Here is a 72,089-nt window from a genome sequence, read left to right on the forward strand (position 1 = left end):
TACAAAACAAGGAATTGAAGAAAGGATTAAGAAATATCTCATTGAAGTGCTTCCAATCTTCTCCTCCAATATTGTAGAAAAACCCTAGCCTCCAAAACTTGCAAAATGACCAAAGATGGAAAATGTTTTGCCCTAGCCTCTCTTTTGTAGCTCCCCCCAATTTTTCCAAGTCCAAAAAATGTCAAAATCTGCCCCCATATTTCTGTTTTTGCAATTCTGCCCGTTTTTGCAAAACTGTCCACTTTTGACAGTTTTGCAAAACTGTCCAGTTTTGACAATTTTGCAAAAATGTCCAGTTTGACCTCTTTTTGACTTTCTTTTCACTTGGTATCTTCCGATCACTCATTTCAGCTACTTGGCTTGTTTTGCTCTATTTTGTTCCATTTTAGTCCATTTTGATCCATTTTGCTCTTTTATGCTCTCCGGGCATCTTTTCCTACAAAACAACATAAAAACACAAAAAGTAACAACAAAAGTGCTTAAGGAGTCACAAAAGCTTAAGGAATTAGCGTCGAATATCGCGTAATTTCACGACTCATCAACACCCCCAACTTAAAGTCTTTGCTTGTCCTCAAGCAAACTAAAACAAAAATCTCAATGAGGATCCATTTTAAGCACAAAAACATGACTTTGGTTGGTACCAACAATTAGGCTACAAGCATGTGAAGCTTCAACCAAATAACTCCCTCATTCAAAATACAATTTCAAGAATGCAATAAAGATATAAAACTATCAAGCAACAACACTCAAGTCTCAATAAGTGACTCAAAACTACTAGCTTACTAGATATGCTCAGTTGACTCAACTTTGGATTTTTCAACATCACCAATCTATCGTAATCCATATGCCCTCACAAGAAAGAAAGTCCCAAAATCACTGTATTCACAACAACAACACAAGGGACAATTACACAAAGTCACTCACACTCAACAAAAAAAATTCTAGTGCTAACAAATATCACACCATAAGCTTGCCCTTATTTTCAATCATCACTAACTCAAGAACATTTAGTTGGAGATCACATAGGGACTTTTTAAGCTTGTAATGTAGGCTTAGGGAAGGGTAGGATAAGTATTTGGGATACAAGTGACTACGCCCTCCTTGAACACTACACAAAACCTTTCGTCCACTTTCCTCTTCATTTCAAAACAACACTCCTTCCTTTGCATACTAGTTTCCCCAATTATTCCAACTTCCTTTATAAAGTTTTAAAATATAATGTGCTAGCACATGTCACCCCCAACTATAAATGTTGCAGTGTCCTCGCTGCACATAATCAAAACAAAACATAAAAATAGAAAAGGAAAAAAAAATTTTTTTTTTTTTTTTTTTTTGGCTGGCACCACCTGCGACCACACATGCGAATCGCAGGTCTGACCTGCGAGTCGCAGGTGATGTCACCTGCATTTTTTTTATTTTTATTTTTTACAAAGATACATTTTTTTTTTTTGCATAAAAAGTTTGCAACCTTTTTGTATTTTTAAAATTTTTCTTCATTTCTTTTGACTTTTTCACAATACCAACCTTCACCACTCTCAAGCAACACTAACACCCCCAACTTAGGCTTTTGGCCTCAAATTCACAATTTCAAGTTCAAGGAGGGAAACGTTCAAAAGAGAGACTTTTCATCAAACATGGTAAAGACTTGTAATGTGGCAATCAAAGAAAAGGTCATAAGCTCAAATGGGGTTACTAGTGATATTATTTATGCAATGGTAGGCTAGAAAGGCTAAAGAGGCTTTTTCAAACATCACAAAGATAGCCCAAGGTCATCTCTCCAACCAATATGATCAAAATTAATATTGAAAGACTAACCGGGCAAGTTCTAGATGATAAAAGTAAACACAAGATTTATTCAACAAACACTCACACACATGGCATATGAACTAGTCAAGATGGATCAATTTCACTTCCCAAGCAAGAACAACTAGTGCAATATCTCATAATCCAAAGTAAACACAACCAGCAGGTAAAGAGTCACAAAATGAGCCAAAAAGTTGTCACAAAGATCATTCTTTCCTATGCACCTTACTTTTTAACTTTCACAACAATTTGGAGAGGTATTCATATTTCAATTTCACATGCAAGAGACTAACTCTATTAGTACCAAACAAGCCAAGAGTTTTCACATTTTTCCTCAAAGGAGAACCTACACCTAAACTTACAAGACTAATGAAAGAATCTAAGAAAGAAAATAAAATAATAAGAGTGACTAATCCACAACATGTCAAAAGAACAAAATTTTTAAAAAATTTTGAGCAAGTTTCAAAATATAATGCGCTACTACGTGCCACCCCCAACTATAAACATTGTAGTGTCCTCGCTGCACATAATCAAAACAAAACAGAGAGATTTTTTTTTTTTTTTTACACTCACTGTCATGACCTGCGACCCCACCTGCGAGTCGCAGGTGATGTCACCGAATATTTTTTTTTTTTTTTAAAATTTTTTTTGGGTCTGTCACCATGTGCGATTAGACCTGCGACTCGCAGGTTAGACCTGCGATTCGCAGGTTGTGACAGCTGAAAAAAAAAATTTAGCAGCTTTTACTAGTTTGGAGGCTGTCCGGAAATTCGATATGCTCAAAACAACTCTAAAAATTCTGAAACTTTGCGGATTAGTCAAAAACCATAAACTAAAACTATTCAAAAAAATAAAATTTCCAAAACGATTAAAAACTTTTAAAACGATGGGTTACCTCCCACCAAGCGCTTGATTTAACGTCGCGGCACGACGGTTACCTTTACCACTTTTCCTTGCATTTGGAAGATATGAATTTGCGCCCCAACTTTGAATCAAGGTCATGATGACGCTCATGGGGCGGTGGTAGAAAAACAAGGAGGCCAACTCTCGGGTGTCGCATTTTGCACTTCTTGGCCCTTAAGTGAGGCATGCCATTTTGTCTTCTTGGCATAGCAAACTTCAAAATGAAAACGCTTTCTTCTTCATTTCCACAATTCTCCATAGGCTCGGTTAGTTCAACTTCCATATCATCAACCAAGCACAATGTTGAAAAATGGTTGGAATGTGGTCTAAGGCGCTCCATTTTCAAATTCACTTCATTTTTGACATCCTCACCCAAAAATGAACTAGAGTCTTCAAAAACCATTGCATGAACTTTTTTATGCAACTCTAGTATCATTTCTTCAATCTCGGCATCTTGCATTACATTTGGATTGGTCGGCTGGCAATTCATCATTAGCTCTTGAAAATCAATGTTGACCACTTTTTCATTGGAAACTAACTTAAAACTACTATCCATGACTATTTGATGTTGAGTATTGCATACCTCAACTTTTGCATTCAATTCGTCTTTCAAGTCACGGATAGCAATTTCAAGTTCCTTCAACTCTTGCCTTTGCTCAACATGGATTTTTACAAATTCTTCCACCATCCTCGAAATGTCTTCTCGATGATCCCCATAGGCTCTAAGTTGTTGAGCTTGAGACATAAGCCAATCTTGGCTCACTATTTCCACTTTGTCAAGGTTTTCTTCAAGTTGAGAGTCATTCAAAGCTTGTAGAAATTCACTCTTGGAGACATTCATGTTTTGGTCACTTTCTTGCCTACTTTCAACACCCTCAAGTTGTTGAGAATTATAAGTATGAACCAATGATTTCATTTGATCCTCCAAGATGTGAATAGCTTTGTCATTGCAATTAATTGCTTGCCTCAAGTCATCAAGTGGTTGCCTCAAGTCTTTAACCGCTAAGTCCTGTTTTTCAACTTTTTCAAGAATGGTCTCTAACATGAGCATTATCCTCTCATTTTGAGCATTTGAGGCTTCTTCCATTTCCATATCCCTAGTATCATCAAAATCAAAACTAGAATAGTCATAGTGGGGGTTCGGGGAAGGGAAGGACAAATAATCACAATGACCATTTTGACCACCACATCTATCACATATACTCCACTCATAGGTTTGGGATTGTGCGCACAACCCGCCCCCGGAAGAATTCAAACAATTTTTCCATGAGTGTGGTCCTCCGCAATAAAGACAAGGGTCATCAAAGTATGCATAACTACCATCCGACCAATTATCATTATATGATGCCATTTTTTTAAAAAAAAAACTGAACAGTTTTGCAAAAGCAATAACTGGACAGTTTTTTTTTTTTTTTTTTTTTTTTTTTTTTTTTTAGAACTGGACAGTTTCTGCAAAAATAAAAAACTGGACAGTTTTTCAGAACTGGACAGTTTTGCAATTCTGCAAAACTGGTCAGTTTTTTTTTTTTTTTAGATAAAATAAAGCAATGAAAGTTTGAACCAAAGCAAGTTAGCTTAAATCCCAAACTAACTCAAATACGCCAAATTGTTCCCCGGCAACGGCGCCATTTTTGATAACGTCCAAATACACTCGTCAAAGAGAAAGTGTACATGGTCGTATGCAATATATTTACCCAACTATGAGTCGGGGTCGATCCCCCAGGGAACAATGTGCTAGGCGATTAAGAAAGTAAGGAACTTTCACCAACTACGCTAAAGCCAAACGATAGGTAATATTTTGGTTTTTGAGAAAATTATGACTAATGCGGAAATGTAAACTAACCTAGAAAGCAAGTAAAATGATCAATGGCCACAAGTTTGGATAATAGGAAATTACACTCAAGTAACGATCCAACGTATTTTATGATTTTACAACTAAGAGCGGATTTGTGTTGATAGATAATGATATCTAAAATCTCATTGAAAGTCTTCCAACCAAATCAATGAATTTCACTCTAAGCTTTTCCAAGCCTTAGAGTGTGATATTAGGTACAATCAATTTAACCTCAAGTAACTATCCTCTTCCGAGCTCAAGTTATTAGATGAGTTTAATGACCCAAATTCTTGTTAATTAATCTTTCCCAACCTAGATTTCCTCTTCCAAGCTCAATCTAAGTAAATGGGTGAGTCCTAGGGTTAGCTACTCCCTTTGGAAACAGTCAAGAATGAGATTAATTAAATCAACAAAGACCCACTTCAATAGCAATAAAAATCATTCAATACATAAGCAAAACAAGAGTTTCAATCCAAACTTTAAGCAAGAATAGTTTCACAATCAAGATTCAAGTAATGGAATAAATACTACACACTTAGATATGCAATACAAAACAAGGAATTGAAGAAAGGATTAAGAAATATCTCATTGAAGTGCTTCCAATCTTCTCCTCCAATATTGTAGAAAAACCCTAGCCTCCAAAACTTGCAAAATGACCAAAGATGGAAAATGTTTTGCCCTAGCCTCTCTTTTGTAGCTCCCCCCAATTTTTCCAAGTCCAAAAAATGTCAAAATCTGCCCCCATATTTCTGTTTTTGCAATTCTGCCCGTTTTTGCAAAACTGTCCACTTTTGACAGTTTTGCAAAACTGTCCAGTTTTGACAGTTTTGCAAAAATGTCCAGTTTGACCTCTTTTTGACTTTCTTTTCACTTGGTATCTTCCGATCACTCATTTCAGCTACTTGGCTTGTTTTGCTCTATTTTGTTCCATTTTGGTCCATTTTGATCCATTTTGCTCTTTTATGCTCTCCGGGCATCTTTTCCTACAAAACAACATAAAAACACAAAAAGTAACAACAAAAGTGCTTAAGGAGTCACAAAAGCTTAAGGAATTAGCGTCGAATATCGCGTAATTTCACGACTCATCAGTATCCGGTTCTTTCCGGACTTGTGTCCCGGACAAAGTAATTGAATTGTTAGTATTTAAAGGGTCAGTGGGGTTTGGTGATCCTCGTGGCCCGCTGCCTTCATTTTCGGCCACGATCTCGTTGTTGTTGACGTGACCAGATTGCACACTGTTAGCCATTTGGTCCGTTTTTTCAGAGACGGACAGTAGATGTTTCTGATTTTGATGGGTAAGATAGAGATCAAGATCAAAGACCACTATTATCCTAGCCCCACGGTGGGCACCAAACTGTTTACCCCGAAATTGGGAAACCAATTGAATTTGTACGCGGGTATAGGATATGTGCTTGGATCTTGATATATATATTGATAGCGGAAAATAAACGTGTGAGTATTTGGTAATAAAACGGCTAGTAACGGTGATTTGCTTAATTTGCTACGGACATGAACGTTTAGAAGCCATGTTGAATACTTAATGGAAGAAACACAACGTAAATGGAAACAAACGGCCTTGGCCGGATTAGATATTGAGAGAGAGATTGCATATATATTTTTCTATTACAAGTGTTCTTGGAAAATGAAGAAGCCAACCTCCTTAAAGGAAGGGGACATGCCCTATTTATAGTGGCACTCCCATGGTTCTCATACAATATGAGTTAATATAATAGTAATAAAAAGGACTGCTCTGCACGGATTTGGTGGGATTAGACTGACGGCGCCGTCTGACACACGCATGGTAGGTAGTTGACCATGACTGGACGTTACTGGCGCGTGACCCGTCTGCATCGGCCACACGGACAAACGGTCACTCGGGCTAGCGGTCATGCGGACCAACGGCCATGAAAGCTCGAGTCCTCGGGCTTGGTCGTTTCAACGATGCAGAGGGCAGATCAGTCGGTGCCCTCGCTCAGCTTCGGCCCAGACACTGTTTCGGTCATGGGCGAGTAGCCTCGGGCGCATCATTGTTCCTTCCTCCGGTTCCCATTCCACCGGTTTGGCTCACATCCGGTTTTTACCGTATACAAATGTCACCTTAGAAATTCAAGACAAAAATTGGCACATGTTTCCAACTATGCCCTTGATATTAAAAAAATAGTCCTCCTTAATATTGCTCAATTCTTAAAACAAAATTTACTAAATAGGGGTAGTTTACTAAACTTCACATTATACTTATTGGTTTTTTGAATGCAACGAGTACGGGTAGGCTTTTATGACCCCATTCGACCATAGATTTTGATTTCAAAATTTGAAATACTGTTTGAAGAATATTTTAAATAATTATTTGTTTATCCTATTGGCCTAGCATTTCAACTATAAATCTTGTTTGAAGTTTGAAAAATAATTTTTAGGAGTTTTTCAAATTTTCGCTCATAAAATTTTAACTTTGTGTTCATTTCAAATACACATTTTAACTTCCATTTTTTCAACTTTACCTTCAACTCTCAACCATACCATATCCGCTTGCTACATGAAAACTATGCCAAAATGGGTCCTACTATACGAGGGATCTAGGGGTCACCATATTTAAGAAGTGCTAATTTAGCTTGGCAAAAATACAGTATACTTACTAGAAATGGACAAATTAAGTAGGCATTTCGACATGCGATTTCATGTTATCGTTTCATGTCATGAGATGAAATCTCAAATTATCTAAAAAGGCATGACTTGGGGATTTCAAATCATGATTTCAAAATTTTTAAATGTAATACTTGACCCATTAGTTTATATTTTGAAAAAAAAAAAAACATAAGTTGGTTAGATATTTTTAACAATTACTCCCACGAACCATTTATCAACCTCATTAACTTCAACCAACCTTTATTTATGTTCAAACTTCTACCAAGTCATAGTTACATTATTATTCATGTTAAATTTTCTTTTTTATTGAACTAAATTTTGATCAATTGATGTTGTATTTTTTAGAAAGGTCTTCTAGTAGCGTATTAATTTTGTTATGAACTATCACTTGCTCATTTGATTAGATTGTATAAAAATTGAGAAAGTTTTGATAGTTTTCAAAACTTGGGAGATTTTTATGTTTATAAGAAAAAATGCAACTTAAAAAGTTTAAATTACATGTTTACATATTATGATTTTATCTCATAATTTCTAATTATGTCCAAACTGCTCCTAAGATCACGGAGAGAATATTGCTTTGCACGAAGAAAAGCGAATATCATTGTTGGGGGGCCACAAAGGGTGCCTTTGAAAATACGTAGGGCATCGAAGTAGGAGACGAAAATTGCAAGGTATATTTGAGCTAAAGACAAAAGACGAGAAAAACCAATTATAAAAACCATGTCACCATACGACAATGATCCGTTTGTTAGAAAAATAACTATAATGTTCACGATAATTAATTAAAATAAAATCGGACAAAAGATAAACAATCGAGGAGAATAAAAAGAGAAATAAATACGCAGAAAAAATTAACATGAAAAACCCTTCTTAAAAAGAACGACAAGATAGAAGCAAAATATACACGATCAATACACACTTATTAAAAGAAAAGAAATATCCTATTCTAATCTGCCAACTGATTGTAATATTATTTGCATTCCCTATTTCACATATTGTATCATTTGTCAGTGATTTGTTTCTTTTGCGGATATGAGCATGCTTATAAATAGGGAGAACTGAACTTGAGCTTCAAGTTTTAAAAATAAAACTTGAGCTTCAAATTAAAAAAAAAAAAAAAAATTTCCCCTTCACATACCTTTTGCCCAAAGATCCTTTTGCTGCCAAAGATTTTTCTCTCTTCATAGGCTTAGTCCTATTTACTCCTACTCTTCTAAAATGGGGATGGAGCCCTGCCCACCCCATTGTCATCTATGAGCCCGTTTGGATTGGCTTATAAGTTGCTTATAAGCTATTTTCAGTTTTTTTGAGTGTTTGGCTGACCAGCTTAAAGCCATTTTGTGCTTAAAATAAGCTTAAAAAAATAATCGGACCCATTTGACTTAGCTTATCTAAAGCAACTTATAAGTTGGTTGCAGCTTATAAGCTGCTTAAAATAAGCCCATCCAAACAGGCTCTATGTCACAAAAAACTCAAGTCACAATTACAGACCGTAATGTATCAACAAGCTAAGTTTATGCTGGTTTTAACTTCAAATTTAAAATCAAAATGTTTGAAAATAGGTTTAGAAGTTTCTCAAATTTCCTTAAAATGGGGAAAATAACCTGCACAGTGAAAGTCGACAAAACAGTTCCACAAGCATTTCACATTGATTGTATCATACCAACCTTTGGCATTCAACGCACCTCATCTTCACCACCGCATTCGTAGCCTCCAGCCCCACCACTCTACCCCTACCTCAAACTCCAATAGTATTTGTATAGAATATGCAGTCAGGCTTCTCTATAATGACATCCGCATACAATAGTACCTCTCTATAGCAGCCAAGTTTTTTCAGAACCGATCTATTATATTATATTTTACTTCTCTATAACGGCATTTTACCTATAACAGCAAGAACCAACTTTATAATAGTACGCTCTTTGTAAAATTACCCCTCATATAACAGCTTTTTGGTAATAAAATAATTAACCATCTTTATAAAAATAGAATATCGATGATTACCAATAATAAGTATAGAGATATTGACTAAATATTTGATCATTTAATACACTATTTATGACAAAAATATCATATGAGTGTGTGTGTGTATTAAAAGATTTTTCTTCATTATACAGAGTGTGATTAAGCTTAGAATTTGACAATTAAAAATAAAAAATCGATTTTTTTGCATCTTTTTTGCCTATAACAACGAACACGCCTTATATGGTGTAACTTTTTTTTTTTTTTTTTCATTTTGATTTTTGTGCTTCTCTCTCTCAAATTGAATGTTATTTAGTCATTCCATTCTTTTTTACTTCATCCTTGTTGACTCGACACTCTTCGTAAGATATTATTTATTAGGAATTTATTTTCTATTTATCTTTATTAATTATGCTTTCAAAATCTAAATTTGACAACTATTGCATATCTAGCTAGCTACTTAATGATACAATAATCTTATAAGAAAATAATAAATCCCTCTCGATTTGAAAGAAAATATTTATTGGACGTTTGTTGTACTATTTATCCTTATTGATTGTGCTTTGAAAATCTAAATTAACCATTAGCATATTATTTAGTTACTTAATAATAAAATAATATTGAAAGAAAATGACAATTTCTTCTGATTTGTTAAAATACACAAATGAAAAGTTTTTTTTTTTTTTTTTAATATAAAAGATAAGCACGGAAAAAGGAACGGAGGAGTAAACATTTTGTTTTACAATTTTATGTTGTCAGGAATGGTTAGTACATTCTCCCAAAACATCCTATCCACTACTACCATTTCTTTTAACGGAAAAGGGTCAAATATACCCCTGTACTATTGGAAAAGAGTCAAATATACCCTTCGTTATACTTTAAGTCCAATTATACCCTTGCCGTTATACTATTGACTCAAATATACCCTTCATCCATTAAAGTTGTCCACCTTGGACATCCTATCCTACGTAGCAGTGACATTAGATGAGGTGGATACCACGTGGCATTGCCACCTCATCACCTCCTAACCCATTTTACTCCTCTCTCTTCCACCACTAAAATTTCCATCCCCTCCACCATATAGTTACAGCTCTAGAAAACAAAGGACTTACTATTGAAATTAAGAAAAACGAAAGAGCTTCTTCAAGATTCAGAGCAGTTCGCACACTCACATATTTAATTCAGACCCGGAATTGCACTACTGTACCTCTGTTCAAAATTTTGCTTTTGAAATCAATTTATTTAAAGTATATACTTCCACTATAATTCTTGTTAGTCAATACCTCAATCCGAGCATTTACCAATTGACATGTCACGCCCCGAACCATGGCCTGGGCGTAACACGGCACTCGGGCCTTGCTTGCATGTGTCCGAGCGAACCTCATGGCTTTCTTGTCAACATGGGCATTAAAACAATATAATCTATATGATGCAGTTTAAATGAATCATGAAAATGTAATTTGCGGAATAAAGTCTTGAAATTATCTCGTAGCATGAAATATCATGAAAACATAACAATCTGCAAACATGAAAGCATAACTGACTCTGTGGACTAACATCTGTTTATGAAACCTCTAAAACATGCCTAAATACTAACTACCAGGACATGGCCCTGGACTACCATAAACTGAATACTAATGCAGACTCCATGTTGAACCCCGAGAGGAGTGGGGCTCACCAATAGGCTGATAACTGAAGTGATCCTACTGCGCAGGTGTATGCTCCTGAAAATCAGTATCTGCACCGTGAAGTGCAAGCCCCGGGCAAAAGGGACGTTAGTACATGGTGAATAGTACTAGTATGTAAAACCTGCTGAAATGAAGAACATGGCACAACATAGGTATAGGACATGAAATAAACTGAATGTAACTTGAACATGAGTATGAAACGTGAGTAAAGTCTGAAAACAGTAAATCAATGGAAATACATGTATGTAAAACTGCTTGTAACGTGGGGAACGCTATAGTATAACCGACAACATGATCTGGTACTTGCGTCCTACCAGGAGAACACTCACACTTTGCCAGGGATATGAGATTTAAGTAATAATAAGCATGTAAGGATCCAAACTGCATAATGAAGGTGTTGCCTCCTTGCTGACAACCCTTATCCTATGGTGGCAACGTAGTTTCAGGCTATCTGAGCCTTCTCGGTTAACTAAGCAATTCCCAAAAACATGAACATGATATAGTTGGCTAAGAAGCCCATGATTTTCGTGAAATAATCTTGTAAATAACTTGTAATCATGATTTCACGAAATAACTTGTAACATGGTTTCATGAAATATCTTTTAATATGGTTTCATGAGATAACTTGTCATAGTCTTGCAAACATGTTTTTGATTCATGAGTAATAACAATAGTTCATAATCATATATATATATATATATATATATATATATATATATATATATATATATATAATTGACTTGAAAACATGCTTGTAACTTGCTACATAAAATCATAAAGTTTCATATAAACATAATGAGAACACATGAGGAAGAATTCATGATTCATGGATTAAGCTAGGGTTCCCACAATATCAGCAAAATTAATGACATAAATCAAGTATGGATGCATAGCATGAAAATTACATGGAAAATTGATCTCAGTCATGCCTATTTCCAACTGGTCCTACTTTATGACTTTAAATAGTCCAAAATGACTTTCTTACACTTTATGGAAAACCGCAGTAGAAAGTCAATAACTTTATTTTCAGAGTTTACAATAAACACAAAAAATTCATGAATTCATAAAACTTTAATTTGTACATATAATATCCCTAAACATGTCAAAAGCATAGATAAACACAACAAACTCCCACTGAAGTAGCTCATTATAGAGTCCAGCGACATCCATATAAGCTACAGGCTCATAAAAAAACTGTAGGTTGCAACCTTTCATGAGCGGATCTGCAATAATGGAGTTTATACTAATATGCTCTATTGACACAAGAAGACTCCCCGAACTCTTTCCTTTACACAATTAGATAATTTAATGTGTATTTGCTTTAGTTTCGACGAACTTCGGATATACATATTCCAAACACATATATACCCAAAAATGGCTCGTCTCAAGATACCTAACACAACATTATTATTTAGTCTTGGACATAAATGTTAATTTGTAAGTGGTACTCTTATACATAGTTCATGAACATTGATCACTAAAACGGCCTAGCAATATGCCTTTCTTTGGACTGACAAATCACTAGCATGCATTACAAAATGTATCATATATTCATGACTATCCATAATCTGGCCAAAATAATTCTCCTTTGGGATAATTATTTCGCATAGACAAAACATGCTTAATGTTCAAAATAAATAAATTTTATCTAATAGAGGTTACTTTGGCAACATATTAGACTAATCTATTCCATTTGAAACAAGAAGCACACATGGTATAATTTCATTCCAGTACAAATAACTATTTCTTTTACGCACACCAGAAAAATAGCAAAAAAGACATCTCCAAAGGCAACAGGGAAAATGCAGATCGATATTCACTTTAGAAAATTCGAAAAGCACAACAAAAATCTACATAAAGTTCTGCAGAATAATGCTGCCAAATAATTCGAAAAAAAAAAAAATTGTGCTAAAGACAAAAAAACGTGACACTAGTAAATTCCAACGTAACCTTTGGGCAGAAGTTTGCAAGGTGCACGGAATTTACTAACTACAGAACTGAAACAATCTAAATACAAGAATCCTTCGAACATTGGCGTACCTTTGGGCGACTGGAAAATTTCGTTCTTAATATTTAAATGTTTCATTCTACCCCAATCAATTCCCTCATTTTAACCGTACCTTTGGGCGACCGACTAATTTTCTAATGAATTGATTGCAATATTAATACCATACCTTTATAAGGTTGACACATATTGACTATCAAATTTAAGATGCTTTGGCTACTCTCAAATTTGTAGATATGTAACCTTTGTTATTAATGATATTGTTTAATGTCATACTCCATATGAAATTTTTAAAATCTAATACCTTATAATTTTAGGGTGCGTTAGCAATCCTAAAATCTTAGATTTAAGAAAATTCCATGACATTAGTCCTTTAATTTAATGGCATTCCAAATGAAATTCATCACAACCTAATACCTTATGGTTTTGAAATCCGTTGGGAAATACCTAAACCTTAGATTTAATGAAAAATTCCTTGACATTTACACATCAAATTTTAATGTCATATTCCATATGAAATTCTCTAAATACCTCATGATTTTAGGATGTTTTGGCTACACCTAAAATCTTAAGAAATTTAGAAATTTTTCATGACATTTGTCCTCCAATCTATCTTTGTTAAGTCCGAAGAAATTAATCCCGAAAAAAACTATAAATAGAGATTAATAATTAACCAAAATAATACTTAAGGAAACTGCATAAAAATCTGCAAAAAATTGCAGAAAATATCGTCTTTTTTAAATTGTTTAAAAAACTGAAAGAAAATGGCAAAATATTGCCTCAGGAAACTTGATGAAAACATGACAAAAGTTTGTCAAAGATCCAAAACAGCAGGTTTTCTTTTCCTTTTTTCTTTTAGATATGAATTTGACCCCACAATATTGATTCCCACGTCCACGTTTCCATACACTTCAGTACTCTCTTCTTTGTAATTCTTTCACAAATAATGAGAAAACAAGAAAAATAAGACGAAAACATGATATATATCTAAAATCATCCAAGTTTCCATAATACAGATTCCATGAGACGAAATAAATTGAAAAGTTTTCATGAATCTTGGATACCATGAACAGTAGAAAAGAACTTGAAAAATATATATATTTTTTTTAATCCAAATTTGATCCAAAAAATACTGAAAACACGTCTAATGATCTAACAAGACTATGCTATGATGCCACTTGTTGAAAAACTTTATACAGTCCACACAAGATTGCAAGTAAATCATTAGACAGTGACATGAATCAAGAAGAATAGTAAAGGCACTTACCTCGATCCATTGCAATAATCGAAAGAAGGAAAGATGAATCTTCTAAGTCTTGTTACTTTCTTTATATCACTTTTCTTAATGAGCAGAGGGAAAAAAGAAAAAACACTAACAGACTTAGGGACCACAACCAATAAATAATAGTGAGGCACGTCTTCGGAAGAAACATAACTTTTCAACTGTAACATTTCAAAAGGGGTGTAACTCTTCAATTATTAACTCATCAATTATAACTGAAAAGTTAATTAGGTTTCTACGCGTATAAAATTCATACCTTATAAAATAAGATTTACATATAGCCCATAAAAATAACATTTTATTAGATCAGAAAAATTGACGACTTTAATTGATAGCAATCTATATATAATTATATTAAATATGTGAATCCACTAAATAGAGATTTCTAAATTGTATAGTGCCTAATCCATCATCAAGGACCTACAATAAAAAATACAATATGTAAGTGGAGATCAGTTCCATTTTGAAGCATTGTGTATAATACATGAGAATTAGTCTCTATTTGTATTGGAGAGTGATTTGATTCTTTCACTACTCGTAAAAATATAAGAAGAGCAACTAATTTAGATTCAACGACGACAGAGGAGCAAAGTTGCATGGTGAAGCCCCGTCCCATACTACCTCTTCACACTATTAAACTCTATCCCAAATTACTTGTCGATTCATAAAACCAATTAGAATTAATTAAATTTTTCCATCTTATCCTTAATATTAAGTGTTCTTGACAATAACCAATATTGATTAAAGTGCAATTTATTAGGCAGGGATCGGATAAGGTAGGATATTAAAAGTACATCTTTGATTTATAATTACTTAGAGGGTGTGTAAATAGAAAAGTGAACAAGTAATATGAGACGCAGGGAATCATTGCGATGGTCACGAGGCACCCCACCAACACCAAACATATCGTACTATTATAATTTATCTGCTCTCGTAAATCACCTAAGTATTTCATTGCATAACATAATGCACAATTAGCTCAAAATGTTTTCTCCTACAACTTTTAATTCGACATACTTTGATAAAATGAAGTTTGTGTTTCAGAATTACTTACAAAGGTCGTAAGTTACTTATCTAAATCAGTATCCAAATTTAAGACTAAGAGCCTATTTGGATTGGCTTATTTTAAGTCCTTTTAGACCAAACAAGCTTTTAAGTCATTTTTTAATGTTCGGTTAAAGTGAAAAAAATACTTTAAACACTTATTTTAAGTCAAAATAAGTAAAATAAGTCAAGCTAAAAGCTATAATTCATAATTTTTGACTTATGCTTAAAAGTCACTTAAAATAAGTCCATCTAAACGGGCTCGCACTCTATTTTGGTCCCATCCATGTCATATCGAGTACTGTTCAGTGGAGAATCAAAAGGCAACAGATTCAAGACATGTCTCCGCTAAGCCTGGCAACCGGTTTGACCGGAATCGGACCGGTAACCGGTTATAAAACCGGCGGTTTCCGGTCTAAAAATCGGAATCGGCCACCGGTTCCGGTTTACCGGTTTCAAATTGGAAACCGGACCAGACTGGTCCAAAACGTTAGAATTTTTTTTTTTTTTTGGTATAGTATATATATATTATAGTATTTATTAGTATGTTATAGGTATATTTACATATGTTATATAAGTTTATAAGTAAAGTTTATATTATTTACTGACTAACAACATATATATATATATATATATATATATATATATATATTAAGTTATACTACATATACCTAAAATATACTAATAATATACTTATATATATATATATATATATATCAAAATACTTAGGTTATATAACTTATATATATATATGTTTAAATTATATGTATACTATATATAGTTATAAGTTATATATATATATATATATATATATATATATATATATATATATATATATATATATATATATGTTTAAGTTATATGTATTATAACTTAAGTTATTTATAGCTTAAGTTTTTTTTTTTTAAGTTTATAAATTCCTATTTTATAAACTAAGTATATTTATATTATAAGTATATTCTTTGTATATTTTAGTTATTTTTCAAGTATATAACTTTCTAGTTTTTAATTTAAGTAGATGTATATTATAAGTATATTTTACGTATATTCCTAACTTAATATAAGTAAAAATATGAACACAAGTAAATAGAAGAAAACTCAATGAGTTATATATTTTATTCATTCATGGATAACATTTATTTGCAAGTTGTAGTTTTTTTTAACTTGCAAATAATACATGGGTTGCAAAGAAATAGTAGAATAATAAAATCAAAAAGTGTCAATCATTTGGCTAATATCCGCCATATCATATTCGGTCATGGAGATATCTTCAAAGTCTTCCATTTGGTCCACTCCACTTTCTATCAAATCTTCAATCTCTTCCTCTTCGCCTTCCACCGCTTCTAAGTTTTGGTTGCGTCGCTCCGATCTAATCCAATCGCGAATGCACACTAGTACTTGCAAGCTAAATCCGGATAATGAGTGTCTATGGTCTCCAATTTGTTGTCTTCCTTGGCTAAATGCACTCTCCGAAGCCGCGGTTGATATTTGAACCGTAAGGATATCTCGAGTCATTCTTGAAAGTATCGGATGACTCGCCTTGTATTTCTTCCACCATGCTAAGACGTCCAAATCATCTAGTTGATTGATATCCACATTTGGCTGCATCAAATAAAAGTGATATTCATCAAAGTTTGCATTATGAGAAGGAGTTGGATGTGAATGTAAAACTTTTAAATGCGACAAGCCCTTTTTGCTACTTTGAGAAGTAGTAGGGCGTGGAGCAACGGGTGTAGCATTTTCTTCCAAATTAGAATAATGACTAAAAACTTTTCTAAACTCGGCATCAATCGCGAGCTCGGCGTCAGTTAAAGATGGTTCAACATCCTCTTCAATTTCTAAAAAGGTATAAATTTGATTAACCAATGCTCTAGTATAAAACATTTTTAAACAAGGATTTAAAAGAGAACCCAATATAAATAAAGTTGGGATGGGAAAAAAATACTTCTTAAATTTTGTTGTCATATTAAAAATAGCTGCTTGATAACCGGATTTATTTTTATACTCTTGTAAAACTCTAACTATTTCCGCTAAGTAGCTAAAATTTCGATTACCGTAGGATAGAATTGTCTAGAAAAAGCAAGAGTTGCATTATAAAAATTATGTAAGAGTTCAACACATTCCTTAACATCTTCCCAATCGGTAATATTTAACCAATCATCACTATTCGTATTAAAATGGTTGTGAACTTGTTGTATGGGAATCCTATAATCATATGCTTGTTGTAACATAATGTAAGTGTAGTTTCGCCTAGTGTCAACTTCTACTAGAAATTTCCTAGGTCTAAGGTCATTTTCCACACAAGAATTCTTAAAATCTCTCAGTTTTGCCCTATTAGCATTACAAAAAGAAACGCAACCGCATTTCTAACTTTTTGAATAGAATCTTCAAAACATTCAAGACCATCTTTAACAATCGAGTTTAAAATGTGACAAGTACATCTCACATGAAAAATATGTTTTTGCAGAGGGTTTAATTCCCTTTTTAAAAGAACAATCGCCTTTGTATTATTAGAAGCATTATCTAAAGTAATACAAAGTGTTTTTCTATAAATGTTAAAAAATCTCATAATAGTAGACATTGAATCCGCTAAAATTTTTCCATCGTGACGACCTTTCCCTTCATCATATAAAAAAGCTATAATTATTTTTTACATCACCCAATTATCATCAACCCAATGACATGTAATAGCAAAAAAATCTAACTTGTTAAGACTAAGACCCAAATCAGCGGTAAGAGAAACACTACAATTTAAAGAATTAAATACATGGCGCAAATAAGATCTATATTTTTTATACAAATCTATAACATCCGCTCTACAAGTAGTTCTAGGAATACCCTCAAATAACGGATTATAACAATGTTGAATATAAGTAACAAACCCCAAGCTCGAAGGAAAGGAAAATGGTAGAGCATCAAAAGCAACCATTTTAGCTATTTCTACACGCTCTTTTTTCTTATCATACTTAAAATTTTTACCGGTTCGTGGGTCTATTGTCATGTGAATCCCCCCCAGATGAACCCGTTTGCTCTCCCCAAAATTCCTTATGTTTACATTTCATATGATTTTTTAGTGTACCCGTTCTACCATCCTTACTAGTTTGTTGCTTAAAAACAAATTCTTGTCTACATATATTGGATGTAGCTGTTTGTCTTTCCTTATTCTTAGTCATAAATCCCCAGATTTTAGCCGTTGGCTTACGAGTTCTTGGCGGTTTGTCTTGTGTATGTGATTGTGCAGGATCTGTATCTCCTATGCGCTTTTCGGGGGCTTGTGTTTCATCATCATCATCAATTTCATTAAAAGTGTCAGTATAATATTGTTGCATTGCCTCATGATCTAAAAGTGGATTATTTCCATCAACATCAATACCTAAATTAGGTGTTTCGTTCACAAATGTTTCCTCATTAAACTCACCCCTAACAATATCACTACTACCGGCACCACGTCTAAATCTCTTCGCCATTATTAAATAGAATTGATTTAAATCACACTCAAATAAATCACAAGAAAATAAATTGCAACAAATTAAATTGCTAGAATTAAATTGGGTAAATTAAATAGCGAAAAATAAAGATAGAGTTGGAACGAAGGTACCAAATTGCCGGACTAATTTTCAACAAAGTGAAGGCGGCTAGAATTGCAAATCAACCAAAGCTACTTCGGATTGTTGCAAAATCACCAACTCCACCAACAATATTATAATTGCAAAATTAATAATTGAAACTAGAATAAAATTTTATAATATTTAATTGAGAGAAATTTCAAGTGGCTAATTGTTGCAAAGTAACTATAATTGAGAGAAAGAGAAGAGTGAATTGGTGTGGATTAAAATAGAAATGGAGAGGGGTTTATATAGGGGTGGGAGATGGGTTAAAGTGTTAAAAAAAAGTTTGTGGGGGGGGGGTTGGGGGGCCAAAAGGGGAGTTTGGAACCGTTGCCAACGGCCATTTTTGCAAATGGACCGTTGCCAATGGTCCAGCCCATTTCTGCAGCGGTTACATTTTCTTTTTTTTTTTTATTATTATTTTGACCGGTTTAACCGGTCCGGTTCTGGTTCCAAAAAATCAAAACCGGACCGGTAGGTTATAAACGGTTAACCGTAACCGGTAAACCAGTTTCGATTTTACCGGTCCGGTTACCGGTCTAAACCGGTAAAACCGGACAGGTTGCCAGGCTTATAGCCTGTTTGGCCAAGTTTCTAAAATCAACTTATTTTAAAAAGTACTTTTCAAAAAAGTACTTCTGGCGAAAAACAGTTTGTGTTTGGCCAATTAATTTAGAAAACACTTTTGAGCAGCAATTAGTGTTTGGCCAAACTTTTAAAAAGTGCTTCTATGTGTATTTTTCTCAAAAATACTTTTCAAAAAAATGCTTTTGAGCAAAAGCTATTTTTTTTAGCTTCTGAAAAACTGATTCTGCTACTTAATTATTTTCTCAAAAAGCTTAGCCAAACACCTCAGTTTTTCTCAAATAAGCACTTATTAAAAAAATAAGCGTGGCCAAACAGGCTATTAGTCTCCGCTTACGATTTTTTGTATTTGCCTATGGATTTCAAGTATGTTGCTTAGCTTTTTGCTGTTTATTAGCAAGTCAAAGTTGGAACTTCAGTACTATTAATTAGCTTATTTATATTCCATTCTTAGGCTAACGCAAACAATGGGCTTTATTTTGCAGAAGCAAGTGCGCCGAAGGATATGCTTTTTGTGAATTTCGCCGATCACAGAACTGTGTGGAATTTTTTTTGTGCTTTTAATCACAAAGTAAATGTGTTTCCGAAATCTTATGAGAGGGTTAAGATTGTCACTGCGAAGATCCAGGTGCATGAATATTAAATTCATGTAATTATATGAATAGAAAATATTATGTTCATTAAGTTTGTGAAATTTGCTAATTAACAGGGAAAAGAGGCTTTGGTGAACCGATTCAAGGAAACAAGGTTTGAGTGTGAATCAGAAGGGTTTCTTCCAGTTTGGTTTAGTCCTTTCAGAGATGGTTCTAGAAAATTGGTGCAAATGATTAATGTTGGAAAATGCAAAGCCACTCCATCCCGGTCATATATTCTCGATAAATGAGAAATCATCAACATGTAGCATTGAGTAGTTTATAATGGCTGCGAAGTTTTGTTTAGTGTAGTTTCCTTCAATATTTTCAGATACTATAGAAAAATATTTTGCCTAATTTTCTAGTTGGAGTATTATCGCTTTCTACAAAACAAACCCTAACTTTAGGAAGCTAGCTAGTAGGGTTTCTATTAGCTTTGTGGGGCAGAAGAAATTGAGGGGTGGATACTGGCACCTGTGAAATAGTAGCGCAGGTGATGGGGCCTACCTTTTGTTGTTGTATGCTTTGTTACGAAATAAAAAAAGATGAGTTTAGCAATTTGTAGGGCAATGTTTATGACATCATTTGCCTGTTCAGATTTTGCATTTTTTTCTTTCCTTGCCTGTTGAGGATCTTTTGCTGCTTCCCTTAAAGTTGATTTGGTCTGTTACTCTAGTTGTGGAGTCATGCAGTTATTTGCATACAAGTTTCTGATTTAGAGAACAACGGTGAATTGCTTGATATTGGTAAAAAATAGTGGAGTATTTGAAGTTGGAAAAGATGCTTTCGAAAGTTGTGGATTATAAATTAGGGTTCACCCCAATTTAATTTGCTTTAAAAATCAACCGCCCTCTTCAACTTTGAACAATAGACATTCTTCCACTTTTACCTTATGCAATGTTTATTTCATCCTTGTTATTTTCAATTATGTAATACGTTTTTATATTATATGTAATATTTATTTTTTAACCTAGGTTTTTATAGATTTTTATTCAAGTTCAATAAAATTGTAAATATATATAGAAAACTACTTTTATAAATTTGTCACAAAATCTAATGTTATTTCACTATTATATGCATTAAATATGTATACATGTACATACATGCACAATTGTATGTGTATATTTAAGTTTCATTTCTCTCTTATTCTCTGTTGTTTATATAAATAAACAAGTTTTTGTTATCATTAATGAAATATTTCTTAAATTATTATTTAAAATTTACTTACAATATAAATAATTATTTTAAAAGAAAATCTCTATTTTTCTTGTATTACCCTCATTGAAATATTATTACCTGTTATTTTCACTTGCATAATTAAATATTAGAGTTTTGATTATTATTAGGCCCCGTTTGGACATGGTTTGAAACCATGTTTGGACATGCAATTTGGATATTTTAAGGAGTATTTTCTTTTATAGATATAAAAACCCCACAAGTTGTGAAAACTATCAAAACATTCTCAATTCTTATATAATCTTACCAAATGAGCAAGTTATAGTTCATAACAAAATTAATACACTAATTCATAACAACCGGCTCAAAATTAATACTAGAAGACTTTTCTAAAAATACAACATCAATTGATCAAATTTTAGTTCAATAAATAAAATTAAACTATGGGTCTTTTTTTACAAAATTAAAAGGTTGGTAGACATAAATAAAATTTAGTGGAAGTTAATGAGATTGGTAAATGATTTATGGGAGTAATTGTTAAAAATATCTACCAACTTATGAGTCTTTTTTTACAAAATATAAACATATGGGTTAAATTTTATATTTTAAGAAGTTGAAACCATGGTTTCAAACGCATGTCCAAACGCTGGTTTGAAACCAACCATGGTTTCAAAATTCATGGCCAAACGCCTACTTAGTGGATTTTTTGATTCTACCCGTTTATTTCATTATAGAACATTAGTATATACTTAGTTAGTATTTCTTAGGTTTCTCAAGATAGTATTTATTTATTTTTAGGAAATTTGTTAAATATATCAAAAAAATGAAAAATATCATAATTTACATGTTGATAATGTAAGGGTAATATAGTCATTTAAGAAAGTCAATTAGGATAAAGGGAAAGAATGTTTATTGTTCAAAGTTGAAGCAGGATTTGATTTTTAAAGCAAAAATAGGGTGTAAAGGATTTCACCCTAAGGAATCATGATTAACGAAGAGCTTTCTGATGATTTATTTTAAGACATTGACTGTTCTTGCTACACGTTATAGTTTTAGGTTTTTTTCATATCGGATAAATTTATTATAATTTAGTAGGTAAAATTATTAGTAATTGGTAATATGTTTTTGACAATTTTTACAGCTTCAAAAAATTAAGTTGTTAAACGGTTCATAGTAATTCGTAGGAGTATTTTGTTTCAACTTTCAACCAGTACTGTAATTTTATCTTCTAAGATAACACTACTATTGCTTTGTATATATTGTGCAAATTAAATTAATATTTTAAAAGCATACGTCATTCCAATCGAAGGACCTCAAGTGTGTAAGGCAGGCAGCCATCAACAAAATCTGGAAACAGAGCCGCCTCACGTGTCCCAAGGCTTCAGTTATGTGTATTTAATGCAATTGATCTCCTTTCCACTCTCTTCTTTTACTCACGCATCGATTACACTTTCTTTTTGCCTCTTTGTTTCAAGGTGATGTGAAATGAACTTTTTGATAATTTATTTTCCGCAGGCTAAACATATTTTATCAATATTAATTACTCCTATATAAGATCTCCGAACACATGCAACAACTGCCGCACAAAATATAAATATAAAAAAAAAATCATTATAGATTTGTCACAAAAAAAAAATCACAAGTCTAATGTAAGTCATTACAGATCACAAAAAAAATCACAAGTCATTACAAATCTAGTAAATTTCTGTTATGCGTGGAGTTCGCGAAAGGGCCAGACCACATTGAATTTTATGTAAGATCGCATAAATGCTTAAAATGTAATATTCTCTCTATTATTGTTATCAAAGTTTCAGCACTGCGGGAAATCTGTAATGAATTTTTTTTATGTTTATGTTTTGTGCGGCAGTTGTTGCATGCATTATCGTGTAAATACTGGGATTTGGAAGACGAAAAATATCCAGGTCATCAACAAATTGAAAAATAAAAATTATATCATCATTAACAAAACAAATTTTTTGAAAAGGGAAAATAGTGCTCTTGTTTGTGAAAACAATCTTTAAAAGATGGTTGTAGTTGCATTTAATCTTTTAGTTGTATATTTTATGTCATTTTTTTTGTCATAATATTTAGAAATTTCAGTGGATCAAATATGCCCCTATACTATGCGAACTGCACAAATCTGTCCTCCAATATTTTTATCGGGTTTTCGTTAAATCAAGGGCATGAGTAACCCTAAAAGTAACGTTAAGGGCATATGTGAGACCACCTTTTAACGACAGGCATATCCGTGCAATTTTGTATAGTAAAAGGGCAGATCTGAACCTTTTTTATAATTTCAAGGGCCCTAATTTCAATTAAATACTCCCTCATACACCATGTCATACGTGCGCCTCACATGTAAAAATAAATAAATCCTTGAGGTTCTTTAATGCACAAAGCAATTGTCACGCGCCATACAGTTCTCTTTTTTCCCTCTTTGTTTCAATCTATCGCAGTTATTTGGTAGCTAATAAATAGACAATTTATTCATGTATTAAATTTTACATAATTTAAATCATGTTTGATAGTTAGTAAAGAGATAACTTATTTATTTATTAATTTCTACACAGTTTATGCTATGTTGGTAGCTAGTTAGGAAATAAGCTATTCATATACAAAATTAATATAACATTTGGTTTGCAATTTGAAAATCCGTATAACTAATACATGTATGAGTTATGAGGAAATCTATATTATTTTATGCGGGGTAGAAGATGAAATAATTAATACATGAATAAAAAGTTAAAATGACAATATTACCCTTATCACTCCTATCTTAAATACTTTCCTTTTATTATATAAACAATTAGATCCTCTAATACGAGTTTTCCTTAGGTCAAGCATCAGATCCTAACTAAACCAATTTTCTAATACAATATTTTCTATAATGATTTATTAATTTTTAATATAACAAACTAATATCCAAAGAAATTATTTATAAATAACTAAACTCTGCATAACTACTACAACAACAATAACTAAACTCTGCATAACTACTACAGCAACAATAACTAAACTCTGCATAACTACTACAACAACAATAACTAAACTCTGCATAACTACTACAACAACAATAACTAAACTCTGCATAACTACTACAACAACAATAACTAAACTCTGCATAACTACTACAACAACATACCCAGCTACCAAACGACCCCCTTTGGTGGGATACTATTTCAACCTAGTACATGCATTAATATAATATAGTTAAGGACACAATTACCCGTAAATTCTCGTAAACTTTAGATTGTTTGTTTCTTATATTTATTTGCATTTTAGGTACGAGGATAAAATGACCTATTTTGAACCTGATATCGATTATTCATTATCAACTTTTGGGGAAATTAAAAAAATAGCAATAATGTTGGAATTTGTATTTTAGTTGTCGATTGGTAAGCTGCTGCACTAAAATAGGTGTACAAAGCTAAAGAATGTGGCGGTATTTTTGTAATCAAGCAAATTTTTAAAATTTATGCAGATGTTTTAATATACCAAATCAAACTGTGAATAAGAAATAATCCTAACATAACTAATACCAGCATTACTAATGCATGACATTCAGCACTAAGCTTATACATCCTACCAAATGACCCCTTAGTCTTTCAAATTTAGTTAAAGATAAATATTATGATAATTAATTAAGACAACATTAATTATTCATTTTAAAATTTTCCTTTGCTCTACTAGATGATCTAGGTAACTTTCTAAAAAATAATCCCATGCTTAAAGATAGATAGTCCCTCCATTTCCTTATCTTCTAAAGTTTTAATATAAATATTCGAATTAGCAAAAAAAAAAAAAAATCATTGAATCTGTCTAAATTTTCTTTGATCACACTATTGCCCTTCACTCACATTTCTAAACCCGATAATTTTAATTAACATTTGTTTATTACTCTCTCTGTCTTAAATTATTTGTCTTGTTTACTAAAAATAATTATCTCAAATTATTTCGTTTTAGAGTCTCCATTTTATCCTTAGCAGAATTTTGTCATAAACGAAAATAACACACAAATAAAGTAAATATTTAATGGAGATTATAATTTAGATATAATTAAGGGTAAATTTAATCAAATTCCCCTACTAATTAATAAGCAAAAACGTGAAAAATAATTTGATACGGAGGGAGTAAGATTTTTTTTTTAAATATTTATATGTTTTGGTAAATTTCATGTGTTCGAAGATGTTATAGAGCAATTAATATTGATAAAATATGTCGAACCTGCAGAAAAGTAAAAAATTATGAAAATGTTCATTTCACATGATCTTCAAACAAAGAGGAAAAAAAAAAAGTGTAGTCGGCTCGTGAGGAGCCATAAACGAAGAGCGTGTAAAGGAGAGCAGTTGCGTTATATACACATAACTGAAGCCTTGGGGACGGCTGCGCTAGAAGTCATTTATCCAAAAGTACACTTTAGGTAAGCCAAAAGTACACTTTAGGTAAGTGGCTCTGTTTGCTGATTTTGTCGATGGACACACACAAATACTGCTATTAATTTTTAAATTTTCTCAAAACACTAAACTCATAGCAAACACGACCAAGAGAAAGAAAGATTGAAGAGTAATGAAAAAAGAAGGCACTCTGTCTTCTCCAGGAAGAAAAACCTGATGGCAAGCAGAACCAACCAGAATTATGAACCCAGATTACTTCTTATTAGTCTTCGGTTGAATCAATTACAAGCGCTTATTTAAAAAAAGATGAGTTTGGCGGACCATTTGAAGAAAATGAAAAGCAACATAATTGCAATTGACGAAGAGAAACTATATGAATTGAGCAGGCACAAATTAGAAAGTTTTTCTTTTTTTCTTTTATTATATAATTTTTTTACTTCTTTTACAATTTTCAATACTCCCTCCGTCTCAAAATAAGTGTTATCTTAGCAAAAAAAAACGCATATTAAGAAATCAATAATGCAATATGAAGTTTACCAAATTACCCCTATATAATAAAAATAAATTATTTTTACCTTTTGATTAGAGCATGCATGGGAAATAAACTTTTTAACATTGAGAATCCAACAATATCAAGTTACTACGTGATTTTTCAAATCATTATTTAGATGTTACTTTATTGTGTAAGAATAAAATTAGAAAAAATTAATCAATTTATGTCTTGGTTTTGGCTAAGATGACAGGGAGTATTGTCTAAGAGAAAATAAAATCACAAAGTTCATCCTTAAAAGTTTTTGAGGCGTCAAAAGTTTGGGGGCCTAACGCAAAGATTTTACTAGCCTCGCCCTCGAGTCACCCCGGTATTGCATTAAAAAAAATGTTGTTGTTGTAGCTCAAAATGTTTCTTCGAGGATACTTTTATGAAAAAATATACTCTATCTGTTTCAATTTATGTGAACCCTTACTATTTGGGGAGTCTACGAGGTGGTTCTTTGACCATGTTTTTCTTATATTTTTTCTAAGTTATTTATATTACAAATTATCATGACTTATAGTACTTTTAATGTAGTTTCTAAATACATAAATTATATTTTTACAAACTTAAATTAATCTATGTTGAAATTTAAGATTAAAGTTATAAAGTTTGACCATCATACTCCAAAAAGGTTCACATAAATTGAAACGGAGAGTGTATTGAAATGAAGCCCCTTTTTCAGAATTACTCACTTTCAAAGGTCGTTAGTTACTTCTCTAAATCTGTACCCAAATTTAAGATACTAGTGCACATGTTTACCTTATTTGGTTCAATTCAGGTCTTATTAAAAGGAAATACTATTTTTACTATTCCCTCCGTTCATAATAAGTGTCATCTTAGTCAAATTTTTTGCCCCATAATAAGTGTCATCTTAGGATACCAATGCATATATTGACTAGTTTTTTCCATCTTTGCCCTTGGACAAAAAATGACAAGTTTCTTTATTCAAGGCCAAAAGTTGAATTCACAATGTCAAATTTTGAGTTTCACGTGAAAATGAAAGTTTTGGCCTATGGAAGATGGGATTAGTAAGAGGCAAAAGAAGTAGTAGTACTCTAAATGATGATCATTGGATTCCCAATGTCAAAAAATGAACTACTTGCGTATACTCTAATCATCATGAGATTTTTTTTTACATAAGAGTAATTTGGTAAACTTTACACTATCATTAGTTTCTTAATATGTGTGTTTTTGGCTGAGGTGACACTTATTATGAGACGGAAGGAGTATATTTTTTCATTCTTGTAATAAGGACTTGATATTTTTTTTTTTTAAGAAAAGATAATTCCGTCTCCCGCATCATATTCTTTCCTTATATTTTTACAATATTAAATTAAATTACTTACAATAAAAATACTAAATACTATCTAAATAATCAGAATCCGGGAAAGAACTCCCGCATCGTATTCTTTATTCTAAAAAAAAAAGTTAGAAAGAAGGTCCTAAATTCCTTTTGCTTGTGTGCTGCTATAAAAAGGCCCTTTGGCTGCCAACAATGCGAATCACCACTTCTTTTGATTTCTTCCTTCACTATCACTATCTCTGTTGCCCTTTTTTGTCTGTCTATTTCATTCTCTTGTCCAAATTTCTCTCTTTTTCATACTACTATAAAAAATAAAAAAATAAATAAAAAAAACACTTGTTCAAAATCACTACAACAACTTTAACATAGTACTACCATGTCTGTTCGAAGGAGTTTGTTGAACCCTCAAGCACCCAAATATACCCCTATCTCACACGTCTCAAACACTGCCTTTCATCCACCTTCACCGCCTAGGGAGAATATGACACGTGGCCCTCGGAATATTCCTACGAAGTTGGTCAAAGCACGAGAAAGCGTCTCTAGACCTCGTACTCCTCCTAGGTTGAGAAAAGGAAAAGGCCGAGGTTTTTTTAATGGGAACAGAGGTGTGTTTGGAAGAGGAAGTTGTAGTTCAAATGAGGGTTTAGTTTGTCGGAGAATGGAAAATGATGATCAGAGGCGTAATGTTTGTTATAGGAATTGGTCAGGGAACAATGGGTTGAAGAAACATGATGTGATACCTCTGAGCTGGTCACAAAAAAATAATACTACTGTCATGATAAAAAATATCCCATATGACTATAAGTATGTTTTAATTTTTGTTTGTTCATTTTTGCCTTTTTTATAGCAGTTCATAGTATTACTTTTTACTTATTGGAATAAGTTGATTAAATCATGAGATTTATTAGTCCGGTTGCATATCCTTATCAGTTTAATTACTAATTGCTAGCTTTTATTTTTTCGTGCTCATTGGAATTTGATTGTTTCGTTTTTCCTTTACAGCCGTGAAATGTTGATCCAATTTCTGGATGAGTACTGCTCAGTGGAAAATCAAAAGGCGACAGATTCAAAGGGAGAAAACATTGTCTCTGCTTATGATTTCTTGTATTTGCCTATGGATTTCAAGTATGTCGCGTAATTCTACCTAGATATCTTTGACTTATTTATTTTAATTCTTGAATACCATTAGCTCATTATATCTTCTACGTCTAGCTATTATAATAACGTAAAAAGATGGATTTTCTTTTGCAGAAGCAAGAGAGGCAAAGGATATGCTTTTGTGAACTTCACCGATCACAGAACTGTGTGGAAATTCTTTTGTGCTTTTAATGACAAACTAAACGTGTTTCCAGGATCTTATAGGAGGGTTAAGATTGTCACTGCAAAGTTCCAGGTGCGTGAATATTGTTAAATTTACAAGTTATAAATATGTTCCTTAATTTAGTTTGTGATTTTGATGTGATATTTCTACTAATTAACAGGGAAAAGAGACTTTGGTGCACCGATTCAAGGAAACAAGATTTGAGTGTGAATCAGAAGTTTTTTTGCCAGTTTGGTTTAGTCCTTCAAGGGATGGCTCCGGGGAATCGGTGCAAATGATTACTGTGGGAAAATGCAAAGCTACTCCATCTTGCTCATCATTATCTCGATAAATCAGAAATCAGCAACCAGTTTTAGGTCATAATGCCTTTACTAGTTAAGTTCAGTGTAGTCTGCTCCGGTATTTTCAAAGTTGAAGTATTTTCTCTCTCTCTCTATACAAATTAAAACCTAACTTCAGGTAGCTATCTAGGGTTCATATTAGCTTTGTGGGGCGGAAGAAATTGAGGGTGGATATCGGCACCTGAAAATCTCCCTGATCATCCGATCCATAGATTGAATAGCAGGTGATGGGATCCACCTTTGCTGTTGTTGTATGACGTTGTAATGTTTTGTTTACGGAATAAAAAAGGACGAGTTTAGCAATTAGCAAGGGCTATGCCTATGACATTATTGCCTTTTAGATATGTTGCCTTTTTTTGCATGTTGAGGATCTTTTGCTGCTTCCCTAAAGTTGATTTTGGTCTGTTGCTCTAGATATGGAGTGTTGCAGACTTGCAGTTACTGGCAGATTTGTGTGGGTTATCTTAAGAGAACAATGGCATAGAAGATTGGCATTATAAATACGACCCTTAAACTTGTTCTAAGTTTAGTTTCATACTTGAACAACAATAGGTTACAATTGAACAAATGAAAATATTAAACACTTTTAACTCAAGTTTTAGAAAATTTTCTGCGTGTGTTTTCAATGGGAAAGGACCCGAGGTTTTGCGGCTTGAGACTGATGCGTTAAAAGATGTGACATATTTTAAGTGGTAACGTATCTATGTAATAAGCATTTGAGAATATATTCATTTTTTTTTCCAAAGTTTGAATTGAAAGTGTTTAATCTAATATTATGATTACTTTATCATATATTCAGGTACAACAACAACATATCCAGTGTATTCTCATAAGTGGAGTCTAGATTAATGGAAAGGATGTACGCAGACCTTATCCGTACCATATGTTTAAGTACTAAATTGAAATATATCATAATTTCAACGTCTAAATAAATTTAGGAGCTGTTGATGTAATTTGCCAAAGCGTTTTAATCTTGATCTTGTGTGACACATTATTTTCTTTGTGAGCCGTTGCATCAACGACTGTTGTTTACTGTTGGTATTTTTTGTTGAAGAGTGTACGTTCTGGTATTAATATTGGTTCTTGAGTGAAACAGTCTATTGGAAAAATGATGGTGGCCGCTGCAAAGGAAGAAAAATAAAGATCATTGTACGAATAAGTAAAAATAAGGCTTCAAATATTGAGAAATTTTGGTATAAAAAAGTGTTGCTCTTAAGTTAGAATACAGCAAGTAATACATATATCAACTAGAATGGCCTCTAATAGTGGAAATGAAACCTTTTGTTCCTCGTTACAACATCTTCCTAAAGAGGTGAAAGGTTTAATTCAACTAGATAAGTGGCAGTTTCCTACCATGAGAAGAAGGTTTGAGAAGTGTAGCTTCTTTGTAAGTTAATGTATATTAGTGTATAGTGAAGGATATTGTATAGGTTAATCCGTCATTCTTTTGTTAGAGTAAATACTCCTATGGTTAGAGGTTTGATTCATATCCCCTCTAACATGTGTAACTTTTTGCGATTAATGGACATGATAGGGGTCAAAGCCTAACCCTTCACACCAATGGAATCACATCCATGGTGATGGCTTTAAATTTTTGAGAAAAAAAAACAAGCAAGTAATACATATGTCCATTTATCCTATAGCCTAACCTATAGGCCTAGATACAAATTGTTCGATCAACCTTTTCCTTCTAAAAGTCATTTCGAGTTCGTCTACTCTTGGCATATAATCTTAAAATTCACTTGGCATATAATCTTAACATTAGGGACTTTGTTAATTTTCTTGAATTAATTGAAATGAAACGAGCAAGGAAAAATTGTTATGTTAAGTAAAGCAATGAAGGGTGAAGATTAAAGATGGTTGAATAATCTATTTTAATATGTACTTGGTATAAAGAAGAATGTTTTGTTTTTCTGAAAAATAAGTGACTTTTTACTTATTTTTTGGTGTTTCGAAATACATAATTATTTTAAAAGTGTTTATATATATAATCTAAACAAATATTATAGAGACAATGAAGCCTCCCATGTGAAGTTTTTGCGCATGTTTACTCTTTTTTTTTTTTTTTTTTTTTTGCAGTAAATTAGTTGGCTCCTTTATATTCTCATCCATCTCTTAATTTAACAACGGGCAAAGGGTCAAATTTACCCTTCAAGTATGGTTTATAGTTTAAATTTTTCCTTCGTCAAAGTTTGGGATCAAATTTGCCCTCCCCGTTGGGATACTTGGTATATTTGCCTTTTTATGGATGGAAGTGTGACTTGGACTCTACAACATAAAAAAATTAGCCACACAGGCTCCACGTAGACTCCCAAACCCAATTAATTTAACTCATGGCCCGTGACCGTTTGCCCATCATATAAAATAATACAACCCTAATCCCTTTTATTTTAGAAAAGAGAGGGAACGAAAGAGAGAACTCAGTAAATACATCCATGCACAATGCCAGATCTTTTTCTTCAGTTCCTCAGAACCACCCCGTCTCTTCAACCAATTGTGCTCTATATGTCTAGCCCAATACCTGTACTTTGCTTCTGTAAAATTGGTCTTAATTGCATCAACTAACCCCTGCAAGCAAACAGTTAGTAAACTGAAAACTAATTACAGCACAAAGATATCAAGCAACAATATTAAGAGCTTCCATTATAGTCAAGTAAGCTTGAGAAAATGGAATATACATATTCTAGATATATAGGAGACTTAGGGAAAATGGAATATACATATTCTCTTTCGTTCCCTCTTTTTTCTAAAATAAAAGGGACTAGGGTTGTATTATTTTATATGATGATAAACGTGTCACGGGCCATGAGTTAAAATAATTGAGTTTGGGAGTCTACGTGGTTAATTTTTTTGTGTTGTGGAGTCCAAGTCACACTTTCATCCATAAAAGGACAAATATACCAAGTATCCTAACGGGGAGGGCAAATTTGACCCTAAACTTTGACGAAGGTCAAATTTAAATTATAAACCAATATTTGGAGGGTAAATTTGACCCTTTGCTCATTTAACAACTAAAGCAATCTGAAGATAAGTATACTTGAAAAGAATCAAAAGCTTTTTCTCCATATTGTGACTTGTCTATAACATTAATGGCTTTTGAGAATTTTAGAATTACAATAGAACAACATTTCATGTCTGTTCCAGTGTTGCCCTTCGACATCGTAATAAAAGTGATGAAAAATAAAGTTAAATAATTAAAATAAAGTAGTGAAACGACAGTTATGCATTTTGGAAATAATGATTTTTCGGAAGGGGGAAAGATTCTGTTAGGAATCGTTTGGTAGATAGTCAAAATTATCCCGGGATTATAATCCCGGAACTAATTTATCTCAGTATAAGTGGGATTAAAAGGTATAAGCTGGGATATCCAACACTAATTTTTGTACCAACATCTAGGGGCTTGTTTCAACCCATACAACGATTTGCGCAAACGACACACTAACGTAGGATCTGGACTTTCAAACCCGGGAGGGAGCTTCATATACACCTCCTCATCAAGGTCACCATGTAAAAAGGCATTATGAACATCCATTTGGTGAAGTTCCCAATTTTTGGATGCTGCAATGGCTAGGAAGGCTCGAACAGTAGTCATCTTGGCGACCGGAGCAAAAGTTTCATTGTAGTCAATCCCCGCTTGTTGATGATTTCCCAACACAACCAAGCGCGATTTGAGCCGTTCCACATCTCCATTTGACAAAAACTTGGTCTTGTACACCCACTGATTACCAAGTGCTTTCTTACCCGGAGGAAGATGTTCCAAAGTCCATGTACCATTGTCTTCCAATGCACGTATCTCTTCTTTCATTGAATGTCTCCAACCTTCGTGTTTCATGGCTTCTTTGAAGGTCTTAGGATCCTTACCCGAAATAATAGCTGCAAGAAACTTACGATAATTTACAGAAAAATTGTCACAATTAATATAGTATGCCAAAGGATAGGGAGTACCTGAGGATTGATTGTTAACAGGAGTTGTAGGGGACGGACTATTAGCAAAAACTGAGTGCGTCACATAATCACGAAGCACAACAGAGGGAAATTTCTCCCGAAAACTACGCCCCAAGCCACCTTCCACATTCGTGACTGGGGTATGGTGTTGCTGCCCCCCCCCCCCCCCTCGCTGCCAGCGGGCTGTGCAGTGGCTGTTGGCAACTGCTCAGCCTCGCTGGCAGCTGGCGCTGGGTTCCCAGCGGCCTGGACAGTGGCCGCTGGCTGCAGCTCGGCCTGGCTGCCAGTAGGCGCTGGTTGGGCAGTGGTTTGCGGCTGCTGCTCGGCAGCCTCCGAACTATCAATTTCGCCCCCTAATTCATCCCCGTACACCATAAAATCACGATCAATTTCAGCACCCTCATCAAAAAAACTAGACGAAATATTAACATCTTCCGGACAAGCAAAAGGAAACACATCCTCCACAAACTTTACATCACGAGAGACAAAAAATTCCTTCGTATCAAGATCAAACAACCGCCACCCCTTCTTACCAAATGGATATCCCACAAACAAACACTTTCTGCTCCGACTAGCAAATTTGTCACCCTGAGTTTTTTGATTATGAGCAAAGCACAAACACCCAAAAGTACGAATAACATCAAAAGAAGGAGGTTTATTGAATAAAATTTCAAAAGGTGTTTTATTTTCCAATTTGGGTGTGGGGGTACGATTTATGAGATGAGATACACCAAGAACACATTCACCCAGAAAAAAATAGGCAAATTGACCTGAAATCTGAGAGCCCTCGCAACATTCAACACATGTTTATGCTTCCTCTCTACCCTCCCATTCTGTTGCGGAGTACCCACACAAGAGGTTTGAAACAAAATACCAGTGGCGGAAAAATAATCGATCAAACAATTAAATTCTGTACCATTATCACTTTGTACAACTTTAATTGTTTGATTAAATTGTCGATCAACCATAGCAACAAAAGCCATAAACATCGGAAACACTTCTGTTTTATCAATCAACAAGTAAATCCAAACAGTTCGGGAAAAATCATCAACAATTGTTAAAAAATAACGAGCTCCACACGACGAAACATGGCGATATGGGGCCCACAAATCACAATGTATTTTCTCAAATATTCTAGATGCATTATTATCACTTAAAGGAAATTTGTCTCTAGGATGCTTAGCACGTAAACACACTTCACAATCCTTTGCTAAACTACTCTTATCACTACTGACATGAGGAAGCAACATAACTACTCTCTCGGAAGGATGCCCCAATCGTCGATGCCACAATTCCAATGCGGACGTTGCCACGACAGTAGACACATGTTGCACCACGTCCGGTTTGCTAAAATAGTATAGTCCGTCCCTCCTAACCCCCGTTCCAATCAGCTCCTTCAGTGGATCATGAATAGCACACATATAAGAATTAAAAGAGACAATAGTATGTAAATCATCAGTAAGTTGGGGGACGGAGAGTAAGTTGCAACGTAAATAAGGCACATAAAGGACATGATGTAAGGTGATTTTATCTGACAGTCGAACAGAACCTTCCAAAGAAGCAAACACCTTTTCACCATTAGGCAAACCAATAGGACAATCAACAGTATGGACATCAAACAACCAAGATTTCTCACCGGTAACATGATGAGTAGCACCAGTGTCAATAATCCAAGAAAAAACATCAAACTTACCATTCAAACAATTTTCGGGAATTGTAGCATTATCAAAAAATTCCGTAATAGCCTTCCATTGATCGGAAGTAAAGTGCTGACCGACGGCAGCGTTATTTGATGCGCCCTTGAAACGAGTAGGCGTGATATAGTCCCCGGGTCGGTCTTGAGGACCGAGAAAATAGGGATAATTAGACTCAATTTTGGGTGGTGGTGGAGGAGGTACGGCGTCACCGGCCATGGAAATTTACGATGAAGAGAAAAAAAAAACGTGTGGCCTGGTACCATGTAGAAACTATACAATCTTGACTTGTTCCATTCATTCACGAAGAGAGAATATATATATGATACAATCTTGAACTTTAGTGAAACAAGGAAACTAACTAATATATGATAATTAGTGAAAGAAGGAAACTAACTAATATATGGTAAGTATCTCCCTACAAATATGCTACCAAATAATATCAAATAATATAAAGATATTATATCGCAATAGTATCATGTTTGGTACAAGGTATAAATTTATCTCAGCACTAATTTATACCTTACACCAAATATGATATAAAAATTAGTGATGAGATATCCCAACTTATACCTTCTACCAAAGGACCCCTTACGGTTATACTAGTGTAATAGAAAATTTTCTCTTGTTTTGTTTCATGATAAAAGTGTGTGTGTGTGTTGACTGTTGAGTAGATGATCCAGAAAAGGAAATTTCGAGATGGACAAAAACAAAATACAAGAATGAGACAAAAGAATTGGCCCTTGGGATCACGTCAATGCCTGTTATCTTCACTTTCCAAATGTAGGCAAAATGGTTCAATTGTTTTCGAGATTCCCTCACCTTGTACTTTGCTCTGATCCATCTTTTTTTTCCCTTATCCCCTTGTAATATTTATTTTTTTACTTGTACTTGTTCATTTAATAATCAAGAGATTTTTAATATTTTCTCTCAATATTATCTTATTATTAAGTAACTATATAAAATATTAATAGTTAAATTTAAATTTTCAAGAGAATAACTAATAAAAATAATTTAGTAAAATAAATTTCTAATCAATAATTTCTTAAGAAGAGTGTTAAGTAGACTAAAATCAATTGAAAAGGAATGATGGGAATACCTCAAAAGACCAAACAATAAATATGGGTAAGATTCCTTAGAACTACCTTAATTAGACGTCTAAGGACGTTCCAACGTTTTTCACTTAAATGAGGGGTGAATTAATCAAATCATCAAGTTTCATATACCAAATATTTAACAAAGAAAATATTTTTTATAAGACGGAAAATGTTTTACTGGAAAAAAAACCAAATTGTTATCATCAAAAGTAAGATATAATGAGATCGATAAAATCCCAAGTTCAAGCTTTTTTCACTTAAATAAGAGTCTTACATAAATTAAATTTAAATTAATCAAGCTAATAAATTTTAATTCCAAATAACTAAACAAACAAACAAAAAAGCACCAAATCATTTATAAGAAAAGGAAGAAAAGAGGAGAGAATTTTAACTGGTTCTCAAAAGTGAAGACAATCCCCTTAAATGAGCCTTATCTCTTATGTGATCCTACAAAATTTGAGTATCAAGCCAATAAACTTTAAATACCAAAGGATTAAACATGAAAACTCACATTTAATGTAAGGATTGATTTGGTGTTATCGTGTAAGATTATGTAACGATACGATCTTTTAATCAAAACAATACAATAAAAATATAAAGGTTCGAAAAAATTGGAAGAAAGGCCCGGGGGGTGTTGGGAGAATCGAACTCCCGACCTCTCGCACCCGAAGCGAGAATCATACCACTAGACCAAACACCCTGTTGGCAGTAACGTTCAATAAAAATATAAAGAATGATATTACTTTCTCTTCATAAAATTTACAAACCGCTCAATAGTGTCGCAGCCTTGAGCAAAATGGATACTGTAATGTTATCTTCCTCCTCTCAACTCATGGCTCTCCATCGCCTGCTCCGACCCGGACCCGCTCCAATCCTCTGTTTCTCCTTCCTTAATCAACACCCCCATCAAACGACGTCGCTTCATCCCATCACCAATAATTCTCCTTCCTTCTTCCCTTCACCCCTCTTCCTTCGTTCTACAACTTTCTCGAACCTTCCAGCTAACTCTACTTCTCAATCCCTCTTGGTTGATGACGTGGAAATTGCAAAAGAAAATGGACAAGTTATTGCTTCAAGGCCTAGTGAGTCAGAGACAAAAATATTACGGGCGAAATTACCGAGCCTAACAGTAAAGGAGAAAAAAGAATTGGCATCGTATGCACATAGTTTAGGGAAGAAGCTAAAGAGTCAACAAGTTGGAAAATATGGTGTTACTGATAATGTGGTATTTGCTTTGGATGAGACTCTTGAATCTAAGGAGTTTCTCAAGGTACTTTTTCCCTCTTTTTTTTTTTTTTCCCCTCCTGCTGGCAAACAATTTATTCAGGTTTTAGGCTACTACTCAGGGTCGTTTGGTACACGGAATAAGGTGGAATATTATGATTAAGTCTAGTATTAAATTTATAAATTTATACCGTTAATAAACACAAATATGAATTTAATTATATCGCACCTTATCCTATCAAACTTGGGATTATTTTATCACCCCTCTAGGATAAATTAGTCCAAGGATTATAATGACACGACTATAATGCCGGGATAATTTAGTCCACGAACCAAACAACCCCTCACGGGTCGTTTGGTAGTTAGAGTGAGTTATGCAGATATTAAATCCTGCATGAGTAATATAATAAAATTTGTACAGTGTTTGGTTTGAAATTTAGTAACCTGCACAACTAATACATGTATAAGTTATGAGAGAATCTATGTATTATTTTATGCAGGACAAAAAGTGTAATAGCTAATACATGAATAACTAAACCCTGCATAACTAATACCTGAATAAAATAATACATAAATTTTCTCATAACCAATCCATGTATTACTAATACATGCATAACTCTAATCAGCTACAAAATGACCCCTTTATATCGAATTGTTGTTCTAAAGGCTATCTTCAAGTTCAGTGTGGTTATATTCTTTTTTGTCAAGTAGGCCTTCGAAGCTTTTCGAGTTATCTGAATTTCCTGGGTTATATGTGGAATTTATACAAAGGTTGAAGTGTGCTGAACTAGTAGTAGATAAGAACACTGGCTTTTTAACAGGTAGAGATGATATTTATGTTTGATAAGTAACAAGTAGAGATAATTAGGTAAAATGGTGATGAATCTTGCTGTGTATCTGACTTAAGCGTGCTGTTTTAACCGACAGAACTGTTTGTGCTTGCATACCGGTGTTAGTTCTTGATAATGTGCATTTTAACAAAATCTGTAAACTGATTAGTGAGTTAATGTTAATCTTTCCATAGGAATTCTGATGTTGTGGTACCTCTGTTGCTTAATAGTTTTTAGCTGGATCATGAAAGCAGGGAGCTAAATTCTGCACAAACATGTTATGGAATCCTTATAACTCTAATGAGCTTGCATTTTATCTGAACGTTTATTAAGTGTCCGAGGTTAATTATTACGATTACTAGCAAGTAGACGTTGTACATAAAAAAGAGGGTAAGTTCTTTTGCTCGTTATGCTTGCGTCATTGTTAAATTAGTAGTTAAAATCTGCTTATTGATATTTGATACTCCCTCCGTCCCATAATAAGTGTCACTTTAGCCAAAAAATTTTGTCCCATAATAAGTGTCACCTTAGAAAACCAATGCATTTATTGACTAGTTTTTTCCAACTTTGCCCTTGGACAAAAGTAGTAGTAGTACTCTAAATGATGATGGTTGGATTCCCAATGTCAAAACTAATCATCAAGAGGAAAAAGTAACTTTTTTTACACAAGGGTAACTTGGTAAACTTCACACTTCATCGTTGGTTTCTTAGTATGCGTGTTTTTGGCAAAGGTGACACTTATTATGGGACGGAGGGAGTAGTATATTAGCAGTATGAGAAATATAGATCAATATGTTTTAGGCTAAGCTGGTATAGCAAGAAGCTCACTATTAGCCTTTTCCAGTATAGGCTAAGGGTTTTACAAAAGACCCTTGTGGTCCGGCCCTTTCCCGGACCCCGCGCTTAGCGGGAGCTTTAGTGCACCGGGCTGCCCTTTTTTTTTTTTTTATGTGCCGTTTTCCAGTAAAAGCGACAAATGTTCAAATTGATGATAATAAGTTCGTCTGTTGAGGAATGAGGGTCTTTCGCGGTGGGAAATGAATAGAGTTTAATTTGCTTCAACTAAGTTGAAAGCTCGCATTTTCAGCTATATTGATGACAAATCATGCTTATCTTCTTAGCAAATGTGTTGAGTGTTGATTAATGTGATCAAAGCATTGCTCTTGGGTTCGATTTTGATGGCCGCCTTATTGTATGCAGCTCAAAATACATGGTACCTGTCCTGGAGGAGAGCTTGATGATGTTGTAAAGCACTTAGAGGAAGCAACTGGGTCAGTGGTTATTAGTCAGATTGGTAGGACTGTGATTCTCTACCGTCCAAGCCTGACAAAAATGAAAGCTGAAGAGAAGAAGAAACAGAATCAAATTCTTTTTATGAGAAAACAAAAACAATACGCAGAGAGACAGCAAAAACAATACGCAGAGAGACGATCATCTCAGGTCACCTTTTCATTTATACAGTTTTGATAAATGAATACATTTATTCTTTTATAACTCTGGTTTCCGGGCTAAGCTTCTGTGCAACTCAACTATTTTATTGGGTTCCACTTATACACCCGGCACACGCTACTTTCCACCTGTGTACATGTACTGAATAATTTTGCCCATTAAGGCTTAGACGGATGGAAAAAAAAAATCACCGAGCATTTTAATCCTATGGTATTCACCAAGTTCAATGACAGCTAAGCGACACCCTTGACCGCAAATAAATACACATTGTTCTCCTTATTCCTTTTTTGTCCTTTCTTTCTTTCATGATCAGCCTTGCTCATTTTGGAGTCGTCTCCTTGTGTGCAGAGTAAAGGAGAGGTACCAAGACCATATGCTCGTGGTCGCCGAGGAAGTAGCAGTGTGTGATTTTTCGTTGTGGCTCATTTCTTCATTTCCTTTCCACAGTAGCCACCACAGTGCTTCGATGGCTCGGTTAAAATTCCAAGTATTCCCTTGGATGGGCGCACATATATTTCAGTCTGAAGATGAAGATCCGAGGAGGAAAGACTTTGCATTTGATATATCTTAGTACAAGAAATTTATATAAGAGAAGTTTGCATTTGTACCTTTTGTATTTTTGGTGAGATGGTGGAAGATCAAGTAGAAAGAAATTGCCAATCTTGACTAGTGTAGAAATAGTGGACTTCATTCATGGGTCCTTGATGTCTTAAATTTACACCTTCGTAATCATAGTTCTGACTAATTGTGGTCACTACACTGGGCAATGCCCTTTTATCAATGCTTAATCTTTTCTTTTCGTCTTTATGTTTTTTTAGTTGATGTAACTTACACGAATGATACGCATCAAAGTAATTATATGTCAAATGACGATTTTACTGCACAGCTCGTTACGGTCAGTGATATCAATAACAAGATTGCTAATTCTGGACTTGATGTATAAACTTTAATAATGTTTACAGGAATTTCAAATTCTCAAACATTGACAAACCTACTACCATAGTGCTCCGACTATTGGACCTGTCAATAGTAATTAATTGTCAACTCATTTGAGTTATGATACATGGCGGGTGAATTAACTAGATATTGACAAATGTTTCTCGAAAAAAAAAATTGATGTTGACAACGGTATTATTTTTTATCTTGACGATTGATCACTGCAGCACCAGCGGTAGATTGGAATCTTTAACGCAAAACTTCATTTTTATGTGGACACTTCGTCTTGAGCGTATTAAACCTACGCAACTTTCAACTTTTCTAACTCATCATGAATTGAGTCTTCCAAATAAAGTATGCCATCCGCCAAAGTGAGCCGCCATAGAGCTATCGAAAATCGTGTCTGGAAAGAAAAGAAAGTTAAAAAATAAAAAGGAAAACAACATGAGCCAGTTCTTACCAAAGACTAGAAAATCTGTCCCGGCTCTTTACCCATTGGAATGCTACTAGCGCAAACCAGCATCCTGCCAAACCAAATCCTTTACTGCTAAAGAGCTGCTTGAAATAAATAAAAACTATTGGTCAGTAGTATCCTTTTTCTTACAAAAAAGATTAACGGATCTAGCTTCCTGAGCAAGGGTAGAAAACTTATTTTGCCACCTAAATCATGAGGGGACTCATTGGAAATAAGTGGAATGACTTACTATGACGAGAAGCGACGCCATACCGAATACTGAGGCCATTGATCCGCTAATAAATTTTAAGTCTCTTGCAGCCTAAAAAGTAATCGGATCATCAGAGAGTTGAGATAATGACTCAAAAACCTTAATAAGAATAATAAAAATTAAAGAATATCTTATCGTATAATAACCAAACATAAATAAAAAGTAATCAGATAATCACGCTAATAAATTTTAAGTCTCTTGATACGCTATAATAACCAAATAAAAAAATTAAACAATGTACAAGATGGAAATACTAGTATTGAGTAGGAGTTGAACGTCTACAAGAAAAAGAAAAGAAAAGGTGGCTGCTCTTTTCCCCAAGAAACTAATACACATCCTTGTAACCAAATGGCCCCTAAATAAATGCATAACTGAAATTAGGCCAAGGAATTCCAATGGGATATCCTAAGCATCACCATTGCGATTTTTCTTCTTCTTCCCTTAGTTTGGATCTAGATTACAAAAAGATTTGAAAAGGTACCTACTCAAACTGGAGCTGTCATCCTTATGTGTTATCACACTTTGGATAGAGAAAAATGCTAAATAAACAGCAAATAAAATCTCATCCACCCCAACCCCACCTTCTTTTTCTTTCCTCTCTATCAATTTCCCTGTTTCAGTCCTTGCAGCATGTAAAAATCTCAAACCAGCAATGCTTTCTCCATGTAATAAACTCACTCTGATTGCTATCACTTTAATGTTAGGGTAGAACTTCTCTTTGTTTTGTTAAATTAATCAATTTGCTGATAGACAGGATTTACTTGGTTTTAGTAGGAAAAAAGCTATTTGCTAGGCAAATAAACTTAACCATAGTTCGCCCCTCCTACCCTGTAGTATTTACTCCTCAATAAACTTGAAATTCTATTTTTTTTTTTTCAAAAGAAACAGAACATACTCCTTAAATTTATGGCAGACGTTGACAAATTAAACAGGACTTTCAGATAAAAATCATCTATATATTTCAACCAAAATATCTACAATGGTCAACAAATACTTTGAAGAAAGTATGGAACCATACCAACAAGGTTCCTTCAAGACTATGAACACACGGCGACACCCAGAGAGCTAGAAACATCGGGAGCAGTACTTTGTGCATCTGCAACAACAGGCGGTGAGAACAATCAGTAGATCCCATTAAAACTATTTTCAGTGGCATAAAATCTTTATTTGATTCTTATATTCCAACTAGAAGTGCACAGAGTATAGCAAACACTCAGCCTATACATCGTTTTCCATCACCTTCATTTGGTTATGCTGCTATGATGCAAGTGTACTGTTTGTGTCAACCGGGCCACCTACAAGCTTCTATCACAGCTTTTAAATGGGTTTCACTTCATAGATTCAAGCTTCTGAGTTTGGCTAATCTATTATAAGAGGTAGCAGGGAATAACGACAGGAAGAACTAACACTAGAGAAATAACTGATCCAGTGATGACGGTGATGATGATGCTTACACGATCTTAATCCAGTATAACATGGAACTGGTCAACATAGCTTCTTTGCATCGTCTTTATTTTATGCGGTATTTCTTTCTTTATCGTGTTTGTTTGCTCCAAGTAGCAAAACTATTCATTAAAAAGAGTGTGGAGAGGATTAATATCCTCATGACCAAAAAAAATGTGTCATCGTGAATTTCATCTGTACATTGCAATGCCATAGGATAAGAAATGTCAAAGATAATACACAGCTAACCTCTTGTATGACCAAAGGATCAGGTGAAAATAATTTGGGGAAAAACCATGATATTGACACTCCCGCAGATCCCAGTAGTAATCCATTTGATGCTCCAATGATCAAAAGGGACTTCAGCAGCATTCGGGCCTGATTCACAGTGTTCATCTTTTAGAATATCCTACTAAGGAAAAATGCATGGAACACAGCTCTAAAGTGGTAGACTTGGGTATGAATCAAGAACTACAATATATAATAGAAACAAGCACGTGGATATCACGGCCAAATTTCATGGATGTCAAAGTTTTCCTCAAAGAAGAGGTTTATACAGATATAATGGAAAGTTTATTTGATAGCTTTTCAAGTTTGGATGTGGTAGTAAGAAACCAGATGCAGGAAACTGTAAATTTTACATAAACTAACTTATGACCTTCGACAAGTTCCGGTTCACTCCATACAACAACTCAGGCATAAATGACTGTGCTGTTTGAGAGAGAGGCTCAGCCCATACTGCAAATAAGCAGAATAGTTGTAGCATGACCTAATAAGAAAAGTAATATGTCAATGTTAATATTTCTCCAGCCTTGTCACTAGAAAGATGCAAAAAGAAAATACATCTAAAATATTACTCCACATAAACTGACCTGATGTGCAGCAGCAGAGTGTGTGCCCATTGATGTAGCATAGTAGACAAGTAAAGAGTAGAATGCCACCTGAAGTTCAAAAACTATCAGATACATGACATGGTTATTACTTTCATGCAGTATAAAAATGCTGCTGAGTCGAACAAACCTTTGACATCATTGTTAGGAACACAGGTGCTGCAAGCATGAAAATTTGTAGAAGTGCATTCACTGATGGGACAGATAAGGCAAAACCATTATACCCTTTATTGTTCAGGGCTTGAATCATCATATAAGCTGCAACAACCTAAAATATTGCTAGTAAGCTAGGACTATTACATATTACCATAAGGAGAATGAAAATGGAGATCCGGGGGGGAGGGGGAGTTAAAGAGCAGATCCGATTTATTCAGAGGAAGAAAAAGGTTCTTGGTAAGGTGCGTACTTGGGACACCATTGTTGCCCAAGCTGCTCCAGCAATACCATATCCAAAGATTCTGCATAGGACTATGTCGCCAATGCCATTAATAGCAGTGGCAACTGCCAAAGCCTTTAAAGGTCCCCATGAGTCTTTCATGCCTAAACTGTATATCCATAAACAAAAAACTATACTATTACACTGAAACAGACTGACCAATGCACTTATGCTAACACAAAAACCAACACCAGCATATCATAAAAAGCTTTCAGCTTTAAACCTCAAAAGACTGACCAAGTAATGCACTTCTCCAAAGATATAAATACTGGCCGAAAGCCGTTAAGACCTTCAGTATTGACAGCTATTCCTAAATGTTAAGTGTAATTTCCTTCTTTAAGAAGCTTCATCATCAGGACTTCATTAAAGTACATAAGAATAGTGTCAGGAGGGATACAATCCATTGGAACAAATTTATAAAACAAAACGCAAGCAAAGACAATCATGCTCGAACGTCTTTCAACCAGTGTTGTTAAATGACATCGCTTCAAACAATAATGTGCACAATGATGTAAATGAGAAGTGCTCGGTACTTAATCTCAACTTTGAAGAGTTGGACCAATGTTAGAATCATTGTATATAGGATGCTGAAATTAGTTGTTTATCAATTAAATATTATTGTACTAAATTCACATATACTTGGTATTTTCTAATTTTTTGTAAATTGTGCGCTTCACTTCAAAGAAGTGTGTTTTATTTCTCGCATTTTGCTTGGACCTTGCTGTTTTTTTGCGCTTTCAATTTTAAAAACACTGCTTTCAAACAACGCTCAAATTCATTATACCCATCTCAATAGGGTCATAAGCTAATTGTGCTTATTAAAATTGTTTCATCCTCATTATCTAAAAAAAAAAATGTGCTCACCTTCATCGTCTTCTAGGAGTTCAGTATGTGTTTTAATATTCACTAACAGTGCTACTCTTCTCATATGAAGAAGAAAAGTGGACTAATCAGTTTAGCTGAGTCTGATCAGACATAATTAATCATGTAAACACAGAACAGAATGAGTGCTTCCTGAAGTAGAGGACTTGCATCCATCATGAAAACACAAACAGGAAAACGAAAATGTAATATGGTGAGAAAAAAAATTAGGTGCTTGGCATTGTCCCGCAATTGGTTGTGGATACAGCGACATGAAACACGACACTGTGCAGACAAGAAAAAGAACATTGACAAATTGTAGTCATAGGAACTAAGTGCATATGTTAGTGGTTCTTGTCAAAGCATAGCTGCCAATATGGAGAAGAAACATAAGACATTGCTACACAACCCTATAGATCACTCAGCCAACTAATTTCACGTACAAAATATCTCAAAGCACACTGATTACATAATGATATGGAGTATAAATTAGAGTATAGGTAGGTAGATGGTACCTTGCACTTTGGGCAACCCAACCAACAAGCATGGCAGGCCATGCCAAGCCTCGAATCTATCACCAAAAGATATTCTATTCAGATGAAGTCATGCTCAGGTAACCAAGCATAAGTGCATTTTACTTGATCATCCCAGAACGATAAATATTTCAGCCAAATATTGTTATCCCTGCTATAGCATATGAATTCAGAAAGTATAACAAATGACTGAACGTCTTTATCTACAAGTTTGTACTAGGACGGATGAGACCCCACTTTGAAGCTTTGGTATAAAAAGTTTAGATAATCAATTGTAATAATTCATTCAGTTTTCTAACAACTTCCCAGCTCCTACAACTTTTTTCCTAGTCCTTTTCCAGAAATAAATTACTTATTTTAGTCAGCTGGAACTTCAAACCTAAGTCATCTAACAGCTGTATGAAACAGTACATCATTCAAATCTTACGTTATTTTAAAGTCTTTGGACTCTTAAAAGACCAAGAGAACAAATATATCCAATTTTTATTGGACTTCTCTAATTCTTACTGTCCAGCAGAACATGCACTAATAATCAATAGCAGAATAACCTGGACATAAGTATTTGCTGCATTTATTATTTCCGTATTCTTTGCCCCCGTGAAAGCTGAAAATGAGACAAGTTTACCATCAGTTGCTCATAAAAAATACACAACCACTGAAGGAAGAAGAGGACATCCTGAAGTATGCATATTGAATGATTGATAAATCCACCACCAAAAAAGGAATGAGATGCTTACCAGTAATTCCCCAAGCACCAAACATTCTTGTAAAGCTAAACATCACAACACCACAGGCCAACCCAATGAAGAGCAATATAGATATCTGATGTTGCACTTCATCTTTATCCTGCACCATAATCCAAGATGCTCAAATGCAAGAGTAAACAGCAAATACCAACAACTACATATTGATATACAGTCTTGAAGCAATGGTAAAGTTGTCCCCGTGTGACCTATACGTCACGTGTTCCAGCCGTGGAAGCAGCCACTAATGCTTGCATTAGGTTAGGCTGTCTACATCACACCCCTTGGGGTGCGGCCCTTCCCTCGACTTTGCTAATGCGGAATGCTTTGCGCACAGGGCTGCCCTTTATAAATTGATATACAGGTTCAACATGCCTAATATTTCCTAAAAGCAGTTACAGTGAAAAGATTAAAAGATTTTTTAATAAACATACCTGCCTGGCAAGTGCCGTAGCAACTAAATTTGAAGTTGCAATTGAAAGGAACATAAAAGCATAGCTTGTGTTATCACAAAACACTGTTCCAGGACCTGCCAATTACAAAAGTCAAGCTAAATCATTAAACATAAACAACATTATACAATCCAACCTCCCCACTTTATATGAAAAATATATAAAGGTAGGAATTTTGTCAAAATATTTTGGACATTCAAAAATGCAAAGAGAGTCATAAAAATTGAGACGTACTCCCTCCGTCCATTTTTACAATATTTGACTTGGCACACCCCTTGAGGAGCAATAAATAAAATGACAGTTACTATATCACCCCTAATTATTCTAAATCATCTAAATAATTGAAATGAAGGAGAGCCTTGGCGTAACTGGTAAAGTTGTTGCCATGTGACCAGGAGGTCACGGATTCGAGCGGTGGAAACAGCCTCTAGCAGAAATGCAAGGTAAGGCTGCGTACAATAGACCCTTGTGGTCCGGCCCTTCCCCGGACCCCGCCCATAGCGAGAGCTTAGTGCACCGGGCTGCCCTTTTTCATCTAAATAATTGAAATAAATCAAACATACTTTAAAATTTATGCAACTTACTAGCAATTCCTTAAAGTTTCCGACCCAATAATTACTAATAAGGGTAAAAAGGGTATGAAATATTAAATTATCTCTTGATTTTATAAACTGAACAAGTAAAAGTAGACATCTTTAGTATGCTTGACAAGTAAAAATGGACGGAGGGAGTATATATCATGGAGAGCTTAAGAGTTGTCTACCTAAAGCTGCAAGTTCAATGGAACTTCCTTGACCAATAACAGCAGTGTCAATGAGACTCATTAAAGGCCCACATAACCACAACCCAACTGCCGGCCCTGAAAACTTAACAATCTCCACCATTTGTGCCCAAATGCTTTCATTTCCAGAAAATTCACCTTTACCATTAGAATTCACCACTGTAATTTCTTCTCTAACGGTTACCTCTTCTACTTGTTCTTCATCTTTTTCTTCGCTATTACATGAATTCAAATTCAAGTTTTCTAGTTTTACTGGAATCTCTTGGCTAGGGTTTACGCAAGCAGTGATTATTCGCTTGCGGTGATTGCATTTTCGGGTCAATTGTGTAACCCGATATGTTCGCAGTCGGGTTGAAGAGAAATCAACATGGAAATTCGGATTGAATTTAGGGTTTTTTATCGGAATGTGAGATTCACAAGTTAGGGTTTGAATATTCATTGCTCAAAATGAAGAGTCCGTGCTTGATTGAACAACTTGACGAAAAAACAGCAGTGCGTTATAATTTGTTGGAATAATACAGAAAGATATAAGGCGGAAAATCTGATCGTAAATGGAAAGAGTTTTGAGCCACTGGAAAATATGGCCTTAAATAGAAAGTTTTTCGAGCAACTTGAAAATTGGCGGCTGCTTCGAATATGCTCGGGTTTCGGTAACTGTCATGCCAACGGCCCTGTTACACAACAATAATAATATTCATATTTAGTGGGATCTAAGAAGAATGCTGGGTGGTTAGACCGGTTATGTTGTATGAGACGGAATGTTGGCCAGTTAAAAAAGCGCATGTTCAGAAGATGAAGGTAGCTGAGATGCGGATGCTTAGATGGATGTGCGGGCATACCAGGAGAGATAGAATTCGGAATGAAGTGATTTGGGATAAGGTGGGTGTGGCCCCTGTGGTGGATAAGATGCGGGAAGAGAGGTTGAGCTGGTTCGGCCACGTGCAGCGGAGATGCGCTAATGCGCCAGTGAGGAGGTGTGAGAGGATGGCTGTGGTGGGCCTGAAGAGAGGGAGGGGTAGGCCAAAGAAGGCCTGGGGAGAGGTGATTCGGCAGGACATGGCGTTACTCCAGCTTACCGAGGACATGACCGGTGATAGGAGGGGGTGGAGGTCGAGTATCAGGGTAGAGGGCTAGTGGGGGGCCGCGAGGTTTCCTTTCTCGTATTAGGAGTATTTTTATCCTGCTTCTATGTGTTGGTCTTGTCTATCTTTGTTATTTTATCATGACTTCGTTGCTCTTGCTATTTCTCATTTTCACATGGTTTTGATTTGCTTGTCCGTATCTGACTCTTTTCCCTTATTTTCCTTGTTTTCTTTTGAGCCGAGGGTCTTTCGGAAACAGCCTCCCTACCTTCCAAGGTGGGGGTAAGGTCTGTGTACACTTTACCCTCCCCAGGCCTCACGTTGTGAGATCCAACTGGGTATGTTGTTATTGTGGGATCTAAGAAGAGTGGATGTACGCAAATTTTAACTCTATCAAGTGGACCTGCGGGTATATTGTATCACTATTAGTAGGGTAGAACTAACCTAACATTCCTGACACAAGAACACTTGATAGTTCATGTGTCAGAATCTCCGATCATTTTCATTTTTGACAATGTGCTGCGCTGAATACACTATTAACAAAGCGTATACCAGAAACAATAATATTCGTGTATTTTCATTTAGTGTGGTTTGAGAAATGTGAGTGCACACAGATTTTACCTCTATTAAGAGATTTTAAAAAAAAAAAATCGACTATATTACGTCACTGTTGTTAATTGTAACATCTTCGGCACATTTGATAGTTCGTGTGTCAGAAGTTTCAGTCCATTTTATTATTGGCGACTATGCCTGTCAACCGGTTCCAACCGGAACCGGACCGGTAACCGGTTAGGAAACCGGCCGGTTCCGGTTCCAAAACCGGAACCGCCTAACCGGTTCCGGTTAACCGGTTTGAAGGTCCAAACCGGAACCGGTCCGGTTTGGACTCGTTAAATTTTTTTTTTTTTTTTTTGTATTATATATATATATTATAGTATTTATTTGTATATTGTAGGTATATTTACATATGTTATACAATTTTATAATTAAAGTTTAAATATTTACTGACTAACAGCCTAACAGCAAGTCAGCAATACAGAATAATGCTTTTCATACACATATATATGTATAACTTACATATACTTATATATATGTACTATATACTTATATATATGTATAACTTAATATATATATATATATATATATATATACTATATGTACTTATATATATGTACTATATACTCTATATACTTATATATATGTATAACTTAATATATATACTATATATACTTATATATATGTATAACTTAATATATATACTAAATATATGTATAACTTAATATATATACTATATATATGTACTATATACTATATATAGGATAGCTTAATAGATATATAGGTATAACTTAATATATATACATATCTACTATATATACAATATATACTATATATATTTATATAATATATATACTTATATACTATATATACTTATATATGTGTATAACTTAATATATATACTATATATACTTATATATATGTATAACTTAATATATATACTATATATATGTACTATATACTATATATAGGATAGCTTAATAGATATATAGGTATAACTTAATATATATACTATATATACATATCTACTATATATACAATATATACTATATATATTTATATAATATATATACTTATATACTATATATACTTATATATGTGTATAACTTAATATATATACTATATATACTTACTTATTATATATATATATAGTAAGTATATATAGTATACTTACTTACTTATATATGTGTATAACTTAATATATATAGTATATATACTTGTATATATGTACTATATACTATATATACTTACTTATATACTATATACTATATATACTTACTTATATACTATATATACTATTTTTTCTATATATACTTAAAATATACTAAGAATATACTATATATACTATATATACTATTTTTTCTATATATACTTATATACTATATATACTATTTTTTCTATATATACTATATATACTTATATATGTTTAAGTATACTATATAACTTAAGTATATTCTTAGTATATTTTAGGTATATTCCTAACTTAATAAAAGTAAAAATATAAACACAAATAAATAGAAGAAAGCTCAATGAGCCATATATTTTATTCATTCTTGGATAACATTTATTTGCAAGTTGTATTTTTTTTAACTTGCAAATAATACATGAGTTATACAAAAATAGTAGAATAATAAAATCACCAATTTTGAACCATTTCGTTAATTTCCCCCACATCATATTCGGTCATGGAAATATCTTCAAAGTCTTCCATTTGGTCCGGTCCACTAGCTATCAAATCTTCAATTTCTTCGTCTTCGCCTTGCTCCGCTTCTGAGTTTTGGTTGCGTCGCTCCGATCTAATCCAATCTCGAATGCACACTAGTACTTGCAAGCTAAAGCCGGATAATGAATGTCTATGGTCTCCAATTTGCTGTCTTCCTTGGCTAAATGCGCTCTCCGAAGCCACGGTTGATACTTGAACCGTAAGGATATCTCGAGCCATTCTTGAAAGTATCGGATAGCTTGCCTTGTACTTCTTCCACCATGCTAAGACGTCCACCTCATCCAGTTGGCTGATATCCACATTTGGCTGCATCAAATAAAAGTTAAATTCATCAAAGTTTGCAGTAGAAGAAGATATAGGCTGTGAATGTAAAACTTTTAAACCCGACAAGCCCTTTTTGCTACTATGAGAAGTAGTAGGGCGTGGAGCAACTGGTGTAGCACGTTCTTCCAAACTAGAATAATGAGTAAAAACTCTTCTAAACTCATCATCAATAGCGAGATCGGCTTCAACTAAAGATGGTTGAACTCCCTCTTCAATTTCTAAAAATGTATAAATTTGACTAACCAAATTTTTAGTATAAGACACTTTTAAACAAGGATTTAAAAGAGAACCCAATATAAATAAAGTTGGGATGGGAAAAAAATACTTCTTAAATTTGATTATCATTTCAAAAATAGCCACTTGATAATCGGGTTTATATTTATACTCTTGTAAAACTCTAGCTATTTCCGCTAAGTAGGCTAAAATTCCGGTTACCGTGGGATAGAATTGTCTAGAAAAAGCAAGAGTTGCATTATAAAAAATTTCTAAGAGTTCAATACATTCTTTAACATCTTCCCAATGTCTATAAGTTAACCAATCCTCACTATCAATATTATATTTGTTGTGAACTTGTTGTATGGGAATCCTATACTCATATGCTTGTTGTAGCATAATGTAAGTGTAGTTCCACCTAGTCTCAATTTCTACTTGAATTTTCCTAGGTCTAAGGTTATTTTCCACACAAGCATTCTTAAAATCTCTAATTCTTCCCCTATTAGCATTACAAAAAAGAAACGCAACAGCATTTCTAACTTTTTGAACAGAATCATCAAAATGCATAAGACCATCTTTAACAATTAAATTTAAAATGTGACAACTACATCTTACATGAAAAATATTTCTTAGAGGAGGGTTTATTTCTCTTTTTAAAAGACCAATTGCCTTTGTATTATTAGAAGCATTATCTAAAGCAATACAAAGTGTTTTTCTATAAATGTTAAAAAATCTCATTATAGTAGACATTGAATCGGCTAAAAATTTTCCATCGTGACGACCTTTTCCTTCGTCGTATAAAAAAGCTATAATTCTTTTTTGCATAACCCAGTTGTCATCAACCCAATGACATGTAATAGCAAAGAAATCTAAATGGTTAATACTAAGACCCAAATCAGCGGTAAGACAAACATTACAATTTAAAGAATTAAATACATGACGCAAATAAAATCTATATTTTTTAAACAAATCTATAACATCGGCTCTACAAGTACTTCTAGGAATACCCTCAAATAACGGGTTATAACAACGTTGAATGTAAGTAACAAACCCTAAACCCGAGGGAAAGGAAAATGGTAAACAATCATAAGCTACCATTTTAGCTACTTCTACGCGTTCTTTTTTCTTGTCATACTTAAAATTTCTACCAGTTCGTGGGTCTATCGTCATTTGAATCCCCCCCACATTTGAACCCGTTTGCTCTCCCCAAACATCCATATGTTTGGTTCTCATATGAGCATTTAGTGTACCCGTTCCACCATCCTTACCAGTTCCTTGCTTAAAACTAAATACTTGTCCACATAGGGTACATGTAACTGATTGATTTTCCCTATCCTTAGTCATAAATTTCCAAACTTTAGCTGTTGGCCTACGAGTTCTAGGCGGTTTGTCTTGTGTATGTGATTGTGCAGGACCTGTATCTCCTATAGGATTTTCGGGGGGTTGTGTTTCATCATCATCATCATCATCTAAGTCTTCATTAAAAGTGTCGGTAAAATGTTGTTGCATTGCCTCATGACCTAAAAGTGGATTATTTCCACCAACATCAATACCTAAATTAGGTGTTTCTTCCACAAATGTTTCCTCATTAAGCGCACCCCTAACAGTACGACTACTACTACCGGCACCACGTCTTAATCTCTTTGACATTATTAAATAGAAATAATTTAAATCACAATAAAATAAATTACAACAAATTAAATTGCGTAAATTAAATTGCGTAAATTAAATTTCAAAAAATAAATTGCTAGAATTAAATTGCGTAAATTAAATTTCGAAAAATAAATTGCTAGAATTAAATTGCAAAAATTAAAGATAGAGTTGGAACGAAGGTACCAAATTGCCGGAATAATTTCCAACAAAGCGAAGGCGGCTAGAATTGCAAATCCACCAAAGCTACTTCGGATTGTTGCAAAATCACCAACTCCACCAACAATATTATAATTGCAAAATTAATAATTGAAAGTTCAAACTATAATAAGACTTTGTGGCTAATTATTGCAAAGTAACTATAATTGAGAGATTGAGATTTGAGAGAAAGATGAAGAAGAGTGAATTGAAATGAAAATGAAGAAGGGTTTATATAGGGGTGGGGGAGGGGTTAAAGTGTTAAAAAAAAAAATTTGGGGGCCAAAAATTAAGAAAATGACCGTTTGGCAACGGCCATTTTTGCAAATGGACCGTTGCCAACGGTCCATTACCGAGGCCCAAGTCCAACGGCTCTTTTTTTTTTATTTTTTTTATTTTTTATTTTAACCGGTTTAACCGGTCCGGTTCCGGTTAAACCGGTTCCGGTTAAGAAAAATTTGGAACCGGACCGGTTAACTAATATCCGGTTAACCGGAACCGGTTAACCGGTTATACCGGTTCCGGTTCCGGTTCCGGTTTAACCGGTCCGGTTACCGGTTAAAACCGGTTACACGGAACCGGTTGACAGGCATATTGGCGACGTGCATTGCTGAATATACTGTTAATAAAGTGCACCAGAGACTCATAGAGTTCGTTGCCACTATGTTATTGATATATTATAGGTGTACCTTTAACTTATACTAGGGTAACTGAGAATATTTAGAAGTCAAAATTCAAATAAAAATAACGGAAGGTGATTCAAAATATTTTTTGGATTATGATGGATTTGTGTCAGGAATTTATTCTTAGCCTATTTTTATTTCCGTTGGTGATAGATGAATTAACATGACATATCTAACAGGTTGCGTTGTTGTATATGTTATTTGCAAATAACAAGGTATTGATTAATGAGACGTACGATGGAATTAAAGATAGGCTGAGAATTTAAAGATAGTGTAATTTCACAAATAGAATGTGAGAGCGAATTGAGATTAAGTTGTACGCAAATCTTATTCTATTTCGAGAGGTAGAACGGATTTAGAGTTATATACTTATTAAATTTAACTTTTATTCTATCACATAAAGAGTTGTTGGTATGTCATGTGTAAGTTCCCCGTTTAAATTTGAATTAAATTTTAAATTGTATTTGATAGTATAAATTATCATCAATTATATATAATATAAATTTAATCTCAAATTTAATTTTGAATATTTCACTTTGTACTATTAAATTTAAAATTATTTTATTTTATCTTTCGAGTAAGATGAACTAATTTAAAAATTATAATTTTGGAATAATTTAATTTGCGAATCAAATACAAAATTTTCTCTTAAGTTTGTGTGAAATAAAAAATTGAAAAACATAAGAGAAAAGAAAACTTTTGTATTTTCTATAGTTTTGTTCCGCCTGAAAGTGGCGAATTATATTATTTCATGCTACTGTTGAAAGAATGTGGTTAGAGGTCCAACATGCTATAAAGATCTTAAAAGAATCAACAATCATGACCGCACTACTTTCAGAGATGTGTGTTATGCAGTTAATTTATTAGATGATCACAAAAAGTACATTAATGCTATAAAGAAAGCCAGTGATTGAAGAATGCCATTATATTTTAGATAACTATTTGATATGTTTTTATTATCCAATTTGATGGGGTCCGTGGCATTTTGCACCCTTAATGTGTGCTCTTTTTTTCAACTTGCACCCTATCCTATTTTTTTTTATGATTTAAACCCCAATCTCTTTATTTCCTTGCAAAACAATAAATTCACCCTTTTTATAAATTTACCATGAGGGCAAAATAGGAATACAAATAATATATCTTTTTTTCCTTCAATTTATTTATTTTATTAGAACTGCAACAACAATAAATTTTATTTTCAAAGCTCTTTTTTATTTTTTTATTTTAAGTGATATTTCTCTATCAATAGTTGCTAAACATTTGGAGTTCTTATTGTTACAAGTTTGTCGCTTTTCCTTTATAATTTAATTACTACTAATTTATAAAGGAAAAACGACAAACTTGTAACAATAAGAACTTCAAATGTTTAGCAACTATTGATAGAGAAATATCACTTAAAATAAAAAAAAAAAAAAAAGAGCTTTGAAAATAAAATTTATTGTTGTTGCAGTTCTAATAAAATAAATAAATTGAAGGAAAAAAAGATATATTATTTGTATTCCTATTTTGCCCTCATGAAAAATTTATAAAAAGGGTGAATTTATTGTTTTGCAAGGAAATAAAGAGATTGGGGTTTAAATCATAAAAAAAAAATAGGATAGGGTGCAAGTTGAAAAAAAGAGCACACATTAAGGGTGCAAAATACCACGGACTCAATTTGATGTCACGATCAGAATGTATTTGACAATCAATATGGCAATTATCATTAGACGATATCCTCCTTCAAGAAAGTGTATTATTATCTAATTCGGGTACTAATCAAATTTTTTATATAAAGTTATGATATGTTCTTTTACATAATTTTAGTGTACATATGAGTTAATTAATTTAAGTGTGAAAAATATTAACTTAATATTTTATGCATACTTTAAAGATTTTGACATATCCGAAATAAAATTTTCTATTAATTAAAAAATAAAAAAAATTATATACAAATTTAAAAAATAAAACACTTAAACCTAATTACAAAAGATTGTAAAAAAATCTTACTTCATGGACTTTTTAACTTCAAAAATAGTGATCCAAATTTTTAGGAATGTTTAATTCATTGGGCTTATAGTATTGTTTGGGCAAAAAAATATCGAGTTCGATAAATAATATTGAGATTTCGGCTCTCAATCATTGACTAATGTTTCACAAAAGTATGAAAAAGGAGTGAAAATTGAGACGATAGACTTAAGGAGAAAGGCTGGGGTTTCGGACTCCTTTAATGCACTAAATTAGTGGTTAAAGGAGTCATTACTTTAGTGCACTAATTTTGTGCGTTAAAGGAGTCCCGTGGATAGTTACAACTGTTAGGTCAGTTCCGTTCATGACATCCCTTCAGTGCACTAAAGTTACTTTGATCATTTTTTATTTGTTGTGCTAGTTTGATCGTTTTGAATTTTTTTGAGTCATTTAAGTTCCATACTCCACCTACACTTATTACGTCACATAATATCATAATTACTCATTTAAATTTCTGGCACTCGTCCTTTTAATGGGTAAAATTTGAAGAGTCAGGTGGACGTGTTAAATTACGACGCATGGCAGAGATTGATAGATCATATCTAAGTCAGGAAGGGTAGAGTCATCGACTAGGGAAATGTGGCCGGACTAGACGTGTTAACTTGATTTCAGTGTTCAGATGCTTAGATAGCAAGACTTTGGAGGAGGTAGTTCGAAAAGAGGTTTTCACCCGGGTACCAAAAAACTCAACGAGCGACAGTTACGAATGATTCATAATTTTTTTTCACTTTTATTGTTCTGTATAAGAATTTATTATTAGTATTAATAATAAATAAAAATAATATTCGAAAAATCTGTGTTTTATAGCTTTTGTATAAATAGAAGCTTTCACTCCATCGCAAGGCATTTGCTTTTATCAAAGCCATATATGAAAGCAATCAATAAATTTATATTATTGTCATATTGGTCTTCTAAGCCTTTTATTTATTTATTTTATTCAAGCTCTCACGTTCAATATCAAAAATTTATTTCTAAATATTTGTCATTTTATTCAATTAAAATAAAAATAAACAGTCTTTTTCTATTTTAATTTTCTATTACTTCTATTAATGAGCTGATTTTATGAGTTCATATAACAATATAGCAACAATAAAAAGGTACTTTAGCAGTAATTATTTAGCGATCATAAGCTAATTATCCATAAATCATTCTGTAGACTGAACTATCAACGGCAATTGCAAATAGTTGGCCATCTAAAAGTTCTGCTTTATGCTACTCATTATTTTGTATCTTTTGTTTTTTCAAGTCATTAGTATTTTTAAATTCCTCCCGAATTTTTGCGCGTGCTAAATATTCCCTCTAAAGATTATTTTATCTGTCTTTAGTAGCTTTTTTTATTTTACATATTTTTTAAGAAATATTAATTAGGAGGAGTATCTGACTACTTTGCACTTATTTATATTTAAGTTATAATCTATTTTTATTAAATATTTTACTCTATATTATGTGTCATCTTTATTAATGATAATATTTTACTAAAAATAAAATGGAGAAAAATAATTAATTATATTTTGAATTTTTAAAATAACAATTAATTTAAGATAAATACTTTTAATAATCATGATAACTAATTTGAGACATAGGGAGTAGGACGCAATTTACTCAATTAGTACTTCCAATCGAAAAGTAGTACTCCCAATCGAAAAGTAGTACTCTATGTTTCAAGAAGTGTACATGGGAGTTGAGTTTGTTTTCGCCTATCAATTACTAGATTTACATTTGCCTATTTTATATCCCCTAAGTTTCTTTTATTTTACCTTGACCCCAAAATCATGGGAGTTGAGTTTGTTATTTGCCTATCAGTTACTAGATTTACATTTGCTATAACCCCTAAGTTTCTTTTATTTTACCTTGATCCCAAGATCATGGGAGTTGAGTTTGTTAAATGCCTATCAGTTAATAGATTTAGATTTGCCTATTTTATATCCCCTAAGTTTCTTTTATTTTTACCTTGACCCAAGATCTTACTTCCCTATATATGTATCGAGTCTGCCATTTTCAAAGGCTACAAATGAAATTGCCCTTATTTTCCTTAGCTTAGCTTCAGAGTAGTTGTAACTTTCTTTTTCCGTTCTTAGTTGAAATTCACACTTTTCCGGCGTTCTCCATGGCTGAGGATGAATCCAAGAAGTTCAATTTTTCTGTCAGAACTCCTGGCGAGTACCGGCAACATTGTAGGTATCTAGTAGCTCAGTTGGTTGGTTACATGAACTTTCACTTTATTGGTGAGGGTTCGAATCCACACATTGTAATCCCCTCCCCATTTTCCCTTCCCCTACCCCATATGTAATAAAAACAATTTAAAAAAAAAAAGAAGTATCGGCAACATTTGAAGAAATGCGTAAAACAAGTTTTTTCGAAAAATATACTCAGTCCAGAAGATCACGTTGTAGATGACGTATTGGAGAAACTTAAATACATGAAGTTGGTCTGCAAGAGGTAAAAATCAATGGACTACCAAGACAACAATAATCCGCGAAGAAGTCGAAAATTTAGTCAAGAATCTGAAGTGCGATATAAAACGTGAAATGCTAGATGATACCACCAAAAAAATCATACTGCTGCTAAAGGTGCATCCACTGATAATGTATGCATTTCCCTTGTTACTTCTTAGTTTTCAGTTAAAGAATTTATTTGAACCCTAGTTTCATATGTAGAGTATGGATGATGGTCGCACTGTAGAACAAAGGGCGATTTCGGCTGTTTGCATTTCACGCCGTTACCTTTACAAACTTTCCGGTGTTAAGTATCTGAGAAATGTATTGGAAGATTGGAGGGTCAATCATATCAAGTCGGGTCCGGCTATTTGCTATATAAAATTACACATTGCTTTACTGCTTCTTGAAGAGGGGGAAGTCTCCCTTGCTGAAATTATCTTCAAGAAGCCAAGGAAGAAATCGAGTAATATCTTAATGATGGTGTAAAATAAGTCCAAAATGAACTAATATCTTAAACCAAACATGAAATAAAATCAATCTCAATTTTTTATCCCATTTTATCAATGCACCAAACGACCCCTTAGAAATCTTTTAAATCCTTAAACCTATCCAGTTATGAAAATAGTATCGTTTTTTGGTGAAGATATACCTCTTCTTTTTTGCTTTTGTATTGTATATCGTTATAAGTTTCCTAGTTTAGTTTATGTTTTCCAACTGCTAATCATAAAATAGGAAAATCTAATTATTTATAAATGATAACACAACACCGAACATAAATAAAGGCACGCCAAAAATCTAATTATTAAAAAATTAAAACACATCACCGAATACACATAAAGGCATGTCAAAAAATCAAACAAATGCAATGATTTAACAGCGACTCGAGGGGAGACTTGTAAAGCTATTACTTTACGCATATAACACCAAAAATTTTAATAAGTGAAATTTATGATTTTATTTCAGCTTAGATAACTTTGAAATTATAGGAAAAAAGAAAAAAGTATAAAATCTTTACAAATAAAGGCAAATTGACTTCTTTAAAACAATAAAAACATTTTAGAACTTTGGATTAAACTATTCAAAATTTTCATATGTAAATAAAATTTTCACAAGAAGATCCAATGCAATACATCACAAACACATTACTAACATCTTATTAACTAAAATCAACTCTTACACTAATATAAATAATAATATTACTATGTGAAATTAAGCTAGTGTTTGAACATAAATTTGGGTTAAACTTGAAAAAATTAAAGATGAGATGAAAAATAATTTTTGAAAGTTTAAATGATGTTTGAACATGCATTTTACTTTTTTAAAAAAATAAAATTTGTGAGTAAAAACTTCAAAAACTTGAAAAATTCATCCTAAAAAAACTATCCAAAAGCTGATCATTTTTTTATAACCAAACAATGTTTTAAAAATATTTTTGAAAAAAAAATTATAATTAAATAAGAGCTGATACGAAAAAAGTAAGACAAAACTTATTCTATAGTGTGAAAACTACAAAAAAAAAGGTATTTAGTGCAATAAATTATTTACTACTAAATAATTTTATAAAGCCAAAATTTACGGGCAATTAAAGATTTGCCACTAAAGGTCTACGTTGTTAATTAATTATCATCCTACAATTTTATACAATGCCACGGATTACAATGCTAGCTAAGAACTTTTATACATTCAGTTGGTATAGTGCACGTGATGTGCACATGATTTCTAACAAACTAACTGCATCATCATTACATGCTAATTACCGCTAATTACCACTAACTAACTCCTAAGCATCATACTCCAATAGGACGATCTCCATGGACGAGTCCAACAAGTTCAATTTTTCAGTCAAAACTCCTGGTGAGTACCGGCAACATTTTAAGAAATGCGTAGAGCAAGTTTTTTTGAAAAATATACTCAGTCTGGAATATCACGATGTGGATGAAGCATTAGAGAAACTTAAATCTAGTTGGCCTGCAAAGTTAAAAGATCAATGGACTACAAAGACAACAATAATCCGCGAAGAATCCCTATTTCCCCTTTCACGCTTTCTTTTTCTAAAATATGTCTTCCGTGAGGTCGTATCAGTGCACCCTGAAAAGACCCCTTGTCCTCAAGCCGAAAGGAAGGAAACTGACCAGCAATTAAGTCATACTCTTCCCAGCTAGGTTCTTCAACAGGACGATGACACCATTGAATAAGTGATTCTAAAGTTGAATTCCAAGGTCCTTTCACCTAACGGTGTGATAAAAGTTTTTCAGGTTCTACCATGAATTCCAAATCAGCCGAAAACAGTAATGGTGGAGGTGATGACATACTCTTGATTAAATTTGGGGATATCCCGTTTTGAATATGTTTAGGACACAATCGATTGAATTTAAGTTCAAATGCTACATCTGAAAGTATGTCTCAGGCCTTATTTTTTAGTGGTGTTGAATCTGCACTAATCTTATAATTCTATGTTGTATTCTAGTAAATCAAGCAGAAAATATTTTGATTTTGGTTTATATGTTGAAAGAAATGTGAACATGTTTGAGTTTTATCTGCAAAAAGGAAATGGTGGTATCTTTAGTGCTATCATATTCCAAAAAGTTCTTGATTTGTGCTTCATTATTGTGCATGGAACATGCTAATCTTTTTTGTATCGTTTCAATTTTATCGAATTTCCATGTCCCCGGAAGGGAGCAAGAAGTTCCCTTCAGCTAGTGGGTGTCAAATGCCAGATTAATTAGAAATGAATTGTATAAACCAAAGCAACAGAAAGTGAAATCTGAATAGGCATTAGATATGTTTACAGTGGAAGTACATATGTTATAATTTTGTCAATCAATTACATATGTTTGCAGTTGAGGTACCTGAAGTTAAAAATATTTGTTCAGAACATAATGTAACATGAGGCAGATGTGTACTTGCTCTAATTGTCCTCCTAAGGGGATTTACAGTTATGTGAATATTGTTCAATGTATCTGTCAATCTCTATCCTCACCATTAAAATGAGGGAATATAATACATCAAGTCTGCCCCTATTTGGTCTTAACAGTGCAGCTATTGTTATGTGATTGTGTAAATTAGACCTTCAAATACGATTGTGTAAATTTCAAGTCATCTTGAATCCGTATAAACATCTAATGTTGTGTGAATATTTTGCTAATTCTGAGGTTTTAGCTTATTTTTTATGAACGGCTCTCTAGTATTAAAGTTATTGGCATGCGTTATTAGCACGTTACTGGAAAAAATGACTACAAAAAGTATGTATTTCCTCTATCACATGTATATGTTTCTGATCTCATAGTCGTATTGGTGTATAAATTCAATTCCTTGTTTGTTTATGTACTTTTTTCTATGTATGTTCTTTGGTGGATGTTAGGTACTCAACTTTGTGTAGAAGCCGAACATACTGAAGCAGACAGACCAAGAGATCCATATCGGATAGTGATGACCGATGCCCTTCTAGAAAAGTTGTGAGTGCTTTAGTATACGTTATTATGGTTTTAAATTAAGTGTTAAATTTTGAGTGACTGATACATCTAAGTTGGTGAGAGCTAAGTCTCTCTCCTTCTGATCTTCTTTTTGCTTGTTGATTTATATGCATTATTTATTTCCATTTTACTTGAGTTCTGATGTGAAGTTGGATATATTTATTACCTGACGTTGAACTTGTTAGTCCAAGTGTATATATTAGAGAAGTGAGCTATAGCAGAGAAGATTTTACGCACTGCCGATAAAGGAACAACAAGCAAAAAATTCTTGTATCCTATATCGAGCTAAGAATCCTTTATGTGACTCGCACATATATGGAATCTTGTATCCTGTAGCGATTAAAGAATCCTTGATGTAGATCACAATTATATGAATCCTTGTTGTTTTAGTTAGCATTGCAGGTAAACAAATCATGCAAAGAAAATTTTGTTCAGTAAGTAGATTCGGGTCTGAAGGGGAGCTTTCGAGCAATGGTTAAGTTGTCTCTGTGTGACATGTAGGTCACGGGTTCGAGCCGTGGAAGCAGACATTAATGCTTGCATTAGGTTAGGCTGTCTACATCACACCCTTTGGGTGTGGCCCTTCCCTGGACCCTACTAATGCAGGATGCTTTGTGCACGGGGCTGCCCTCTTTCTTAAGTAGGTTCGGGTGTATTTCAATTATGAACAAGTGAAATCTGTAGATTCTGCTCTTCCACTGAATACAGTACATATTATTACTTCAGGTGGAATAAAGCAACTGACTACAATTGCAACTGCTATATATACTATTGTCTTTAATTTGTCTCAAGAAGTGGAGTTTCTTGACTGTAAGCATTTGGTCAAAAGTTAAAATTTTATTCAACCAAATGTATCTATTTACAGCTGCTAGTGTATATGGACTCTAGAACTAGACTTCAAGACAACACCTCTTCTAATCTGAGAATGAAAAGCAACAGCACAAATTACAAGCATCCGGAGCTGCATATTATGGACTCGCAGTCGGAGCTGCATATCAGAGTTCATGATGTTAACTTTTTCATGTCGGCAAGATATTTTTTTATTTTCCCAAACTTCTCCAAGTAGACTTTTCTCACATGTCAGACAGAATTTTCAGAAGCCATGTACTTATAGACTTGGTGGCACTCCTTGGATAGCATAAATGCATACACTTAGTGCTGCTCAAATTTGGTTGATTACCTCATATGCCGATGGAGTTTGTGTATAAAACTCATAAATCTTATGAGAAACTTCTCTGCTGGTTTAATTTACATGTTAGTTTACAAGTGTAGCATAAATGCATACAGTTAGTGCCGCTTGCATCTGAATTAATTTGTGATGTTTCATCTCTGCTAGTTTGAGTTTTGGAAAAGCTAAAGTCTTGATACTTTTTTATTACTCCATTCATCTGAGTCAGTTCGAGTTTTGGAAAAGCTAAAGTCTGGTTTCAGTTTTTTTTCCTTTTTTAGGGAAAGCAAAGAAGAGACATGCATTGTCACTATAATAAATGAAAAAGAATTAATCTTGGTAACAAAATGTTGAAATTCTGACTAAAATATGTTAATGACTGGAAGCAGATACTTAGCTGAAGAGTAGTTTCGTCAACTTAATGCAAAAGATTCATCTAACTGTCTGACTCGTTTTACTGAGAAAATACTGAGATTTGATTATGGCTTCTTTTTAACTAGCTAGTGATGATTTTATTATTCCTACTGTTAAATATGCTGGACAGTCTATCCATTCGTCAATGGATGAGCTTGACAGAAAAAATAATCCACTCAACTTTGCACAAAGAGAATCTCTTCAGATAAAACTTGTGTTTAAGTTCAGAACAGTTCACTTAGAGCAAAATAACTTGATTTGCATTTAGCTAACAGCTAGGAAGACACGAACTACATACAAGCAGGGGCAAAGGCACTTCACTTTCTACTATAGGCATCTCACAACTAATATTTAGCACTCTCTAGTTATATACAGTACTAGGTATTTTACAAAACCAAAACGTAGTAAGTGGAGTACTAGGTAATTTTACACCAGGAGGACATTGACTATGAAGGAGAACTAGGATGCCAGACCAAAAAAGTAAAAACATTATTGATCTAATCCCTTTATTCATGATAACCATGAGATGAGATCTTGTCCATTCTAATGGACACCATCTCTTTGGACTCCTAATTGCCAACTGTAATCTAAAAGGAAGTCCTGCTTTGCACCTGTACTCTTAACATTTATAACTAGTTTCAGATAGTTCAGAAGCAGCAGTATGGATTAGAGCTCTAGAAACTCACCTACTACTAACACTTGAGCAATTTGTCAGCCTCGTTTTCTCTTTCATGTGTTTTTGCTTCTGATAAAAAATGTTGGCTTGCTAACAAGTGGACAGTTGACTGCTCCTCGTTCAGTCTACTCAGGACGCTTGGATATAGTTGCTATTTCACAAGCTAAGAATGGTAGCAGTGAGGTTTGTTTCAGTGCTTATTTAATTACAGTTTATTTCATGATTACATATTTATTGTTATTGTATGTATGTGATGGATCTGATTTTACTAGTTCTAATCAGTTGTAGTTTGTTCCTGTTTTAGTTTAATTTGTGTACTTCTTAGATTTCCTGGTAACATGCCCATATTCAGTTTTCTTATAGTTTTTAGATCTAACTTTTGGTTAAAGTTGAAATCTTTTTAACTGATGGGTTCCACGTGTCCAGGGTGGCTTTTGGGTGAAGCCTCTAAAGCCTAGCCTTGAGGCCTCTTAATTTTGGAGGCCCCATTTTTCATCAATATAGTTTATTTTTGAAAAATTATAAAGTATTCTAAGTACTTTCTGTCATTAAAAGGAAATAGTTAATTAATTGATAGAAAATAAGGCCCCTAAATCAGTAAGTAATGTATAGTATATAAATACTCAATCTCTAGTATATTAACAAAAAAGAAGCTGATTGGTTTCTCTACAATACTCCATTTACTTTTAACCTTTCTCTAAACTTTAATATATTTCTAAGCTTTTATGTTCTTCTTTGTTTCTCCAAGAGAGTCTCTGACTTATATTGCTATGAAAGACACAGTGTATGAATTTTCTATTTTTGTTTTTTCTCGGGCACCAAATATTGCAAGAGGTATATTGAAGCACCAAATAAGTATTCTCAAATCAAGTTATTAACTTCTTGAATCAGATTCTATTATTGCAACTTTTTAGTATTTTTTTCATCTATAACTTGCTTGTTTTGATATCTTACTATGTAATATATATTGTCTCTTTAATTATTTATTAGAATATACAATATCTCAACGAGAAAATTTGAATCCGGTTGTTCAAAACTCAAGAAAGAAGAATTGAATCTTTGATACAATCTCAAAAGGGAGCTCTTGAGGAAGTAAATGAGATATCTGACATAGATCCTCAAAAAGTAGACTTCAAATGAAAAATAATAATGAATTCTTTTTTCTATTCTCATTTTTGTGATAAAAAAAGTTAAGGCCCCCCGTTGAGGTTTGGCTTTAGGCCCCCAACAGTTTTGAGCCGCCCTTGCACGTGTCCTTTGAAAACTTGTGTTCTTTAATTTTTTTATTTCAATTTTTTTTCAATATTCAGATCTTAACAAAATTTGCTGAATAACCTGAGGAGTAATTTTAACTCTGAATATGTTTTTCTTAATCAACTAGCTATTTTTTGACTTTGTTAACTGAAGTGTTTTTTATTTTTATAAATTCGTATAACTTTAGGTAGAATACTTGTTATGGATTGTGTGTATCAAAATTAGCTTCTAGATGTATTTGATTCTACACCATACTTTGCCAATGTGCACATGTATCTGCTAGTTTGGAGTGAATTATCAGGTAGTATGATAACTGTGGGATTTAGAGTGAACCCATAGTTTTTCTTACAAGGTAAAGGCAAAATATTTTGTATTGAAATGAAATGGACGTCGGATTACACTGGGTTTATTGTTATTGAAATGAAATACCTTAATAGAGTATATAGCTAGCACATAGTTTTGTGATCCATTGAATAATGCATAGTTTTGTGATCCATCGATCTGGTGCTATTTGATTTCTTGTTTATTAGTATTGGTTATTGTGTGGTGGTATGGACATTTGCATGATTTACAAGGATTACTAACATGCTTCAAATATCAATCCAAAGGAAACAATTTTCGCATCTATTGGCAGCAAGTTTAGTAAAGGACTTATTAGTGTGTTTGGGCTTCTTGAGCAGTTTTGAGACTAATGGCAATTCTTAGCTTTATGTTAATGTCTTCATGTTGAATAGGGAGCTTCTTGAGCAGTTTCCTCATCTCTGTAATTGAGAAACATCACTGGTAAAGATGGTCAGAATAGTTGGTTTGCGGATAACTTAAATCGGGCACATCTGGATTACTTTTATTGAGTTCTTGTTGTACTCAGTACTATTGTGTTCACTGCGCACTTGTATTTTACAAGATTTTATATATACGATAAGTCAAGTTCTCTATAAGGTGTATGGTGTATTGACTTTTCAGTGCTCCAGAATCACCTCACAATTTTCTTTACGCGTTGAATTCATTTCATATAGCTCTGGTGCAGTGATATTGCATTGATGTTACTTATTAGAAAGCAACATGAATAACAAGTTGATGCTTTATTTTATTAATATATTATAAACATCACATTATTTAGTTTTGGAGTAACAATAGATAGAGGAGGTTATTACTGCCGCTATATAAACAATACCTATATAATATTTTGACTTAAAAACCCCCACTAAACAAACAGATTGATGGGGGGTTTTACCCCTGCTAAAAAAAACTAACTGTGGGGGATTTAACCCCCGCTAAATACATAAATTGCGAGGGTTTTAACCCCAACAACATTTTTTCTTAAAATTTTAAATTTTAAATTGCGAGATTATGAACCGCCGCTAACAATTTACGGTGGTTGGCAAATTAAACGCCGCAAACAGGTAGCAGCGAACACTTAAAAGATTGTTCAGATGAGTTTAGCACTTAAAAGATGTTAAGGTGAAGTGTTTTCACCTATTGTATTTATCAGCATTATTGCTGTTAAAACAATATAATTGTAGTAGTAGTTGTTGTTGCTGCTTTGTGTCAATTCATGATTATGTAGCATTTGACTGAGAACCATGAGATTTCTGGTTCAAATCCCAGCAGAGACAAAGACAATAGATATTTGGTACCTGTAGCTGGTGAGAGGTCGCAACCAAGACACCACTGTTATCAAGAAAGAACAAATTATGTAGCCATTTGTTATTTCACCGATTGGAGCTTAGGACAAAGGTAGGGTAGGTTGTTTTGCCTTTTCTTAGCTCTTATGTTATTTCCTTTTCTAGTTTTGCGTTCTTGAGAAAATTTGAAAATTTTATATCTTCAGCGAGTAGAAAGAGAGAGTGGATTGTAAATTTGAAACAAAATCAATTTGCTTAATTTTTGCATTGACTTAGATGGTGACTGTAAATTTGTCCAGGGGTACTTAGCTAAGGGGTGAAGTGATTGTTAAATGCACCCCTTTGCCATCTGCGTCCATAATTATACTGAATATGACCACATCTGATGAGGAGTTTATTTTCACTTGAATAAAGATTCTTTAGGTGTTGTGTCCTATTTATATTCTAAGTCAGTCTCAGAACCCAGAGCGTCCTAACTGTTGTACCAGATCTCGTCCTTCCTCCAGCTTGATGTGTTCCGGAAGCCGGAGAACCACAGGGGCTGTGTGAATACGATTAGCTTCAACGCTGATGGTGATATAGTCATATCAGGTTCTGATGACCAAAGGATCATACTCTGGGACTTGAAAACCGGGAAAATTGGTGCTCTTATTCCATCCAAGTAATATCAAAATTCTCAGTTTTCAAGAGAGCTTAATCCGCGAGAATTGAGACAAGTAGACATGGACGTAGTTAGGTTTCCCACAACTTCTTTTTGACTGAGCCTTATATGGCTAATGGTGTGATTTAATGTGTTCTTACATATAGATTTGAGAATAGACACCGATACTGAGCTTTTTTACGTGCCAACCCCTGCGGGTGAGGAGATATATGTTTGTACTTCATCTAAAATGCAATTACGGGAGATCCAAGAACTCCATATTTGTTTGCTGTTGCTGGATCTGATGAATTTACAAGAATTTTCAACATCCGAAAATCTAGTTGGCGATGAGAATGTGGGGATAATTCCCTCAAACTTGTCCGCAGAACTTAGCACTTTAACTTTATACTTGTTTCTTTACACCCTAATTTAATCTGAAGTGAAATTAATTATCTCTAGTGCTAAACTACTAAGTTCTGGGGACAATTTTGAGGGGATTTAATGTATTTTGTCTTTATCTTTTCACAAAGGACATCATGCTGAACTGTTTATAATGAGAATTATAATGGCGTAACTAATTTGTACATAAAGTAGCAGTTAATTCTCTAGTTACGAAAAAAGATGTATCGTCTCTAGTGTACTAGCCATTTCTCAATCCACCCAAAAAAAAAAAAAAAAAGGGCAATTTAAAGGAAACTTATACTTTGGCTACATTTGAACCTGGAACTTCTTGATTTCCCTAATATAATTTAATCACTGGATTAAGGTGTTAGAATATTACTTATGTTTAGCATATGTGCAGAACTACATTAATAAAAGATCTAATTTATAGGTAAAAATGCGAGTAACGAAACTACCTGTCTTATAAAATTTAATAGATCTTCAATTTTCTACCCTCTCAGAAGCATTATTTAGTTTTATTTTTGCAGATGAAAAGAAAAGAGATGATGACAAGTGCTTAAGAAATCAATTAAATTGATGATTCTAACCCTTCTGTTAAAGTTTAACCTAACAATTATTTCAATCAAGAAAAAGTTATTTAGACATGTGAAGTGTCTCTTGGTATCATTTTTAAACAAAAAAGAAAGTGTAACATATGCATCATCAAATTAGTAGCTTGAGGTATGTTTTGCTAACTATTTGGTGATAATTTAAGTGGAAAACTCTCACACTTTGATAGCTCGGGTTGAGACCCATGCTTCTATATAGTAGTAATAGAAATAATGAGAAAAAAACACGCACAAACAAAATCCTTTTAGATTTCAAAGGAGGAGAAACTTATGAAAATATTAGGATTAACTCTCTAATAAATGGAAACAAAAGGGTTATATTCATATACAATGGAAAAATTATAATATAAAAATATAGTTTTAACTAAATATTATTCAAAACCAATTTTATCTACTCTATTAGATTTAAACCCTAACTTGATGAAATCTAATCTATTTGTATTTAATTAGTGGCTTAAACATTCTTATTATTCCGATATTGACTAAAATTATTTAGACTTTTTATAACCGCATGAAGCGCGGTCAAATTGACTAGTTTACCATATCCCTATCTCTACTGCCTGCCCCCTTGCTTTTCCTAATGCATGTTATTCTTATTTTGACGCCTTCTTAATTTCATGTCTAAGAAGGCTTTCCAGGAAGTGAGAATCTCCAGCCACATATGCCCCTCGCCAGTGGCGGACCCAGAAAATTGAACAAGTGGGTTCAATCAGCTACAAAATTATAGCAATAGTTGATACTAACAACTACCTTAGACACTATAAATGAGTACCATTAAAATAGTAAATGTGCTTTTAATTTTCATGCTAATCATCATATTTGGTTTTACAATGTGGTCTAACACCAATGTAGTTTTTAGTTTATGCTTATATTACTAGCGGATCAACAAAGCGACAAAGATATTACACCACTTTTAGAAAAAGAAAAATGCATGTTACAAGTTATAAACTTCTTAAATCATATTATTAGTTTAAATAGTTTCACAATGCATACATTCTCAAATACATAAATATTCAATAAAAATTCATTAAGTTTCAGTCCTTATGCATCTTCATATTTTATATTATATTTTTAAGCATTCAATTCTGAGATTTATAATTTAATATTATTTTTAATTAATCACAAAATTTAACAGCTTAAAGCACAAAATTAGAACAATAACAATGAATGATCAATTTTGAAACAAGAAGTAACCTAACATTATCTTATTTTTTAAAGCGAAAAGTAATATATCAAAAGTAATGTCAAAAACAAAGATTCAGGTAATTATGTATGAGTATCAAAAAACTGGCATAAAAAATTCTATGTTAAGCAACCTTCACTGAGAATCAAACATGCAACCAACCACAAAAGGACTTCGAACCCACTTGCACCACTGCACTACAACTTCCGCTTGCATCGAGTGGGTTCATTGTTTTTACATAGCTTAGAATTTCGTTTTGTCAGCCAAATTAGCATGTCAAAATAATATTTTTTCCGAACGAAGTTGGTTCAACTGAACCCTCTTGCAACAAGATGGGTCCGCCTCTGCCCCTCGCCATCAATTGCAGTAAATTTTTACCATTGCTTTCACCTTTCGTCCTTTGTCTTATTAATTTGCTTTACTAAAAGTTAGTAATTTTTAATTCCTATAAGAGTTGTCGGATGAAATTAAAGCATGAAACACAGAAGCAGAGAGGCTAAAGAATTAATTACCAGATTCTGCTAACTATCATACTTCAACGAGGTTCCAAAACAATTTTTTGCACGGATTGCCCTTCTTTTGGGGTGGTCTTTAAATTTTGCCCCTCATATTTGTGGTCTTTAAATTTTGCCCCTCATATTTGTGGTCTTTAAATTTTGCCCTTCGCTTGGAGACCTGAGGTTCTGGGTTCGAACCCCCGCTCAGGCATAAAATAAAAAAATAATTTCGCAAGGCAGGGCTGGGGGGTGTATGCCGGATCCGGCATAAAGTCCTTAAGGAAAAACTAAAGTTATACCGGAGGGGGCATAACTTTTCCTCAAGACATAGTTTAGTTATGCCTTACGGGGCAAAACTTTTCCTTAAGGAACTATGCCTTATGGGACATACTTTTAATTAAGGCATAACCAAAAGTATGCTCCATAACACAGAACTTTTCCTTAAGAAACTATGCCTTATGGGACAGACTTTTAATTAAGGCATAACCAAAAGTATGCCCCATAAGGCAGAACTTTTTCTTAAGGTATAGACTTTGCCTTATAAGACAAATTTTTAGTTATGCCTTAAGGAAAAATTCCGCCTTATGTGGCATACTATAAAAGTTTGCCCATTAAAAGCATGCCCCCACCGGCATAAACTTGTGAAGGAATTACCAATGTTATGCCGGACCCGGCATACTTATGCCAAGTCTGCCCATAAGGAATAAGTATGCCGGGTCCGACATAAGTTTGGTAATTCCTTAACAAGTTTATGCCGGTGGGGGCATACTTTTAATGGGCAAACTTTTATTTCGGCCCCGACATAAACTTGTGAAGGAATTACCAAAGTTATGTTGGACCCGGCATACTTATGCCAAGTCTGCCCATAAGGCATAAGTATGCCGGGTCCGACATAACTTTGGTAATTCCTTCACAAGTGTATGCCGATGGGGACATAGCGAAATGTAAACTCTGCCTTGCGATTTTTTTTTAAAATTTTGACTGTGTGGGGGTTTGAACCTGAAACCCATGGGGTTTAGCCGAGGGGCAAAATTTAAAGATTTCAATTATGAGGGGCAAAATTTAAAGACCACCCCAAAAGAAGGGCAATTCTGCGAATTGCCCGTTCCAAAATGGTGTGAAAATCCAATCTTAATTCTTTTGTAATCTATATATATACATCTCACGAAATATAACCTATAGAGAGTTTACTTTGGTAATAGTATGGACACAAAATATTTCACATGTTCTTTTATTAAAGAGGAATAAAATAGTTCCACATAGTTGTGGTATGTTTTTCTTTAATGAACAAATAAATGAAATTTCATGGAAAAGCTTCAAAAGTAGTGCAAATTTTACTTTTTTTGTTTGAAGATTGCGATGTTATCCTATGACTGATAGATTTAAAGAGTGAAAAACTTTGAGATGGTTGCTGAACTAAAGCCAGACCAAAAACACAATGCAAGCGGTGCTTATGCCGAGGCAACAATTGAAAAGATTGAAATTGAAGCTGCTGGAAAATTTTCACTTTTGTTGCAAGAGATTTTTTTAAAACAAATAAGAAAATCTTTGCTACTTTTGTGTATCAGTTTTTACTATTTTACATAAGAAGACAACCATACTTCTCATTTTCTTATCCATTGTAAGTTTGTACTATTGTCAAAGAAAACATTACTCCCATGAGAAATTGTCAAACATGTTATCTTCTAAAGTTGTTGTGTAGTATTTTCGTTGTATAATATGTACTCCTCTATTTTATTCTGAAGGAACATATTCTAGCATAGAGTTTACAAAAAGAATCTTTAAAGTTGTTAGGCATATTTCATTCTATAATATGTACACCATCGATTTTATTTTTATATAAACTTGTTTAGCTGCACATAAAGTTTAAGAAAAGAAAAAAAATCTTAAAATATGTGATCTAAATATGCGATGAGTTCTTTGGAAATTATTTTAGTAGATAGTGCTTTCTCCCATTAATGGGTCTAACATGACACTGATCAGGATTAATACAACCAATAGATTTTGGATATCAGATGATTATACCGAAAAAATGAATTTCCTATGACTAAAAAGGTAAAACACAAAATTTGAAATATAAATAAAATGTTATTTCTTAATAGATAATAAAAAAGAGCTCACATGTAGAATAGAGTATATGTCGCTCCTCCTTTCAAGTTTCAACAAGTGAGTCCTTTA

At 33.5% G+C, this 72,089-nt stretch overlaps 3 protein-coding genes and 2 non-coding genes across 6 annotated transcripts; 2 read left to right on the top strand and 3 right to left on the bottom strand.

Moving 5' to 3' along the window:
• Window positions 1-27,393: 27,393 nt before the first annotated feature.
• LOC132644725 (protein terminal ear1-like) lies at window positions 27,394-29,340 on the top strand. The gene is made up of 4 exons (XM_060361331.1): window positions 27,394-28,201; window positions 28,400-28,522; window positions 28,649-28,790; window positions 28,879-29,340. Exons 1-4 carry the CDS (start codon window positions 27,774-27,776, stop codon window positions 29,047-29,049), a joined length of 864 nt encoding a protein of 287 aa, XP_060217314.1. The 5' UTR covers window positions 27,394-27,773; the 3' UTR covers window positions 29,050-29,340.
• Window positions 29,341-36,423: 7,083 nt separating this feature from the next.
• On the bottom strand, window positions 36,424-36,495 carry TRNAP-CGG (transfer RNA proline (anticodon CGG)). Its single transcript has one exon. It is a non-coding gene; the product is annotated as a tRNA-Pro (tRNA).
• Window positions 36,496-36,566: 71 nt separating this feature from the next.
• LOC132599222 (uncharacterized) lies at window positions 36,567-40,105 on the top strand. Its single transcript, XM_060312502.1, has 3 exons — window positions 36,567-37,065; window positions 39,050-39,289; window positions 39,647-40,105. Exons 1-3 carry the CDS (start codon window positions 36,592-36,594, stop codon window positions 39,704-39,706), a joined length of 774 nt encoding a protein of 257 aa, XP_060168485.1. The 5' UTR covers window positions 36,567-36,591; the 3' UTR covers window positions 39,707-40,105.
• A 98-nt stretch (window positions 40,106-40,203) lies between these two features.
• Window positions 40,204-47,772, bottom strand: LOC132599221 (protein DETOXIFICATION 46, chloroplastic-like). Of its 2 annotated transcripts, none has more exons than XM_060312501.1 (14): window positions 47,081-47,772; window positions 46,300-46,394; window positions 45,860-45,968; window positions 45,671-45,726; window positions 45,105-45,160; window positions 43,699-43,837; window positions 43,423-43,560; window positions 43,275-43,343; window positions 43,061-43,171; window positions 42,652-42,780; window positions 41,978-42,055; window positions 40,939-41,010; window positions 40,695-40,789; window positions 40,204-40,637 (listed from the first exon to the last, which is right to left on the bottom strand). In XM_060312501.1, coding segments are annotated over exons 1-14 (1,605 nt in total). In that variant the 5' UTR covers window positions 47,538-47,772; the 3' UTR covers window positions 40,204-40,636. The 2 variants fall into 2 exon arrangements, with proteins under 2 accessions (XP_060168484.1, XP_060168482.1); XM_060312499.1 differs by having other exon boundaries at window positions 40,727-40,789; window positions 47,081-47,770.
• Window positions 47,773-60,542: 12,770 nt separating this feature from the next.
• On the bottom strand, window positions 60,543-60,645 carry LOC132600912 (U6 spliceosomal RNA). The gene has a single exon (XR_009567372.1). It is a non-coding gene; the product is annotated as a U6 spliceosomal RNA (small nuclear RNA).
• Between the last annotated feature and the right edge of the window lie 11,444 nt (window positions 60,646-72,089).

Source organism: Lycium barbarum, chromosome 6 (genome assembly GCF_019175385.1).
Source record: "Lycium barbarum isolate Lr01 chromosome 6, ASM1917538v2, whole genome shotgun sequence".
NCBI classification, from domain to species: Eukaryota; Viridiplantae; Streptophyta; class Magnoliopsida; order Solanales; family Solanaceae; genus Lycium; species Lycium barbarum.

Coding starts and splice junctions, on each gene's coding strand:
- LOC132599221 (XM_060312499.1), bottom strand. CDS start 47,537: ATGAATATTCAAACCCTAACTTGTGAATCTCACATTCCGATAAAAAAC. Junction 43,561..43,698: donor GGGCAACAATGGTGTCCCAA/GTACGCACCTTA, acceptor GCAATATTTTAG/GTTGTTGCAGCTTATATGAT. Junction 43,172..43,274: donor ACTCTGCTGCTGCACATCAG/GTCAGTTTATGT, acceptor TTTTCTTATTAG/GTCATGCTACAACTATTCTG.
- LOC132599222 (XM_060312502.1), top strand. CDS start 36,592: ATGGATACTGTAATGTTATCTTCCTCCTCTCAACTCATGGCTCTCCAT. Junction 37,066..39,049: donor AATCTAAGGAGTTTCTCAAG/GTACTTTTTCCC, acceptor TATTGTATGCAG/CTCAAAATACATGGTACCTG. Junction 39,290..39,646: donor CAGAGAGACGATCATCTCAG/GTCACCTTTTCA, acceptor CCTTGTGTGCAG/AGTAAAGGAGAGGTACCAAG.
- LOC132644725 (XM_060361331.1), top strand. CDS start 27,774: ATGTCTGTTCGAAGGAGTTTGTTGAACCCTCAAGCACCCAAATATACC. Junction 28,202..28,399: donor AATATCCCATATGACTATAA/GTATGTTTTAAT, acceptor TTTCCTTTACAG/CCGTGAAATGTTGATCCAAT. Junction 28,523..28,648: donor TATTTGCCTATGGATTTCAA/GTATGTCGCGTA, acceptor TTTCTTTTGCAG/AAGCAAGAGAGGCAAAGGAT.